This window comes from Salvelinus alpinus, chromosome 17 (genome assembly GCF_045679555.1).
Source record: "Salvelinus alpinus chromosome 17, SLU_Salpinus.1, whole genome shotgun sequence".
Taxonomy (NCBI): domain Eukaryota; kingdom Metazoa; phylum Chordata; class Actinopteri; order Salmoniformes; family Salmonidae; genus Salvelinus; species Salvelinus alpinus.
In genome coordinates, this window is record NC_092102.1 from 29,660,481 (window position 1) to 29,728,222 (window position 67,742).

At 42.4% G+C, this 67,742-nt stretch overlaps 2 protein-coding genes, 1 long non-coding RNA gene and 1 pseudogene across 5 annotated transcripts; all 4 read left to right on the forward strand.

The window, feature by feature from the left end:
- Positions 1–12,873: 12,873 nt before the first annotated feature.
- On the forward strand, positions 12,874–14,758 carry LOC139541856 (DNA repair protein complementing XP-C cells-like; annotated as a pseudogene).
- A 2,272-nt stretch (positions 14,759–17,030) lies between these two features.
- Positions 17,031–31,198, forward strand: LOC139542706 (E3 ubiquitin-protein ligase ARIH2-like). Its single transcript, XM_071348476.1, has 15 exons — positions 17,031–17,214; positions 20,714–21,184; positions 21,577–21,644; positions 21,768–21,840; positions 22,068–22,209; positions 22,511–22,632; positions 22,964–23,073; positions 23,263–23,380; positions 23,481–23,531; positions 24,282–24,303; positions 24,464–24,615; positions 28,378–28,521; positions 28,752–28,820; positions 30,431–30,547; positions 30,729–31,198. The coding sequence occupies exons 2-15, from the start codon at positions 20,918–20,920 to the stop codon at positions 30,798–30,800; spliced, it is 1,527 nt and encodes a 508-aa protein (XP_071204577.1). The 5' UTR covers positions 17,031–17,214; positions 20,714–20,917; the 3' UTR covers positions 30,801–31,198.
- Positions 31,199–31,318: 120 nt separating this feature from the next.
- Positions 31,319–57,311, forward strand: LOC139542705 (inosine-5'-monophosphate dehydrogenase 2). Of its 3 annotated transcripts, XM_071348473.1 has the most exons (15): positions 31,649–33,055; positions 35,590–35,638; positions 35,984–36,085; positions 44,445–44,519; positions 44,936–45,142; positions 45,305–45,392; positions 45,500–45,699; positions 45,797–45,887; positions 46,005–46,100; positions 46,836–46,907; positions 48,782–48,925; positions 49,344–49,488; positions 54,880–55,023; positions 55,136–55,219; positions 55,486–57,311. In XM_071348473.1, the coding sequence occupies exons 1-15, from the start codon at positions 32,910–32,912 to the stop codon at positions 55,505–55,507; spliced, it is 1,665 nt and encodes a 554-aa protein (XP_071204574.1). In that variant the 5' UTR covers positions 31,649–32,909; the 3' UTR covers positions 55,508–57,311. The 3 variants fall into 3 exon arrangements, with proteins under 3 accessions (XP_071204575.1, XP_071204574.1, XP_071204576.1); XM_071348475.1 differs by lacking the exon at positions 46,836–46,907 and having other exon boundaries at positions 32,165–33,055; XM_071348474.1 differs by lacking the exons at positions 54,880–55,023; positions 55,136–55,219; positions 55,486–57,311 and adding an exon at positions 51,880–52,484 and having other exon boundaries at positions 31,319–33,055.
- Positions 57,312–63,767: 6,456 nt separating this feature from the next.
- Positions 63,768–64,971, forward strand: LOC139542711 (uncharacterized). The gene is made up of 2 exons (XR_011668539.1): positions 63,768–63,876; positions 64,404–64,971. It is a non-coding gene; the product is annotated as an uncharacterized lncRNA (long non-coding RNA).
- The last annotated feature ends 2,771 nt before the right edge of the window (positions 64,972–67,742 follow it).

A 67,742-nucleotide genomic window follows, 5' to 3' on the forward strand; every position in this document is an offset into this window, starting at 1 on the left:
TGTCTTACTGTGCTGACATGAATGTAGAAGGAAGCACTGTTTAACTCCCTTTCCTCCCCCTAACACACACACACATCCTACACCCTTTGAGAATACAGCTTTTTCCGGTCTTATAGTAACACTGGCCATAAGACTGATCAAACTATGGTGGGCTGGGGAGGTGGGGGAGAAAAGGAGGGACTTTCATTACAAGTGGATTTACATGAGTAAAATATGTTTAGTGATATCTAGCTTTCTTCAACATCAGATTGGCAACTTTACTGTTTACACTAGCCTTGGACACGGTGTGGTCAAAGCCACATTCCTGCTTCATGTGTGAGTGCAGCTATTATATTAGCATACCATAAATAGCATGGTATATAGACAAACAAAATAAGGATAGCAATTCACACTATACAGGAGCTTCTAATCTAAACCATATTGCACATAGTGTTGTACACTTGATTAATACAATGATTCCCAAATGTGTGGATATTTAAAAAATATATTTTAAAAGCCTTTCATTTTCCATTTGGCTAAACAGAGCAAAAATGCTGTCTACTGGTATTACGGTAAGTAAGGTCATCCTTGCAGGGAGAGTAGTTGTGCTTACACTGTACCACTCAGAGGGGGTTATGTGGTGTAGATGTCCCCCACACTACCTCCGGAGGTGGTGTGGGAGACATCCCTTAAAGAGAGATTTGAGTCTAGATCTGTCTCTTTAGACTACACAAGTATCTCTACTGGACCTAGTTTATGTTGTCAAAGTTAAGTAGTGTAGTGCAAAGAGGCCCTTAGCCTCAGAGGGAACCTAGTCTCTAAAGTACTCCTAAAATAAACTGTAACCTGGATATAAATATATATCTCCTCAGTCTTCACTGTCAGCAGGACAAAGCAGAGGCAGATTGTGACCAAGCACAGACTCTCTCTCTGGCCCTGTGTCCCTTTTCTTCCACAGGAAACAGGAAGTCCCTGACTGCATCCCAAACGGCACCCTATTCCCTACATATTGTAAGAAATGCACTATAAAGAGAATAGGCTGCCATTTGGGACTCATCCCCATTCATACCTACTCCTGGATATTAAACAGATTAGCTGATGATTGCAAGGCTGCACTGCTTGATAGAACAAAGCTTGGAATAGATTTGTGTATGAAAACGGTGTCTCAAACAGGACTTTCAAAGTGATTAGCATTTCATTCAGCTCTCAAAAACCCAGAGAAGAACCGACATCAATAAAACATCTCGAGAAATGAAAATAGATTGTGGAATTAGAGATGGATTGCAAGCTTTTGTGTGTGTGTGTGTGTGTGTGTGTGTGTGTGTGTGTGTGTGTGTGTGTGTGTGTGTGTGTGTGTGTGTGTGTGTGTGTGTGTGTGTGTGTGTGTGTGTGTGTATAATAGTGTTCTCTGTCAGAAGTCTTCTGTCACACTTGGTAATGATCAAAGTCCTCCTCTGGACCCCCTACTGAACATACATACTCAGTCATCTGGAGCAGAATTGCTCATCCATGCAGCTCAACACATTTATACCACAACTCTTTCCCTAGTATTCTTCACAGGTAGAGCCATTCTACTAGTGCTTGTGTTTCTGCTAAACTGTGATCTTTTGCTATTCAAATCCTGAAGTTCCAAGTGTGGGTTGATCGTGAGTGTTTGCTGTGGTTCCAGTACCTCTGTATAAGCATTTGTGTGTGTGTGTACGTACATGCGTGTGTATATGTGTGTGCATGCGTGTGCTTCCAATGCCTGTGTATTATATTGTATGTGCGTGCATGTGTGTGCTATTCAGTCGGTACTCGGCTGAATCAGGAGTTCCAGAAGCTCCCGTTAGGTCAGAGGCACAAGAGAGGGGCAGGGGTGGGTGACGGCCTGCCTTTGTGCTCTAAATCCAGTGGGAATCCACCACCCATTGTGGCTCCCCGATCGTGTGCCAGGCAGAGAGCTGAGAGGGGATTTCTAATAGAAGCACTGCACAGTAGACGAGATGACTCGCATGTTGTTTTTTTAAACTCTGTTTCTGTTATTGTTTCCCTAGATGGACCCGTTGCACAGTCAGTCAGTCCCAGAGCCGAGAGCCCCAGAGCCCAGACCATGACAGGGAGGTGGGCCTGGAGAGGTGGGTCTGTAGGGCCTGGAGAACCAGGGGCTCAGGTGTGTGACTGGGGGAGCAGGTGGAAGCATCCAGTACAGGATCAATGGGCTATTAGCCTCTTCAGAAAAGACCATCACATCCTCTCTCACTTCTCTCTCTAACAAACAATTCTGTAAACTACACTGAACAAAAATAGCAATATCCACAATTTCAAAGATTTTACTGAGTTACAGTTCATATAAGGAAATAAGTCTATTGAAAAAAATGAATTCGGCCCTAATCTATGGATTTCACATGACTGGGAATCAGTGGCAGTCGGTTCCGTTTAAGACGAGGACTTATTTCTATTACAGCATATTGGATGAGTGTCATTCATATTCCATTCACCCATCTCAATGTAACATCGATAGCTTGAGGCTACTACATGATACTCAAATTTTCCCTGTACCCATCATAATGTTGCTACAACCTAGCCTATGAAGTTTACAACGTAGGCACACAGGTCTAAGAATTTTGAGTAATCAAGGTGACAGACAGTGAAACATGCAATATCGCCTTGCACACACTTGCCTGCATCTAGCTGATCTAGGGTGTAGCCATTAGTCCAACAGTTGCAAACAATAATTTCTATTGGACAAATTCTGCTATGTTTATCCCCATTTCTTTCAGTTTCCTTCCATTTAAGAAACGTTTTTCAACAGAATCGGTGGAATGAATACACTCCTGATCACACGCAAACAGTTCACTTTCATAGCAGCCACATAAAAACAGCATGATCATTTTGCTCGTTGTGTACTGTATATCAGTGGAGGCTCCTCAGAGGAGGAAGGGGAGGACCATCCTCCTCAGTGAATTTCATAAAAATAAAAATAGTGAAACATTTAAATAGTTATCTTTTTTAGATAAAAATATACTAAATATATTCACATGACCAAATAATTGATTAAAACACACTGTTAGGGCCTAATTTTTTTTGCAATGAAGGTCAAGAGTAGCCTCAACAGCACTCTGTAGGGTAGCACCATGGTTTAGCCGGAGGACAGCTAGCTTCCAACCTCCTCTGGGTACATTGACTTCAATACAAACCTAGGAGGCTCATAGTTCTCACCCCCTTCCATAGACTTACACAGTAATTATGACAACTTCCGGAGGACGTCCTCCAACCTTTCAGAGCTCTTGCAGCATGAACTGACAAGTTGTCAAAACAATCAGAGGATCAGAAAATGAATCGGGTCCTGAAAGCATAAGCTACAGCTAGCTAGCACTTCAGTACATAAAACGTGGTGAGTAATTGACTCAAAGAGAGAGAAAGACAATAGTTGAACAGTTTTGAACAAATTAATTTCTTCAAACATGAAGGAGAAGCTGTGTAAGTCTATGGAAGGGGGTGATTTTTATATTATTATAATAAGAAATTATTTGGTGATGTGAATATACTGTATTTAGTGTAGTTTTATCTAAAAAGGATAACTTATTTTATGTTTCACTATTTTTATTTTTATGAAATTCACTGAATCATGAGGTGACGGCAGCGGATTAATGGCACGACAATGGGCCTCAGGATCTCGTCATTGTGTTCGCTGTCCATAGCTTATACCTGCCCATACCATAACCCCACCGCCATCATGGGGCACTCTGTTTTCATTTATTTAACCTTTATTTATATAGGCAAGTCAGTTAAGAACAAATTCTTATTTACAATGACTGCCTACCAAAAGGCAAAAGGCCTCCTGCGAGGACGGGGGCTGGGATTAAAAATATAAATTAATAAAATAAAAATATAGTACAAAACACACATCATGACAAGAGAGACAACACAACACTACATAAAGAGAGACATAAGACAACACCATAGCATTGCAGCAACACATGACAACACAGCATGGTAGCAGCACAACATGGTAGCAGCACAAAACAGGGTACAAACATTATTGGGCACCGACAACAGCACAAAGGTCAGGAAGGTAGAGACAACAATACATCACGCAAAGCAGCCACAACTGTCAGTAAGAGTGTCCATGATTTAGTCTTTGAATAAAGAGCTTGAGATAAAACTGTCCAGTTTGAGTGTTTGTTGCAGTTCGTTCCAGTCGCTAGCTGCAGCGAACTGAAAAGAGGAGCGACCCAGGGATGTGTGTGCTTTGGGGACCTTTAACAGAATGTGACTGGCAGAATGGGTGTTGTATGTGGAGGATGAGAGATGCAGTAGATATCTCAGATAGGGGGGAGTGAAGCCTAAGAGGGTTTTATAAATAAGCATCAACCAGTGGGTCTTGCGACGGGTATACAGAGATGACCAGTTTACCGAAAAGTGCAGTGATGTGTCCTATAAGGAGCATTGGTGCAAATCTGATGGCCGAATGGTAAAGGACATCTAGCTGCTCGAGAGCACCCTTACCTGCTGATCTATAAATTATGTCTCCGTAATCTAGCATGGGTAGGATGGTCATCTGAATCAGGGTTAGTTTGGCAGCTGGGGTGAAAGAGGAGCGATTACGATAGAGGAAACCAAGTCTAGATGTAGCTTTAGTCTGCAGCCTTGATATGTGCTGAGAAAAGGACAGTGTACCGTCAAGCCATACTCCAAAGTACCTGTATGAGGTGACTATCTCAAGCTCTAACCCTCAGAGGTAGAAATCACACCTGTGGGGAGAGGGGCATTCTTCTTACCAAACCACATGGCCTTTGTTTTGGAGGTGTTCAGAACAAGGTTAAGGGCAGAGAAAGCTTCATAGGCACTAAGAAAGCTTTGTTGTAGAGTGTTTAACACAAAATCCGGGGAGGGGCCAGCTGAGCAATAGACTGTATCATCTGCATATAAATGGATGAGAGAGCTTCCTACTGCCTGAGCTATGTTGTTGATGTAAATTAAGAAGAGTGTGGGGCCTAGGATCAAGCCTTGGGGTAGACCCTTGGTGACAGGCAGTGGCTGAGACAGCAGATGTTCTGACTTTGAACACTGCACTCTTTGAGAGAGGTAGTTAGCAAACCAGCCCAAAGACCCCTCAGAGACATCAATACTCCTTAGCCGGCCCACAAGAATGGAATGGTCTACCGTATCAAAAGCTTTGGCCAAGTCAATAAAAATAACAGTACAACATTGCTTCGAATCAAGGGCAATGGTGACATCATTAAGGACCTTTAAGGTTGCAGTGACACATCCATAACCTGAGCGGAAACCAGATTGCATACCAGAGAGAAAACTATTGACTTCAAGAAAGCCAGTCAGTTGATTATTGACAAGTTTTTCCAACACTTTAGATAAACAGGGCAAAATAGAAATAGGCCTATAATAGTTAGGATCAGCTTGATCTCCCCCTTTAAATAAAGTACAAACCGTGGCTGCCTTCCAAGCAATGGGAACCTCCTCAGAGGGGAGAGACAGGTTAAAAAGGTCAGAGATAGGCTTGGCAATTATAGGGGCAGCAACCTTAAAGAAGAAATGGTCTAAACCATCCGACCCAGATAGTTTTTTGGAGTTCAAGTTTAAGGAGCTCCTTTAGCACCTCGGACTCAGTGACCGCCTGCAGGGAGAAACTTTGTAGCGGGGCAGGGGAAAAAGAGGGAGGAGCATAGGGGCTAGTCGCATTAGATTGGTTGGGAGATGAGGAAATGTTGGATGGGCAAGGAGGCATGGCTGAGTCAAATAGGAATCCTGACTTAATGAAGTGGTGATTAAAAGGCTCAGCCATGTGCTTCTTGTCAGTAACAACCACATCATCAACTTTAAGTGACATGGGCAGCTGTGAGGAGGAGGTTTTATTCTCCAGGTCGTTAACTGTTTTCCAGAACTTCTTGGGGTTAGACCCACAGAGAGAGAACTGCTCCTTAAAGTAACTAACTTTGTCCTTCCAGATTGCCTGAGTGCACTTATTTCTCATTTGCCTGAACGAGAGCCTGAGAGCATGCGTGTGCCGAGCCTTTGGCCAAATGCAATTCTTGAGGTGGAGTAACTATGCAAGATCACGGTCAAACCAGGGGCTGAACCTGTTTTTAATTCTCATTTTCACTATGGGGGCATGTTTGTTAACAATATCACTGAAAAAATATAAAAAGAAGGTCCAAGCATCTTCGAAAGAAGGGATCAAGCTGATTCTATACCAATTTACACCGTTCACAACGTTGACATCAGCAAACCGCTCGCCCACACAACGCCATACTCTAGTCTGCCGTCTGCCCAGTACAGTTGAAACTGGCATTCATCCTTGACGAGCACACTTCTCCACCATGCCAGTGGTGAACATTTGCTCACTGAAGTTGTTTTTGACGCGGAACTGCAGTCAGGTCAAGACCCTGGTGAGGACGACGAGAACGCAGATGAGCTTCCCTGAGACGGTTTCTGACAATTTGTGCAGAAATTCTTCGGTTGTGCAAACCCACAGCTTCATTAGCTGTCCGGGTGGCTGTTCTCAGATCATCACGTAGGTGAAGAAGCTGGAAGATGGTGAGGTTACACGTAGTCTGCGGTTGTGAGGCCATTGGACGTACTGCCAAATTCTCTAAAACGACGTTGGAGGCGGCTTATGGTAGAGATATTAACATTCAATTTTCTGGCAACAGCTCTGGTGGACATTCCTGCTGTCAGCATGCCAATTGCACGCTCCCTCAAAACTTGATACTTCTGTGGCATTGTGTTGTGTGATCAAAATGCACATTTTAGAGTGGCCTTTTATTGTCCCCAGTACAAGGTGCACCTGTGTAATGATCATGCTGTTTTATGAGCTTCTTGATATGCCACACCTGTCAGGTGGATATATTATCTTGGCAAAGGAGAAATGCTCACTAACAGGGATGGAAACAGATTTGTGTCGAAAATTTGAGAGAAGTAAGCTTTTGTGTGTATGGAAAATGTCTGGGATATTTTATTTCAGTTCCTGAAACATGGGACCAACACTTCACATGTTGCATTTATATTTTTGTTCAGTATAGATGGTCATCCTACCAGAGCCTTTGATTCTCATTCCATGTCTATGAGGGCAGAATTATTATACAGTCTTTTGATATGAGTGAGTCTGATCAGCTTCCATGAATAACAATTACTGGCTGTTTAGAATGCCAACTGAACTGAATGTCCATGTTGGTCTTGTTTTATCAATCATTGCATATGGAATGCCTGTCTCCTAGACCCCTGTATCGATTTAGGAGACATGTATTTTTACATAATCTGTATGTCCATGATGTGCACTTATATCAGATCTCAACTATGCAGAGGCACAACATGATGGCAGTAAGTGACATCATTTGACATTTGCCTAAAATGGCCATAGTGAGCAAATGCATGAAGAAGCCTGTGTCTGGCTGCTGTCTTCCGCTTGCTTCCGGAGAAGAAGCAAGCCCCCCCCCCCCCCCCCCCCCTCTTGAGCACAGATCAATGAGCAGTGTTGCTTGGAGGAACAGGGGAGCAGGGAGACATAGGAATGCAGGAGCCTCAAGGAAAGGAGGGGGCAATTAATTCTACAACATCCCTCTAAGTGTTTTTTCTCCATGTAGACATTTTGGGTTTCTTTTGTTTCCACTTTCTCCTTCAGTCTCGAGCTACAGTTCTGTTGTTAAGACAACCAGAATGAATGGCTGGCGACTTGTTGGTTTGTAATTCTTGTCTGTCCTCATGGAAGGGCTAGTGTAACAGGGCACCACCACACATCCAAACACACAAACGGGGAATTACAGACACACACACACACCTCATCATGGACACACAGACACTCGCACACACATATGCTCTGCAGCCTCTGACGTTCAATACCTGACTGTCTCCGTCTGTCTCACTCTACTTTATTATATGTAGAATGAAAGTGCTTTTTGGCGGTATTTGAATGAGAGTGAAAATACCCTATTCAGCTTCTACGACCCTTTATTAACACGCGTCTCTAGAGCTGCACAAAGCCCCTCGAATGGAGGAGGTCTCGTGCTCAGGTATGATGTCCCCTTTCATTCCCCGTGCTCGCCACTCATTGGCTCCCCGGCGCTGGGGGGCTTTTGTTCTTCCCCTCCCCACTCCCTCTCTGTCTGAGCGAGTGAATGGAAATACGCACAGATGTGTTCAAACTTCTCCTGCGCTTTCGCGCAACGGCCAGGCTAGACTGTGTGTGGTGTCCTCTAACTGGTGGTTAAAAAGATGCGATAGCCTATCCACCTGCGGATGCCACTCTAGCCGGCGGTCTATTGCCGTGGTTCACCGGTGACCAGTCCAAGGGTAGTAGCTGTTCTCGAGGTGCAGACGGCAGCCGGGAAAGCAGCTGTTCTTTTCAGGAGGCGAGACCTTGATCCCCGGCGTCATGGAATGGATGATGCAGCTCAGTGAACCCACATCCCCTTCACTATCGTATCTCAACTCGTCTGCAGTCTAAAAATTATAGAGGCTGAAGGAGTTTATATTTTTAAATTAAGGTTAGGGTAGGTTAGCCTGTGCCGTTTATCACTAGGTTATATTGCACCTGCTTTCAACTGCTCGCTATGGTTATGGAAATCTCTACTGGTAGGATATTATTAATTTGTTCAGGATGAATTTTCTATTTTCATTTAGCCTACCACTTAGGCCTATGTAGCTTTTACAAATCACATGTTGATCTATAAAAGGTGAACTGATGTGTGATTTTTTTATCTAGAATAAAACATATATTTTGTCATTTGTTTCATAACAAGCATATGGCTGGAATCCAAGGACCACTGTCGATGTTTCTTGTTTTGTTTAAAGACAAATATAATGATGATGCTTGGCATTATTTGATTTCATAGTCCTTGAGAGAGCTTAATTCTTGATCTGATTCAATGGTGAATATATGCCATTGCATTTTCTCTCGAGAAAGGAGGCTGAGAGCAACGGGGCCACCAGAGGCAGTCACAGACAGCGGGAGTTAAAACAATTACTACTTTCACCTGCAAACGGCCAGACATCTCGGAGAACGCGTCAACTTACGACAGGACAACAGGTGCCTCTTTGCGCACCACGACGGACACAGAACTGGCATTGTGCAGCGGGGTAGCAGTGAGACCTGGTGTGAAAACGGAAAAGGTTATACATGCTTGGGCTTTTGATTTAAAAATATAAAAAGGTGTTGAATGAAGGTGTGGGGGAAACTCACAGCCCGCTCCGAAGTGGATTCATCTACACCTGTACCTTTCCTTACCACTAGGTGCAGCGCGACACCATACCTGCTATAAAAGTGTAGTTACTACACTACTCCTGTATGTGTGTGTGTGTGTGTGCACTGTTTGTGTAGCTGTAGCCTGTGTGTAAGTTATGAGTATGGGTAGTTTATAGTCTGCTCAGAGTGCCCACTGCACTGTATGGCTTTTTATTCCTATCTGACTGTGTTGAGGGTTCATATAGGGACGGAAGCCATGCAGTGCGCTGGGCTCATATCACGCTGGACCACAGAAGAGGACCACGGATACAATCCCCCCAGTGCTCACCCCCCTCTCCCCTCAACTTCCTCTCCCCTCCCCATGATGATCTGTCTCCTACTGCATCAAGACTGTCTGGAAATGTGTCTCTCTTATCAGTTCACAGACAGCTCCCTGAAGTGACATAATACCTCCAGGCTCCATCACCCAGATGTACATCCACAACAAGAAAACATTGTGTGTGTTTGTCCATGAGGAGGTGTGTGTATGTGTGTGTCTGTAATGTGCCACCTTATCAAATACAGAGCTATATGTTTATATATCCCCCTCTGCAGCTTGTTATGGTCTAATCTCACATGTTGATTTTGAAAGATGATTGTGGTTTGGCCAATGTACAATCACAACAATATCAGTCACTGACAAGTAAGGTGAATAGATGACATGTCTTGTGACTAGACTCAAACATGTCATAGTGAGATATATAGTGATATCGAATGGGTGAGAGGGTGGTGCATCTAGCTGTTTTATAGAACAAGTGTTAAGAGTGATGACATTTACCCCTTCCTGTGCCCTCACACACACATATCGTTGGAGTCAACCAGTTTATCCCACCTTTGGATTTTCCTGGTGCAGACCATAAATGCAAAAACCTTTCTGCCTGTTAGCACAATACTGCCACCCCCAGTAATGCACAGTGCACTGCATTTTACACTTGTTCTTATCACATAGTTCGTCAAGTCACCACTACATATTACAATCATGTGCACTGAGTGAATTTAACAAATATTATATATACCTACCCAAGTCTGGAACCCAGTCTCCCCCCACCCAGTCTCTCCCCAAAATAAACTCAGATCAAAACACAACCAAAAGTAATATATGGACTATTTTACAACAATTTTACCACTAATCTGAGTTTTGATGTGAAGGGCACTGCTGCCTGCCTGTAGGCCATCTCTGTTTCTCTCTCTAGGGAGTACTGATGGCACAGCGGAAGTGGATGCGGATATGACGTTTTCTGAAACCCACCCACAACAATCGCCGCACGTTGAGGGGATTTGATTAATCTGGACCGGGAACTCGTATAGGCATGTTTTGCACCGGGTATTTGGTATTTCATTAGGATCCCCATTAGCTCTTGCAAAAGCAGCAACTACTCTTCCTGGGGTCCACACAAAACATGAAATATAATACAGAATGACATAATACAGGACATAATTTAGACCGGGTAAAAGTTGATTGCATTCGTTTTGGAACCTGGCTGCCTCCCGGGCGTGAGCCAGGTGCAGGTTAACGTTTATTTCCATGAGTCTTGTCCTGGAGGCAGCACTGAGCGATTTCCCATTCGATAGGCCAGCTGAAAAGTCAAAATGGCTATATTGTTAGAATTAATGCATTTAAAAAATATATATATTTTTGGTCGCAATTTAAGATTAGGGTTAGGCATTAGGGTTATCAGTGTGGTTAAGGTTACACGTAACGGGACATAGACTTGTGTGCTGCGGCTCGGTATAATCGAATCTGCCCACTGTATTATGAAATGCTCGGAAAAGTTGTGAAAATAATCACGGTTTCTCGCACGAATTACACCTGTGCATGGGAAACGCAGTCATTCACGAGTCTGTAATACTGTAAAAATAACACAATTAATTTTGGAATTGAGCCTCAGAGGAGGTTGGTGACACCTCAATTGGGGATGACGGACTCGTGGTAATGGCTGGAGCGGAATCGTGGAATGTTATCAGGTACGCCGAACACATGGTGTCCATGCCTTTTCCATGTGTTTGATGCCATTCCATTTGTTCTATCCATTATTATGAGCCGTCCTCCCCTCGGCAGCCTCCGTTACCATTGCCAAGCGTAAAGAATCTACAGACACACCATTGAAGACCGATACAAAGAAGCTGAAGCAGGTTGCAAAATACATAGGTGGCGGACTAAGAGCCAAAAAAGACCAAGGTATTGGTACATTTAGCCAACTAGTTACAACACTCGGCTAGCTAGCTAACACTGAGGAAATACTGATAGGAAACATCCATGGAAAAATATCTTGCCATTTAGCTAAGTTGGGCTACATTGTGACACTGACAACATAACATATCAAATGTTTGGCTACCAGTTACATGTAAAATGCAGACTTATAATGTTGCAATTGCATCTCTCTGAGTCTGACTGCATGACTTCAATAACTCCTGCTTCAAATGTGTCACTGATGCGTTTTAATGGGCCAGCATCTGTCAGATACATGTTTTCACAGATTGTATGCTTTAACTGTGTGGAAACCTATTTCTCTGCTTATTCCTGAACTATGTTTACCCTTAACCTGACTCATTTAATCATACCTAGCTATGTTGTTAAGTCTATGTGTTGTCTTTGTACTTTATCCTGTTTGATGTCATCCTTCTCTCCAGGTTTGGGGAAATGTTCATGCTGAACCCAGATCTTCCCTGTGAGGAGAGGCTTGGACCACAGGCCATGCTGGAGAGGAGGCTGGGCAGCCTCACTGCTAAAGACCACCAGGAAGTGACATGTATCCTGCACACTGAAGGCACCTTGCAGAAACTTTTGTGCATGTTCGTCTGTTGCATTCTTTTTTCTCACTGCGAATGGAGTATGTTTGTGAGGGAGGACCATATTATTTTGAACAACTTGGGCTCTTATGGTATGACTTGTTCTCTCTAGACATAAATCAGGCACAAATTAGTTTGGCTTGATGGTACTCAACTGAAGCCTGTTTCCTTTGTCTTACCTGCATGATGTAACTTTGACCTCTGACCCCTGCGCTTGTGTCTGTTTCCTCCAGCTGTTTCTGTTGGTGCTTAGGTTGTTGCAGCTCTTGTCGACTGCTGCTCTCTCTGCAGCCCCTGTCACTGAAGCCCCCCCATCAGCCAAGGGTACAGCCTGACTGAAGGCTTTTGGGTCGTTCTACGAAATGAGTGCATTTTGCATCCCTTTTGATATTTTTAAGTAGAAATTGTGCACCAATATTGGATTTTAAAAGCCTTTTATATTACATGAAGTGCCCTTTAATATAGACCACATGGAGTATTCAATAAATCAGATTTTTTACATGAATAAAAACTTGCTAAAGTGCCAAAATCCCGCATTTTGATGTGTCTCTCCATGCACCCTCTGTGAATCTAGGAAGATTTTAACCCACTTAATCCCAACATTTCTCCAAGTTGTTGCCATTATTGTAAAGCCATAGTTATTTTTTTGCTTTGACAGTCATTTCTCAAGATCAATATTTATTTAATGTGATTAGTGATTAATTTACATCTGTCCCTCATTTTAAGGTCAACCCTGTTACGTGAACTGAACTCTAATTTTAATGTGGTGAAGCTATTCCTTTTAAAATATTTTTTAAACATCTAATAGTCAAATCATAGTGTAAAAGCAGGTGAGCTGGTTCTACTCTTATTTTTTTTACCATGTTCTGATGTTTTGTGGGAAAATGAGCAGGTCGAACATAATAACCCTGTGTTACCCATAGATAGACAGGCTAGAAATGTTTTAACGATTCAATTTTTTGGGTGAAACTTACTTTCAATTTCCCCTCCCTGTTGCACACAACAATCTTCCATTCCCCCTGTCCCAATGGGATTTATGTCTGTTTTATCGTTAAATAGTCAACTCGTTAATTTATTTGGTACTTGATAGGCACATACTATAGATTTTTTAAATTTAACCTCTTGAGATGGGAAAACATTTATTTATGAAGTTGAATATGTGCTCTTAATGATAAAATTAGGTGGAATCAAAAGTTACTACTCAAAAGGCACCCAATTTGTGGAACAAACCTTTTATTTATTAGTGTGCTTGTGTTCATTGCGGTTGTATGTATACCCTTGTTATAGTTCACAGGCTCTGTGTGTATCCTTATCTGATCCAAATCTCTTCCTCATAGCAAGGCAGCCTCAGGTAGCCTGCCTGGAAAGAGTCCCTTACAGAATAAACCTCCCAAAGAGATCCCCTCAGAGCCCAAGGTCTCCCCAGGGACCAAGAGACCTTAGGGGGGAAGGGCAAGAGACGAGGGAAGAAGGCAAAAAAGAAAGTCAGGGGAGACTGAGACAGGTTTGTCAGTGGGACAGAAACCCAGTAACTCCCAAGTGCCGCAGCATAGCCTTGAAGGTGAGTTAGAAAGAGAGCAGTGAAAAGGAGGGGGGACCAGGATGAATATGTATGAACTTTCCAATTTGTAAGTCGCTCTGGATAAGAGCGTCTGCTAAATGACTTAAATGTAAATGTAAATGAGGGACCCAGTGACCGGGAGGAGTTACAGCTGACCAATGAGGAGGACAGCGAGGCATCTGAGGAGCCAAAGCCAACAGGGCCAAGAAAGGGAAAGGAGGCAAGAGTTCAGCTCCACAGAGAAGTAGTGGAGGCAAGAAGAAAGAGATGAGGATTGGGAGGGAGATGGGGATGAAGCCGGCCAGGAGGAAGGTGGGGAAGGGTGAAGACGAGTGGTTAAAGGTCTACCTGGAGAAGACTGGGTGTTGGTTGTGTGTGGGTGGGGCAGCCGCCACTGTTCTCCAAGCAGGCCACCTAGCCCATGACCAACGTGGTAGCCGTGGACGGAGACAGTCACATGAAGGATCTGGGCAGCAAGTACGACCCCACCTGAATGACCTCCACCAGAAAGTGCTAGGTGGACAAGGAGTGGTGGGAAGTGACGAATCTGAGAGAGACATCCAGGAGGAAACAGGTGAGAATGAGACGCACATCCACACACTTTAATTTATACAGCTTGTCATATACACTCCTCTCTCTGCTCTAGCTCCAGGGGAAGTTGCTGGACAAGCCGTTACCCACATCAATAGCAGAGTTCAAAAACCACCCCCTGTACGCCCTGAAGAGACTACTGAGATATGAAGCTCTTTAACACCCCCAGCAGCAATCCTGGGGTACTCCAGGGGAGACCCCGTCTACTCCAGGTAAGCAGCACACATAACAGGGATTTTTTCATAACTGATTTTGAATGCAAAGAATTAGATAGAGGGCTGTTTAAAATGATAAAGTTGTTTCAAAGCAGAGTTAATGGAAATTATGTTCTTTTTTTGGAGGTAATGTAAATATATTATTGTGGTGTTCATAGAGATTGCATTTGGTATCCAAAACAAATGTATATTTTTTGATTGTGAAAAGTAATTAGAAATACAGTAGTACTTATTTGCATCTGGGTTATCCACCGGGACTGTATTCACGCACTACACTCCAAAGACACATTGCTGAAGGAGGCACGCACCCTCCGTCTAGGAGAGAAGCCCTACAAGGTGAGCAGGGTCGTATTCATTAGGGCACACCGTAGCAACCCCCCCCCCCCCCCCCCCCCCACACACACACACATAGAGAGACAGAGATGGTGATAGGTTGTTCGAATCGCTCTCGGAAGGCCAGGATGACATCAGATCAGAAGGACAAAGATGACCTGCCCCTGCTTGGCAAATGGCAGACAGAGGAGTACCAGCCACCAGTAGCTGTAGATGGCAGGGTATGATTACTCGCTAATAAAATTTTGTGTATATTACAGTGTATTAACCATTGAGTTAGGTGTATGTTTGTTTTCTCCAGGTGCCTCGTAATGACTTTGGCAACATGTTCCTGTTCAAGCCCTGCATGTTGCCAGTCGGCTGTGTCCATCTTCAACTGCCAAACCTCAAGAGTAGCTAAGAAGCTGGACATGGACTGTGCCTCTGCTGTCGCTGGCTTTGACTTACACCATGGTGGCTACTTTCATGCTGAGTATGTTTCTCCTTGTCTGTGTGACTGTATGTGCATATGTATGAATGTGGAATTGTTTGTTTCTGACATGTATGCTGATTTTACATAGTATGTTTCTGTGTGTTTATTTTCTAGAACGGATGGCTACATTGTGTGTGTGTGTGAGGAGCATGAGGAGATCCTGAGAGCAGCTTGGGTGGAAGACCAAGAGATCCAGAGATATAGTAGAAAGAGGTGAGTTATAGTGTGTCTGAATGTGTTTGTGAAAACACAATTAGCTCAAAGCTCACCTTTTGTAACCGCCACTCGTATTGTACAGTTGTATTTAATTAAATGCATATTTTATGCAATTAATCCTCTTTATGGAGGTGTCTTTTTTAAACATATACTACAGTGTAGTACAGACAATGTTTGTTATGTTAGTGCTGCTCATATTTTATTCACATGTATCTTGTGTGTGTTTTCCAGAAGCAGGAAAAGAGAGCAGGAAAAGAGAGAAGGCCCTGCTGATCAGGGAGACACTCCAGCGGTGCTATGGGAAGAAAGGCCCAACAGCCGGGGGAGGACTGGACCAACTGAAGAGCCAGAACGGGGACAGGGTCTGTCGTCTGAAGAGGTGGGGGACGAGGAGGGTGGGCAAACACAGCTGCTGCCACACTGGCACAGACCTGGCCCCAGGACAGTGGCACAGGGGGACCAAACGGGAGAAAAGGGTCCCGTTTGAGAAAGTATGTGTTCTTCATGTTTCCAGAACGGATCAGAGCCAATATTCACTATTTGTTTCAGTGCTGATCTAGAATCTGTTTTGCCTTTTAGATCATAATGAATAAGATTACATGGACATGGAGGACCAGATCCTAAATCAGCACTCCTACTTTAAGACACTATGAATACGGGACCAGAAGTAGGTCAGACAGACAGGTGTCATAACGACATTAGTGTTCCGTGATACTCGGTTCTCGGTTCCTGATGTCTTACAGGAGATATAGGTCATTGTAATCCCTGTGGACCAAGACCTACAAAGCAGCCTGGCACAAACTCAAACCTGTACTGCTGCAGATGGTGGACCCCCCCCCCCCCCCCCCATTACACTCCTATCTCTCTAGAGAGAGAAAAATAAGCTGCTGATGTGTGTATGTTTGTACGGGCACGTAAATGGGGGAGCTCAGTTGTTTGTCTCTACTCTATATTGGTAGAAATAATGTTTCTGTATCAAAAATATTTTTCAAAGATTATTTTATGAAAATAAAAATGTTCACAGTATTGTTGTTATTTTACAACTGATGGAGCATTAAAAGAATGGAAATGAATAGCAAATATCTTGGGACACATTGGTTTGACCCAAATGAAAGCGTTGACTCAAGTTATCAAGTTGCCCACAAGATCAATTTCATCATCATCATTATCATAGCAACAGTAAGTTTTATCCTTGTTAAAATGATAAATGGAGCCAATCAGAGATTGAGAGTCAGAGACAAGGATTACACAGGCGGTCAGGGCTTCCCATAATGAGCCAAGGACCGCCACTTAGTCACACAGCCAAGAATGCACCCTCAGTTTTACAAAGGCATCAGAGCTTGGAATATATTCCCAGCCACTCAGAGAAAATAGTGGAAGAGTGTTGTTGACTTCTGACAGAAGTTATTTAAACCAGACTGATCTCATATGACAGTGTGTTCTGCATGTAGGCTATATATATATTTTTTTTTACATTGCATTACTTTTGTTCATGCAGTGCAGTCTAGCCAGAGACAGTTCTTAAAATGTCTTAATGGACTGCTCCTACTTGTTAGCAAAATGTATTGGTATTAAAAGACGGGGAAATTATTTAAATGAAGAGTAATTTGTAAATTCACCAGAAACTAATGTCAGACAGTCTATTTATATTTGGGTCCAGTCTTGAAGAACGGAACTGTCCAATGGTTGTCATATCTGGCGAGACGGAAGTGGCGTAAACTGAATATTCGTGTACTTCGTGTCTTCTGCTTAACCTGGGGTGCTGATCAAGAATTGGTTCTGTTTTGTAAAGCCAGGTTTGGCTTCATTTGCAAGGCGACCCAACGCAGTCCGCAAGGTAAGTATAGACAGCAGTACTTGGTGGGAAGGTATATGATAACGATAAAGCGGAGTAGTTTGTTAACGAGCCCCAGATGGCCTTGTTTATATGCCAATCCCCGGCCTAGAGTGTGAGAGGCGGTTGCGAATGGGTTCCAGCGACTCGTTAGCTAGCTAACAAGCTAGCTATCAGCTGTGGATAATTCCAGGCTGGAACAATGGCACAGCTGTTTTTTTTTTTTTTAACCATGTCTAGGTCTCGCATATCGTATTTGATGGATTATTAAACTATTGAGTTGGAAAGCTGATTTTGTGTTAACCTCCAGTATATTGCTATCTAACGTTAACGTTAATATGTAACGTTAGCACCCCAAGTGAGGGAGGGTTGAAAAAACCTCTAATATAATCTTTAAAATCAAATGGATACGAAACTATTTAAGAAATAAGGATTGCATTTAGAATATAATCCCTAATTTAAATATTCCAACAGATTGGTGGTCTAGATATTTTACTCAAATGCAACGGTGATGTGGGTAAGATCCCTATTAAGCTTAAGACTGGTACTAAGTACTTCTAACTTGGAATCAACTTTCCCCCACATAGATATACAGTACCAGTCAAAAGTTTGGACACATTTTACTCATTCCAGAGTTTCTTTATTTTTACTATTTTCTACATTGTAGAATAATAGTGAAGACAAACTAGGAAATTACACATGTGGAATCATGTAGTAACCAAAAAAGTGTTAAACAAATCATTATATTTTAGGTTCTTCAAAGTAGCCACCCTTTGCCTTGACAGCTTTGCACACTCTTGGCATTCCCTCAACCAGCTTCACCTGGAATGCTTTTCCAATGGTCTTGAAGGAGTTCCCCAATATGCTGAGTACTTGTTGGCTGCTTTTCCTTCACTCTGCAGTCCAAACCATCTCAATTTGGTAGAGGTCGGTTGATCTCATGTAGCTGGGTGAGAGAATGCCAAGAGTGTGCAAAGCTGTCAAGGCAAAGGGTGGCTACTTTGAAGAATCTCAATTATAAAATATATTTAGATTTGTCCAACACTTTTTTTGGTTACTACATGATTTCATATGTGTTATTTTATAGTTTGGATGTCTTCACTATTATTTTACAATGTAGTAAATAGTAACAATAAAGAAACCCTTGACTGAGTAGGTGTGTCCAAACTTTTGACTGGTACTGTACTTTCTGTAATAATAAAGAAATAAAATACAAAAATAAGTGTGTTTCCAGAACTGGTTTGACAACAGTGTTGGGTTAAAGAATTGTTGAATAATGATGGACAACTATATGATTATCCAGAATTCATAAATACATAATGTTACATCCACTCTTGAGGAGTATCAAATAGTTGTAAGAGCTGTCCCTAATGGTGCTTTTCTTCTTTTAGGGAAATATAACAGTACTCCAAGTGAAACTGTTGAGGATTTTGAAGCCTCAATTCAGATAGAAAGAATTGACATTATAAATGTAATAATATACATACATGTATGTATGTATGAAAACTCTAAGATGTTACTATTGTATGGCAGCCCCCCGCACCTCTGATTCAGAGGGGTTGGGTTAAATGCAGAAGACACATTTCAGTTGTATGCATTCCGTTAGTACAACTGACTAGGTATCCCCCTTTCCCTTATTCCCTCTGCTAGAATATACTGGAATGCAGCCCTAGGACAAGTGAACTGGGACAGTCTCGTTGTTGTCTGGCAAATATTGTATTTCTAATAAGGTGAAAGAAGTATCATACAAACTCATTCATAGAATCTACCTTGTAAAGACCTTTTATTATACACAGATTCACGATAGCTATTGATAACAAATGTGTATTTTGTGGTTGTGACCCAGAGACTCTTGACCATTTATTTTGGGACTGTTCTTATGTCAGAAGATATTGGAGTGAGTTTGAAGATTTTAAAAGAAACCACTATTAATGTTAATTTGAAAGACTCTGGTATTATGTTTTATTTTGATCCAAATGATATGGACCCTGATTGAAACTTTCATTTGTAATTTATTTTCATATTGTTTAACATAATTTTAAAATAATGTTTCAATTATATCAGTAATTTATATAATCTACACTCCTCTAGTTACATTTAGTTGGAAGTTTAGTATTTGGACCCATATTCCTAGAACGCAATGACTACATCAAGCTTGTGACTAGAAACTTGTTGGATGCGTTTAGTTTTGGTTGTTTAACATTATGTTGTGCCCAATAGAAATTAATGGTAGATCGTGGAGGCATCCACATTAATGTAGAAGTGTTCAGAAACAAGTAATATTTTTATTTACGATAAAGGTGACACTACATTATTTACCATTCATTTCTATTGGGCACAACATAATCCAAAACGCAACTAAAGAAACTGCAAATCCATTCAACAAGTTGGTAGAAGAGTCACAAGCTTGATTTTTAGTCATTGCTTGTTAGGGATATGGGACCAAATACTAAACTTTTGACTAAATGTAGTAAATTTGTTCAAATACTTATGACACCTTAAAATCTGGGGGGGGACTATTTACATGAAAGGGCATTCATTTCTAAACAGGAAAACATCTGTTTGAAAATACCCTCAAATAAAAGGTGACATTCTGTACTGTCGCCTCATTTAAAACATTTTATCTTAAATTCAAAATCTGTAGTATAGAGCCAAATTAAGTTTAGGGAGTGTATGTAAAGTTACGAATGTCACCCTGCATAAGTGCCTATTTATAGCGTGGAGGGAATGCAAACAAGCGTCTGGCACTGACCTGGGGCCAGGTCGATTTTGCAAGTCACATATTACAACTCCTGGCTGCCCACTGTGGTGATCTTATGGCTTCATGTTAATGCTGCATACGTGCATCACAACCTGTAGGACAGGATCAGATATCTGAGAGAAACCTACAATCACAACACCGCCAACTTCATCAAGGTGCTTTTGAGATTGCAAGTCATTAATTAGTTGGCTAAATAATCCTGTTTTTGATTATTATGGCTAGCTGGACTCTGTCGCGCAGCTGCTCATGTTTACTGTCCTACCAACTTGTCTGTACTGTAAAACATTGTCATGTAGCTAATCGTTTAAACTGCTGCATTAAGCTGTTACTCATGCTTTGTATCCCACACGTGTTTACTTACTGTTTGTCTAGTGTACAGTACAACTAAAAGAAAGTGCTAGGGGTAATGGAAGATCTGAAGAGTATATCTGAAGCTTTGGTTGGAGAGAAGTTTTACCAGATCTCTACTCAGTGGCTGGGTATTAGTGCAGACTGCTCTGTCTTGTGCAGAGAGAGAACTTGACTGGAGTACAAGTTACATTAATCTAAGTACAGAAGATTTAGATGAATGAACACCATGCCTGGCAAGCCATCTCTCCTCCCTGACCCAGTTCTTCTAGATCATGGAACTTGATTTCCTTATAAATCTCTTTTAAAGTAACACTCAACCATTATCTGTTTTTTTTGCAACAGCTAACCCATTATATTTTTCCCCTTTCATCCCTCCCTCCTTTTCTACAGTTCTTTGTGTCCTCTCAGACCATCCACCTCGTTGGTTCCTCATGAAAGACGGGGAGTGTAACTTCTTCTGCTTCTTCCGTTGCTGCTGAGTGGTGTCGGGCTAGTCTGTGGAACCTTGTTCTCTGGGAGCTGTAGTTCCCCCGGTGGCGCTGACGGCCGGAGAGCTGTCAGTCAGTCCCAGAGAGAGAGAGGCTCTGCCGGGGAATGTCTGTGGACATGAACAGCCAGGCCTCTGACAGCAATGAGGATGACTTCGGGGTCAACTCGGAGGAGGAGGACGAGGATGACGACGGGGGTGACGATGAGGACCAGGGGGACATAGTGGACTACTACGACGGCGTGGCCGGAGACATGGAGCAGCAGGGGGCTGACTCGTTTGACCCAGAGGAGTACCAGTTCACCTGCCTCACCTACAGTGAGATCCAGAAGGTGCTCTGCAAGGAGGTCAACAGTATCGCCGCCATCCTGAAGGTTGGTGTTGAGCTTGTCTGTGGGGTAGTTGTTACCATTAACCACAGATCTAGGATCAGATTACCATTCCCTCAATTGTAACCATAACAATTAGAGGTGTGAAAATATCTGACCCTAGGTTAGTGGGCATGCATGATTCATTCGCATCAGAACGGGTGTGCTTTAGCCCAAATTAAATGGGGAACTGAAAAATCTGACCATATCAGTGGCAAGATATGATAGACATGATATCTAGGTATAGGAGTTCCTTGTCGTCTCGGTATTTATCAGTTTGAAGAAGTATGTAAATGAAAATAGTTGAAGATGAGGGTGTGCAGCCTGCTGGGAACAGCTGTATTGATACGCTGCCTTCTCCTGATGCTCATGCTGCTCTCTCCCTCCTCTCTGGACAGGTTTTACCTGCTGTAGCCAAACTGGTCCTTGTGCATTTTCACTGGCAAGTGTCACAAATACTGGACAGGTAAACGCACACATGCATTGTCATACTCACTCACTTATATATTCATACACATGCATAGCAAATATTGTGATATACTGGTACTAATTCTATTTCTGATGCCCTCATTTTTATTTTGCCTTTCAGATACAAGTCCAACTCATCTCAGTTGCTGTCTGAGGCCCAGGTCCAGCCCAGCAGCACCTGCAGATCAGTTCCTGTAAGAACTAAAAGTGCTCTTTTGTCTTAGTGAGTGTGTCTGTAATGTATTTGGGTAAAGTTAAAGGTGGTATCTGGAAAGGCACGGCGACTCAATGTTCCAGTTGTGTAGGTGTTCTGAACTAAACACCAACTAAAAGGTCACTGACCAGATATGGCACTTGGGCCACTATTTGAGAATCACTGGTATGTAATATTGGTATGTTTTAATGTTTTCTGGGTCTCCAGACCCCTCAGTCCCTCCAGTGTGGGGTGTGTCTGCAGCTGGTTCGGAGGGATGCCCTGCTCGCGCTGCCCTGCCAGCACTCCTTCTGCAAAACATGCTGGGAGCAGCATTGCACTGTACTCGTCAAAGATGGGATGGGAGTGGGTAAGCAGCACTGCTAGGGATGATACGACCTGTCAAAGTGTTAAATCAGGAGCTGGCTCTTCCTTTGAAGGGAGTGATGTGATAGGCTTTGAAGAGGACCCCTGGTGGGATATTTATTTACCAGTATTTGATAGCTTTTATGTGCAATCAGATTCAGATGTATTTTTACCTTTAGATGTTTTGGTAATAAATTAAAAAATGTTATGCATGTGTTTCTCCCAGATCATATTTTTTTAATGCTCTGTGTGTATGCATCATCTTCAAACGTTCAAATGATGTGTGTGTTTGTCTGTGTGTGCAGGTATCTCCTGTATGGCTCAGGATTGTTCCCTCCAAATGCCAGAGGACTTTGTGCTCCCGCTGCTGCCTGGTGAGGAGCTGAAGGACAAATATAGACGCTACCTCTTCAGGGACTATGTGGAGGTACAAGTCTTTGCGTGTCCCTCTGGTGGTCTGTCTGGCTGCTTGTTGGTGCTTCCCACTCAGTCTGCCCTTTTTCTATTAGTCTCTCCCAGTTTGCCTTTGTCTCTCACTGCACCTTTTGTTCTTGGACAGGAAACAGTGAACAACCACACTGTCCGCATACACTGCTTTAATCATTATTTTTTACAATCAACGTCTTCATTTCTGTCATTTAGCTAGTGTGTTTATGTTTATCAAGTGCTCTCTACCTATTGAACATGTCTGTAACAGTGAGTAAGGCCCAGTCAGTTTCTAGGCACTGCCGGTAAGGCCCAGTCTCTCCCTCCTTCAGAGCCACTTCCAGCTGCAGCTGTGTCCAGGGGCAGACTGCCCCATCGTCATCCAAGTGCAGGAGCCACGGGCCCGCAGAGTACAGTGCATCCGCTGCAATGAGGTCTTCTGGTGAGACACGCACAGATGCTCGCGCATACAACTCTTACGCACAGATGCCCGCGCATACAGCTCTTACGCAGAGATTAATGCACAAGGTGTCAAATAATATGCATCATGTCAGATGAACATATGCACTAATCATATCATTGACTCCCTGCAGATGCCCTTTTTAATGTTTCTCTCTACACCCGCCCTCAGTTTCAAATGCCGGATCATGTACCACGCCCCAACAGACTGCCCAACCATCCGAAGGTGGCTAACCAAATGTGCAGATGATTCAGAGACCGCCAACTACATCAGTGCACACACTAAAGATGTAAGACTGCACACACACACACACAATTAAAGCAATTGTGTGATTTTCCAATATTTTCCTTTGCTTTTGTACATAATGTTTAATAGTGTGTATTTTTCAGTGTCCTAAGTGCAATATCTGCATTGAGAAGAATGGAGGCTGCAATCACATGGTGAGTGAGGATGGAATCCAGCATTATCTTAAGGTTATGCCAACTATGGGCTTATTGACATTTGTATTAATGTTCTCTAGTGTTCTCTAAATGGCACTTTTAAAGTCATTTCAAACTATACATGTTCTTTATATTGTCTCTATTTAATCAGGCTTTAAATGAATCAGACAGCTAGCTAGACAACTGCAGGACAACCTCCATCTTATGTATATTGTCTCTATTTAATCAGGCTTTAAATGAATCAGACAGCTAGCTAGACAACTGCAGGACAACCTCCATCTTATGTATATTGTCTCTATTTAATCAGGCTTTAAATGAATCAGACAGCTAGCTAGACAACTGCAGGACAACCTCCATCTTATGTATATTGTCTCTATTTAATCAGGCTTTAAATGAATCAGACAGCTAGCTAGACAACTGCAGGACAACCTCCATCTTATGTATATTGTCTCTATTTAATCAGGCTTTAAATGAATCAGACAGCTAGCTAGACAACTGCAGGACAACCTCCATCTTATGACATCAGAATTATTCAAATACAATTTGCCCAATTAGAATTCCCCTTAAGAGAGACTGCCTACTGCTTTCTTGCCGGGCTATAAGCTGAAGATTTCAGTAATGCTTTAGCTCCTTTCTTTATTCAGACCTGACACTTTGAAATACTAATTGATTCTAAAGTCATTGAATGATATTCTATGTAATGTTAGAGCTGCTAGATGACTGGTGTTGCGTTTCCTCTGTCTGTTTCAGCAATGCTCCAAGTGCAAACACGGTATGTATCCAATTATACAGCTACTTACAGCTTTACACCTAATTAGCTTTTCTACCGATCATCATTTGTCAGTTCAACTGACTCCAGCCATATGTAACCCATTTTGACATTCATATCATATTGTTTTTTTTCACTAATGTCAGCATCACTGTGTGTGTAGACTTCTGCTGGATGTGTCTGGGGGACTGGAAGACCCATGGCAGTGAGTACTATGAGTGCAGTCGCTACAAGGAGAACCCAGACATCGTCAACCAGAGCCAGCAGGCACAGGCCAGAGAGGCCCTCAAGAAATACCTCTTCTACTTTGAGAGGGTGAGATGCATACACACAAACATGCTACTATCACTGACAGTCAAACTTCTGCTCACACTGAGTATTATGTGGAATTAAGTTAACCTTTCTGAAGTATCAAGCTGTTTAATGTAAATAGATGACATTAACGACATCAAATAACTGCGTGGCCAGAGTAACTGTGTCAATCAGGTGGCCTGTGGTTTGTTTAGTACTTGGCGCCACCACCATCAGCACCTGTAATGTCAACCAGAGCCATATAATTTAGAATAAAATATTATATTAATACATACTGTGCACTTTCAAGGATAGTATATACATGCATGTTCCTCAGTCACACATACTTACACAGAAGTAGTCTTCACATTCTCTTGTACTTCTACGTACTTTTAGATCATGGGAACTCAATCTCCCATACATGTGAAATACCTCATGTTAAAAACAAATCTGTAAATGTTACAAGCAATGACATCATGTCAAATTAACACTGAGATACCTCTCAGAATCACCCAGAACATGCTATAAGTATTAGAGGTCGACCGATTAATCGGGGCCAATTTTCAACTTTTCATAACAATCGGAAATCGGTATTTTTGGGCGCCGAATTATTATTATTATTATTATTATTATAATAATTTTTTTTACACCTTTATTTAACTAGGCAAGTCAGTTAAGAACACATTCTTATTTTCAATGACGGCCTAGGAACGTTCTGCCTCGTTCAGGGGCCGAAAGACAGATTTTTAACCTTGTCAGCTCGGGGGATACAATCTTGCAACCTTACAGTTAACTAGTCCAATGCTCTAACACTGATTACATTGCACTCCACGAGGAGCCTGCCTGTGCCGCGAATGCAGTAAGCTAAGGTAAATTGCTAGCTAGCATTAAACTTATCTTATAAAAAACAATCAATCAATGACTGTCATTGCTCCAATGTGTACTTAACCATAAACATCAATGCCTTTCTTAAAATCAATACACAAGTATATATTTTTAAACCTGCATATTTAGCTAAAAGAAATTCAGGTTAGCAGGCAATATTAACCAGGTGAAATTGTGTCATTTCTCTTGCGTTCATTGCACGCAGAGTCAGGGTATATGCAACAGTTTGGGCCGCCTGGCTCTTTGCGAACTAATTTGCCAGAATTTTACGTAATTATGACAACATTGAAGGTTGTGCAATGTAACAGGAATATTTAGACTCATGGATGCCACCCGTTAGATAAAATACGGAACGGAATAAACGTTTTGTTTTCGAGGTGATAGTTTCCGGATTAGTCAAAGGTATATGGTTTAGAGAGAAATAGTCGACGCGTTATAATTCCTGTAATAACTTGTGGCTGAACTTGACAGTGGTTCCTTCGTTATTTTACCGTTCATGTCTTCCATAGAGAATGTCTTGATCTACTTCAAATAAGGTCTGTTTCGTAAACCGCCTCGACGTTTTGATACCTGTGTAAATCTCACTAGGATAAGGTAACGTTTGTCAACATATTTTCATAAATCCACTCTACAAAAAAAATTATCTTCGCTTATATTTAGCCAATATTGATCAGTTACCTTGTCCTATGGATATCTACACAGTTATAAAATTGGCAAGGTGGTGTAAGCCTACATGAAACACAGACCTTATTTTAAGTGAATCTAAAAATATCCTATGGAATAAATGAAGGAACCGCTTTTCAGATTTTGCTAGAAGGTGTCATGGGAATTATGACTCGCACTTTGGTCGTCAATTCTTACCATGCCCATTATTAAAATAGGATTTCCTGCATATAGAAATGACAGTTTTTGTTTTCAACATTCATCACAGGTAACTTAACCTCTATTTTTATTCAAACAGTTGAGGGTATTTGTCTCCTAAGCAGACTCTTCAGTATCATTCTCACTTCAGAGCTGTGTGTGTGTATTTATGTATTATATTAAGTTAAAATAAGTGTTCATTGTTCATTCAGTATTGTTGCAGTTGTCATTATTACAAAAATGTGTGTGTATGATATACACTGCTCAAAAAAATAAAGGGAACACTAAAATAACACATCCTAGATCTGAATGAATGAAATATTCTTATTAAATACTTTTTTCTTTACATAGTTGAATGTGCTGACAACAAAATCACACAAAAATTATCAATGTAAATCAAATTTATCAACCCATGGAGGTCTGGATTTGGAGTCACACTCAAAATTAAAGTGGAAAACCACACTACAGGCTGATCCAACTTTGATGTAATGTCCTTAAAACTAGTCAAAATGAGGCTCAGTAGTGTGTGTGGCCTCCACGTGCCTGTATGACCTCCCTACAACGCCTGGGCATGCTCCTGATGAGGTGGCGGATGGTCTCCTGAGGGATCTCCTCCCAGACCTGGACTAAAGCATCCGCCAACTCCTGGACAGTCTGTGGTGCAACGTGGCGTTGGTGGATGGAGCGAGACATGATGTCCCAGATGTGTTCAATTGGATTCAGGTCTGGGGAACGGGCGGGCCAGTCCATAGCATCAATGCCTTCCTCTTGCAGGAACTGCTGACACACTCCAGCCACATGAGGTCTAGCATTAGGAGGAACCCAGGGCCAACCGCACCAGCATATGGTCTCAAGGGGTCTGAGGATCTCATCTCGGTACCTAATGGCAGTCAGGCTACCTCTGGCGAGCACATGGAGGGCTGTGCGGCCCCCCAAAGAAATGCCACCCCACACCATGACTGACCCACCGCCAAACCGGTCATGGTGGAGGATGTTGCAGGCAGCAGAACGTTCTCCACGGCGTCTCCAGACTCTGTCACGTCTGTCACGTGCTCAGTGTGAACCTGCTTTCATCTGTGAAGAGCACAGGGCGCCAGTGGCGTATTTGACAATCTTGGTGTTCTCTGGCAAATGCCAAACGTCCTGCACGGTGTTGGGCTGTAAGCACAACCCCCACCTGTGGATGTCGGGCCATCATACCACCCTCATGGAGTCTGTTTCTGACCGTTTGAGCAGACACATGCACATTTGTGGCCTGCTGGAGGTCCTTTTGCAGGGCTCTGGCAGTGCACCTCCTTGCACAAAGGCGGAGGTAGCGGTCCTGCTGCTGGGTTGTTGCCCTCCTACGGCCTCCTCCACGTCTCCTGATGTACTGGCCTGTCTCCTGGTAGCGCCTCCATGCTCTGGACACTACGCTGACAGACACAGCAAACCTTCTTGTCACAGCTCGCATTGATGTGCCATCCTGGATGAGCTGCACTACCTGAGCCACTTGTGTGGGTTGTAGACTCCGTCTCATGCTACCACTAGAGTGAAAGCACCGCCAGCATTCAAAAGTGACCAATTCATCAGCCAGGAAGCATAGGAACTGAGAAGTGGTCTGTGGTCACCACCTGCAGAACCACTCCTTTATTGGGGGTGTCTTGCTAATTGCCTATAATTTCCACCTTTTGTCTATTCCATTTGCACAACAGCATGTGAAATTTATTGTCAATCAGTGTTGCTTCCTAAGTGGACAGTTTGATTTCACAGAAGTGTGATTGACTTGGAGTTACATTGTGTTGTTTAAGTGTTCCCTTTATTTTTTTGAGCAGTGTATATAACATTTTTTATTTATTTTTATAAATCGTCCGATTAATCGGTATCGGCTTTTTTTGTCCTCCAATAATCGGTATCGGCGTTGAAAAATCATAATCGGTCGACCTCTAATAAGTATGTGACTTTGTAGAGGGTATGTCGTGTTTTATTTTATTACATTTTGTCATGTTTTCTTACTGTTTCTCCAGTCCAGACTGTGACTGTGTGTTTGTGTCTCTTTAGTGGGAGAACCACAATAAGAGTCTCCAGCTGGAGGCTCAGACATACCAGCGGATCCAGGAGAAGATCCAAGAGCGGGTGATGAACAACCTGGGCACCTGGATAGACTGGCAGTACCTGCAGAACGCTGCCAAGCTGCTGGCCAAGGTATTACTGCCCCTGCCTGCCTCAGTCACACACAAAGGAAAAAACACACACATTAACACGGGAATGTATAGGGCTTTTCACACTACAAATTAGTATGTAACTGAGGCAGCACAGTTTGGTTCAGATTGGCATTATGGTGTGAAAGGAGTATCTGGGTACTTATTTGACCTACTACACTGTGCTTAAACCAATAGCAAGTCTTGCTTATCTCTTATCTGTTTGTCCCACAGTGTCGCTACACACTGCAGTATACTTACCCCTACGCCTACTACATGGAGTCTGGTCCTCGCAAAAAACTGGTGAGAATCCTGTCTTGTTCTGTGTGTGTGTCAGTAGTATAAGCTAACAAAGGCTTACTAAACTATATTAAATATATCTAGTCAAATGCTAATTATCTATATTATAATACCTTATGCCACTTAACTGCGGGGGGGGGATCTCCCCTTACAATTTAGCACTGATTTATAAGGGGGGGTAAAGCACGTCGTCCTGTTACATGCTACTGGCCATTTTATATTCCGCTGTGTTTTGTATTTTTGTTTATTTTCCCGGTTTTTGTGTTTTCAGAATGTTCGTTGCTGTGGGAGATCGTGCTGTCACAATGCATATGATGTAGGCAATTGTAGGCCAATTTGGAAACTGTAGAATGACTACATTACCCATAATACTCATTGACTGAACATTCCAAATTACCATTGCAATTATGCTGCGTTCAGTTGCTAGTCGGAACTAAGAAACTCAGAAATTTGACTTGGAAGCTCATTGTGGAAACAAACTATTTCCCACTTAAGTACCAGAACCAACCAATAGGACGCTCTATGCAAATAATTTACATTCATTTGAACTCGGAGGTTCCGAGTTTCCGATAGCACTTGAATGCAGCATTATGCATCACAATAGTGAACCAAGGCATTTATTCATCACAATAGTATTTATATTGTGTAGGGCAGGCCAGTAACCTTTGCAACCAAATGATTTTACTGCGCCTGGCCGCATAGACTTATGGTCACACAAGGTGCCACCTGGGGATTCAAAAGTATTAAGTATTCTAATTATTTACATGGACATAATTGCTTTAAGAGGGAAATTCAGGCCTCCCGGGTGGTGCAGTGGTCTAGGGCACTGCATCGCAGCGCTAGCTGCGCCACCAGAGACTCTGGGTTCGCCGGTAGGGTTTGGCCGGTAGGGATATCCTTGTCTCATCGCGCACCAGCGACTCCTGTGGCGGGCCGGGCGCAGTGCGCGCTAACCAAGGGAGCCACGTGCACGGTGTTTCCGACACATTGGTGCGGCTGGCTTCCGGGTTGGAGGCGCGCTGTGTTAAGAAGCAGTGCGGCTTGGTTGGGTTGTGTTTCGGAGGACGCATGGTTTTCGACCTTCGTCTCTCCGAGCCCGTACGGGAGTTGTAGCGATGAGACAAGATAGTAATTACCAGCAATTGGATACCACAAATTGGGGAGAAAAGGCGGTAAAATTTTAAAAAAAGAGGGGAATTCCACTCACATTTTTAAAGCTTTTATTTAGAAAGATTATAAATTACAAGGGGATACAGAGGTAGAGGGGAGAAAACGAGGGTCAACTTGTCTCTGGCGAGGAGTCACATATGTGCTGGGAGTTACCACTCCGCCACGGCTCTGTACACCTACTTAAATTTGTAACCACATTTTCAGTATTGCACACACAGGATGACATTTAGCAGTGAGCAAAATAATAGCTTATTAGCAGTATGAATTTGTGCTTTGCAGGGGAGTTATTGAGTGAACGATTCTGTGATGGTTGCAGTCCACAAAGATGAAATTGAATTGATCAGATCCATAAATTAACGGACAGGGTGCCGCTAGTTGCTGATGTTACTTATGACATATCAAACATGCTGTCTGAAATGAATGTGTTTTTCTATCCTATTCAGTTTGAGTACCAGCAGGCCCAGCTTGAGGCAGAGATTGAGAACCTGTCTTGGAAGGTGGAGCGAGCAGACACCTACGAGAGAGGGAGTGAGGGGGAGTTGAGCGCCAATGACCGAGGGGTAAGAAAGAGGGGGGTTTGGGAGGTTTGTGGGGATATAGAGGTTTCCAGATTGGGACTTGAATTGGCATGTTTTGGGAAATCAGAAGGACCAAAAAAATGATGCAGTGTATTAGTTTATTAGACCCTTGTGTGAAAAATGTAACTCCTTCATAAGTCATTCATGACCCTGTTTCTCTCAGGATCTGGAGAATCAGATGCACATTGCTGAGCAGAGGAGACGCACGTTGCTGAAGGATTTTCACGACACCTGAAGTTACCATCCTACTGCAAAGCACCAGCAGCTCCCTCCTTCATCCCTCCCTCATTAAGTGCTCTATTTGTCTGCTACAGGGTCTCAGAATGGCACGGTCCCCCCCATTTAGATCTGTCAACAACGCCACATTCATACACACTACACCATGAAATGAGAAAGCATGCTCGCGCGCACACACACACACACGTACACAAACACTCTTCAGAAAATAAAACATTCTTAATTTGCCTCCCACGCGGTCCCACCATCCTTCTACTTTTTTCTTCTCACATTGTTCACCTTTTTCTGGAAATGGCTGTTGATAGTTAGATCGTTTAAGAAATGGAAAATTTAAAAAATGCTGTAATTTTCAACGGTTGTACATTAATACAGATAGTTACTGAGTTTTTAAAACAATTTTGTTTCTTGTGTATTAATTATCACACACCAATGCCTGTAAGAGATTGCAAGAGAGCAGAAACACACTGGCACCCAGGCTAGGTTCACCAGCAGTGGTGTGGTTGTCTATGGGTTGACTGCAAACTTTTGCTGAAAACCCTTACTCTCAGAGAATCTTAATTTTAGGACTAATTTTGCTCAGATTACAGATCATATACTCAACACTTCAGACGTGTTAAAAAGTTCCGACACCCTCTGACCTTCCAACACAAACAGTAGGCCTCCACAAATTGTTTTAATTTCGACACAGCCTCTTAACAAGAGCTTCAGCATAGTCACTGCTTATTCTGATCAGTCTGCTGTGTCCAAATATAGGCAGCATCATATGCCAGATATAACTGGTCTAATGCCCTCTGTCATTTTATGTGTGCATGCCACTTTATAGTGGGAGGTCCATAAAACTTCAATAGGGACGTTCACAAGGTGACATAATTCACCGCGCCCTCTCGAGTACACTTGATGAACTGCAAGATTTTAGGGCGGAGTTAGGCCCGGTGCCGGAAATGACGCATGACTCAGGTTGGGGGGGATATATTTGTCGTGACGGAAAATAAGTTGTCTGACGAGCTAGTGATGGGAAGTTCGGCTCTTTTTACTGACTCGGATCTTTTCGAGTCGTTCAGTCAAAATGATTAATATTTCGACTCATTTCGTTCATTTGAGTCAGAGCACGCAGGACAACGATGAACTGAAAACTCGAAAGTCATGATTCTACTACGCGCTCGTTCACATGTCCTTCACCATAAGGGGCTTATTGGCTATAGAGGTGCGTGGGTAAAATCACTGGGGAAGACGAGACTAAACGCAGACGAAATAAAGGATTGGATGTTTTTTTATTTTCTTGGTCATTTTTGGGGGGAAGCCTGGCTTCCCTTGGCATCCATGAATACACGCCATTGTTTATTGGAGCTGTCATGTGTCACTTGTTTAAAAGTGTGCTTTAAACAATGTACAATTGTTGATTGCTAAGCATACAAATAAGGTTATTTCTTGATACATTTGAAACGAGGTATAGTTGTGGCCACAACCAGATTAGATTGTAAGACCCTTGGCGGAACGCATTGCTTGACTGCTGTGAGAGTAATATGCTGTGTCCATCATACCGTTTAATAATCAATTACTTGCATATATTCTTGCACCATGAGATCAATTATCAGTTCTAAACATGTATGTTTAGATCTACTTTCACTTGCGCACATGATACACAGTTGCTGGTCGGAGCACGTCTCTGGAGCCACTAAACCGGAGGACCGCGTATTAATCTTGCTGTATAATCATTAATCATTGCCGCCTGCAGGTCAAACGAACGAATAAAATGAACTAGTCGCTCTGAAAAAAACGAATCATGACTCGAGTCAGTAAAAAGAGTCTTTCAAAAAGAACGAATCGTTCGCAAACTGCACATCACGAACACGTGTGCGACCAGAGCTACCGCCAGACAGGGCAGGAGCCTGATAACATTAAAGGCCGAGGAATAAAAAGGGCATTTCGGTTTATGTTCTACTGTTGTGAATGCATTACATGTCATTTTTATAGACTTGACTTTAACAAGGCACGCGGGGGACAGCGCGCATGGTCGCACCACGCCACAGCTGACTGACAGATGGCCAATCGGAACTAGGAGTGAAGCGAAGAAACGAAGAAAGTTCTCGGTCTCGTGGGTCGTTGTATGTTTAGCACCAAAGTGACTGATCAAACACTAAATAGATTGTGTATCATGGCCGACTACTTGATCAGTGGACAGACTGGTTACGTGCCCGATGATGGACTGAGCGGGCAGCAACTCTTCAACTGCGGGGACGGCCTTACGTACAAGTAATTATTGGGATTTGGCAGTCGCAAATAAAAAAATATATTTTTACAGTCTGGTCGCATGGCTCCTTGAGGAAATCCAGTTTCTCTGACAGCTATTTGTAGTTGGCTAATAACCAGAGCAAGCCCTATATTATGTCTTAAACACATTACATTATTATTTGCTCATGCAGGGGCTTTGAGTCATTGCAGTACACGCAGTAAATTACTTCTTTCTACATGGGTCTGCCGACTTAGGTTTCCCGGCTCAACTCGTGCTTTCAAGTGACATCGAGTTGCGTAACAATTTGACTTTGGGGACTGATGCAAATCTACCAACATAATGAAGTAGCTAGCTGGGTATTTGATTAGGTTCTGGATAAGCCTGGCTATTCAGTTATGCATGATTTGGACGTTCCTCTATTGTAGTACACTACATGACCAAAAGTATGTGGACACCTGCTTGTCGAACATCTCATTCCAAAATCATGGGCATTAATATGGAGTTGGTCCCCATTTTGCTGATATAACAGCCTCCACTCATCTGGGAAGGCTTTCCACTAGATGTTGGAACATTGCTGCAGGGACTTGCTTCCATTCAACCACAAGAGCATTAGTGAGGTCGGGCACTGATGTTGGGCGATTAGGCCTGGCTCGCAGTCGGCGTTCCAATTCATCCCAAAAGTGATCGATGGGGTTGAGGTCAGGGCTCTGCAGGCCAGTGAAGTTCTTCTACACCGATCTCGACAAACCATTTCTGTATGGACCTCGCTTTGTGCACGAGGGCATTGTCATGCTGAAACAGGAAAGGGCCTTCCCCAAACTTTTGCCACAAAGTTGGAAGCACAGAATCGTCTAGAATGTCATTGTATGCTATAGCGTTAAGATTTCCCTTCACTGGAACTAAGGGGCCTAGTCTGAACTATGGAAAAACAGCCCCAGACCATTATTCCCCATTATAGTTGGCAATATGCATTGGTACCATATAGCGTTCTCATGGCATCTGTCAAACCCACATTTGTCCATTGGACTGCCAGATGGTAAAGCATGATTCATCATTCCAGAGAAAGCATTTCCACTGCTCCAGAGTCCAATGGCGGCAAGCTTTACACCACTCCAGCCGACGCTTGTTATTGCACATGGCTACCCGTTTCATGAAGCTCCCGACAAACAGTTATTGTGCTGACGTTGCTTCCAGAGGCAGTTTGGAACTCGGTAATGAGTGTTGCAACCAAGGACAGGCGATTTTTATATATATATGTTTTTTTACGCGCTTCAGGACTGAGCGGTTCCGTTCTGTGAGCTTGTGAAGCCTAGGAGCCGTTGTTGCTCCTAAACGTTTCCACTTCACAATAACAGTTGACCGGGGTATCTCTAGCAGGGCAGAAATTTGACAAACTGACTTGTTGGAAAGGTGGCATCCTATGACAGTGCCATGTTGAAAGTCACTAAGCTTTTCAGTAAGGCCATTAGACTGCCAATGTCTGTCTATGGCGATTGCATGTATGTGTGCTCGATTCTATACACGTCAGCAACGGGTGTGGATGAAATAGCCAAATCCACTCATTTGAAGGGGTGTCCACATACGTTTGTATATATAGTGTATTTAGGTCCATGCATTCATGGCACTGCATCACCCTTATTGAGGGTGTCTGGGACATGTTTCCCCATTCTGTTTATTAATCAGCCTACTTTCAGTGTCTGACACTCAAGACAATAACTATTTTGTGGTCAGATAGGTTAGCTTAGTTTCCAGCAGTTGAATGAGGAAATACCATGAAGGCATGACATGCCTTGTGTGACGATGTTTGACAAGAATGTAATTATGACACCCTGGAGGCACCATCATGTCAAGATATTAGCAAAAGGGTCTGATTGAATTGGAATGCCACGAACAATAAGTAGTTGTTAGGTAGAAATTTCAGTCAGTCAGCTACTGTCCACTACAGTGCCTTATCTCTTGTCTGCTCTTTCAGTGAAGTTACCACATCTCATTCTGCTAATTCCTTGCTTAATATAGGCTTAATCTCCTAGAAGCATGGGCACACATTGACTATTTAGGTGTTTATAGTACCAGTATACACCAAAATGAAGATGCAAGTGGAATAGCATGCTTTAAATGTCAACTAGTTAGCACAAGACACACAGTACGCTTGGAAACCTCCCAGGACCTTTAGGAATGTGTTGACCATCAGCACTAATGTGTAATAACACAGGACTCTGTGCATGCATCACATGGCATCACATGCATGCACACCACGTAACATACACCCAACTTCTCAGAAAAATGATCAACTTGAAGTTCCAGATATCTCAGATGATCAAATACTGAGCTTGCAGTATTTTTTTTACAGCCACTGTGTCAATGAAAAAAATAGCATAGAATATGACTGAAGATGGGAATTAACCTTTGGCCTCCCCTTGAGTGAATTCGTAACACCTTGCAGTACATTGTGTGTGAAATTGCACATGTGTGTGAATGTCATTGATAGATTGTATGCAGCATGTGAGGCCTGGCCCTGCTCTCCTCTCACCCCTTCTCTCTCACTCACTCACAGTGACTTCCTGCTTCTTCCAGGGTATATTGACTTCACATCAGAACAGGTGGTGAGTAGAACCCTTATTCTTCAAGACAATAGGGCTTCTGTCCCTCCATGACCAGGGTCGAATTCATTAGTGCACACTAGCAAAACAATTTGCAACAGAAACCGAAAACAAGCATTTCTTATTGGACAATTTCAGGTAGTCCCTGCCTGTTTCGAGACGTTTTCTTCTGTTTGGTGCCTGTAAATACAATCCAGGGTTCCATTTATGAAGGAAGAACTTTCCATTGTAACCTTGATTTGTAGCAGAGCCTTATTCATTAGGCATACCCCCTAAAAGTTGTTTGTTACTACAATAAGTGTTTGTTACAAGTATTCACTTGTAGAAACTGGTTTGTTTCCTCTGCAGGATTTGACTTCAGCCCTGACAAAACAGATCACCATGAAAACGCCTTTTGTATCCTCCCCTATGGACACAGTCACAGAGTCAGCGCTGGCCATTGCCATGGCAGTAAGTCTGGTTTAAACACACACACACACTTTGGCATGGCGTCATAATTGAAGATTTTAGTTGAAAGTAGACTGCAATTCACAAAGTAAACAGCCGTATCGGATCAACTTATGTAAAAACTAAGAGCGTGAAACGTGACGCTAATCTTCTCCGCACTTGTTGGCACGCAGCTACCAAAGAGGCAAGAAGGAATTAAAGAAGGATCATCAAGAAGGATCATCACATATATTATTCTTACAGAATTTCCACGTGGTTGAGGATATTGGAGATTTAATAAAAGCCTACTAGATGGTAAAATGTTTATAACTAGGATAGAAGAATTTATAACTGACTTTTTCAGACATAACATAGGTACAGCAGATCCCCGTATTGTATGGGACACTTTTAAATGTGCCTTTAGAGGCAATGCAATTCAGTACTCATCTATAAAACAAAAGCAATTTAGATCAAAAGAGTCCATATTAACAAAGGAAATTGAAGGACTAACAGTACAGATAGCAATAAAAACTGTACCATAGAGGCACAGAATAAGTTAGAGGAAAAACAAAAAGAAATGGACGAACTTATTCAAGAAAGATCCAGTGTAATATACACTGCTCAAAAAAATAAAGGGAACACTTAAACAACACAATGTAACTCCAAGTCAATCACACTTCTGTGAAATCAAACTGTCCACTTAGGAAGCAACACTGATTGACAATACATTTCACATGCTGTTGTGCAAATGGAATAGACAAAAGGTGGAAATTATAGGCAATTAGCAAGACACCCCCAAAAAAGAAGTGATTCTGCAGGTGGTGACCACAGACCACTTCTCAGTTCCTATGCTTCCTGGCTGATGTTTTGGTCACTTTTGAATGCTGGCGGTGCTCTCACTCTAGTGGTAGCATGAGACGGAGTCTACAACCCACACAAGTGGCTCAGGTAGTGCAGTTCATCCAGGATGGCACATCAATGCGAGCTGTGGCAAAAAGGTTTGCTGTGTCTGTCAGCGTAGTGTCCAGAGCATGGAGGCGCTACCAGGAGACAGGCCAGTACATCAGGAGACGTGGAGGAGGCCGTAGGAGGGCAACAACCCAGCAGCAGGACCGCTACCTCCGCCTTTGTGCAAGGAGGTGCACTGCCAGAGCCCTGCAAAATGACCTCCAGCAGGCCACAAATGTGCATGTGTCAGCATATGGTCTCACAAGGGGTCTGAGGATCTCATCTCGGTACCTATTGGCAGTCAGGCTACCTCTGGCGAGCACATGGAGGGCTGTGCGGCCCCACAAAGAAATGCCACCCCACACCATGACTGACCCATCGCCAAACCGGTCATGCTGGAGGATGTTGCAGGCAGCAGAACGTTCTCCACGGCGTCTCCAGACTCTGTCACATGTGCTCATGTGCTCAGTGTGAACCTGCTTTCATCTGTGAAGAGCACAGGGCGCCAGTGGCGAATTTGCCAATCTTGGTGTTCTCTGGCAAATGCCAAACGTCCTGCACGGTGTTGGGCTGTAAGCACAACCCCCACCTGTGGACGTCGGGCCCTCATACCACCCTCATGGAGTCTGTTTCTGACCGTTTGAGCAGACACATGCACATTTGTGGCCTGCTGGAGGTCATTTTGCAGGGCTCTGGCAATGCTCCTCCTTGCACAAAGGCGGAGGTAGCGGTCCTGCTGCTGGGTTGTTGCCCTCCTACGGCCTCCTCCACGTCTCCTGATGTACTGGCCTGTCTCCTGGTAGCGCCTCCATGCTCTGGACACTACGCTGACAGACACAGCAAACCTTTTTGCCACAGCTCGCATTGATGTGCCATCCTGGATGAACTGCACTACCTGAGCCACTTGTGTGGGTTGTAGACTCCGTCTCATGCTACCACTAGAGTGAGAGCACCGCCAGCATTCAAAAGTGACCAAAACATCAGCCAGGAAGCATAGGAACTGAGAAGTGGTCTGTGATCACCACCTGCAGAATCACTCCTTTTTTGGGGGTGTCTTGCTAATTGCCTATAATTTCCACCTTTTGTCTATTCCATTTGCACAACAGCATGTGAAATTTATTGTCAATCAGTGTTGCTTCCTAAGTGGACAGTTTGATTTCACAGAAGTGTGATTGACTTGGAGTTACATTGTGTTGTTTAAGTGTTCCCTTTATTTTTTTGAGCAGTGTATTATAAAAATAAAGGGAACTGGATGGAATATGGGGGAAAATGCACCAAATTCTTTTTCAATCTTCAACATAGAAATGCTACCAAAAAAAATGTATTGAAACTTGTTACAAATGATGGGAGTCACGCATGATTCACCGAATATTAATAATGTAAAATTAACATCTGTACAGAAAGACTCATGTGAAGGCCAAATTACAGAGGAACTTCTTGATGCAATTAAAGGGAAAACTCCAGGGCTGGATGGCATACCAGTGGAGGTATACCAAACTGTTTTTTGATATACTCAGAGGACCATTATTAGCATGTTTTAACCACTCCTATATAATATATAGATATAGATTATCGGACACACAACAAGGTTTGATTTACTTATTACTGAAACAGGATCCAATTGGTATATATAACGATCCAGTCCATTTAAAAAATTGGAGGCCTCTTACACTTCAGTGTTGTGATGCAAAAATTCGAGCTAAATGCTTGGCGCATAGAATTAAAAAGTTGTCGGATATTATTCATCCTAATCAGAAAGTTTTTTTTATATGGATGATACATTGGAGATAATATAAGACAAGTACTGGGAACAATAGAATACTATGAAATATCGGGGAAACCAGGCCTGGTTTTCATAGCTGACTTTGAAAAGGCTTTTGATAAAGTACAAAGTACAACTGGAGTTTATATATAAATGCCTGGAATATTACAATTTTTGAGAATCTCTTATGAAATGGGTTAAAGTTATGTATAGTAACCATAGGTGAAAAATAGTAAATAATGGCTACATCTCAGAAAGTTTTAAACTGTTAAGAGGAGTAAAACAAGGTTGTCCACTATCTGCATATCTATTTATTATTGCCATCGAAATTAGATCCAACAATGATTGATTTCAACATGATATCGATGAGTGATGACAAATAAGTGTTGCGTTCCTATGTTTAGTGTCTCCTACATTTCAATTAGAAATTAGAAAGGGATTAGAAATGTGGCTTAAAAACAAAGGTGCCATTGTACGCTGATGATTCATGTTTTCTTTTAAAACCCCAATTAGAATCCCTCCACAGCCTCAGAGGATCTAGATACTTTTGCTAAACTCTCTGGACTAAAACCAAATTATGATAAGTGTACTATATTACGTATTGAATCACAAAAAAATGAAACTTTTACATTACAGTGTAGTTTACCAATAAAATGGTCTGACGGAGATGTGGACATACTCGGTATACAAATCACGAAATAAAGAAATGATCTCACTCCAATTTTTTTATAGAAAGTTAAGATCTTGCTACCACGGAAAGGAAAATACCTGTCTGTTTGTGGAAAAATCACCCCGATTAACTCTTTAGTCATATCACAGTTTACCTATTTGCTTATGGTTTTGCCTACACCTCGTGACCTGCATTTTAAATTATATGAACAAAATATATTCCATTTTATTTGGAATGGCAAGCCAGACAAAATGAAAAGGGCCTATTTATATAACGAATATGAATTCGGAGGGCAGAAATTATTAAATATTAAAGCATTAGATCTCTCACTAAAAGCATCAGTCATACAAAAGTTATACTTAAATCCAAACTGGTTCTCTAGCTGTGCCATATAAATCGCAAAGTAGTTGGGAAGAGATTTTCCATGTATCCATTCCATGGCACCTGGTTTATGAATTGACACGCAAAACAACGCCGGATTCAAAACTTTGAATTTTTCAATTTAAATTATTATATAAAATTCTTGCAACCAATATAATGTTATATATATGGGGGATACAATCTTCCCAGCTCTGCAGATTTTGCTGTGAGGAGGCAGTCATTAGATCATTTATTTTGGTACTGTCCATATGTAGCTCGTTTTTGGTCACAGGTCCAGGAATGGCTGAAGAATTGCAACATTTGCCTAGAACTAACATTTTCCTAGAACTAAGTCATAGTCAATCAATAATATAATTATTTTAGAAAAAATGTTAATCTTTATTTTACAGTCTGTAGAAGCTATGAGAATAGAAAGGTTCAGTACTTTTGTGAAGCATCACAGCACAGTTGAAAAATATATGGCAAATGGAAATCCAAAATGGATGGTGTTAAGAGATAGATTGAAGGGGTTGAATGGAGCTGAAGGGTGGGACTAATAACAAGACAACAAATGTAAAACATACGGGGTCTGTAAAATGTATATAGGTTCAGAAATTTTGTGAAATAGCACAGTTACAAATAGAAATCAAAGTGGATGGACATCAGACATAGAGGAAGGACTAAAAATGAACAAAATATGACTATTGTAAAATAGATTTGGTCTGTAAAATGTGTATAATATGTATAAACTGAAGGTAGAAGCCGAAGTGTTATTGTTTATTAGTTTACTCCAATTGAGGGAAGGGTGTTAGGGTTTGCGGGGAATAATAAAGGTATTTTCTAAAAAAAGTATGTGTATATGTATGAATGTTTATGTATGCATATGTGTATATATATACAGTTGAAGTCAGAAGTTTACATACACTTAGGTTGGAGTCATTAAAACTCATTTTTCAACCACTCCACAAATTTCTTGTTAACAAACTATAGTTTTGGCAAGTCGGTTAGGACATCTACTTTGTGGATGACACAAGTAATTTTTCCAACAATTGTTTACAGACAGATTATTTCACTTATAATTCACTGCATCGTAATTCCAGTGGGTCAGAAGTTTACATACACTAAGTTGACTGTGCCTTTAAACAGCTTGGAAAATTCCAGAAAATTATGTCATGGCTTTAGAAGCTTCTGATAGGCTAATTGACATCATTTGAGTCAATTGGAGGTGTACCTGTGGATGTATTTCAAGGCCTATCTTCAAACTCAGTGCCTCTTTGCTTGACATCATGGGAAAATCAAAAGAAATCAGCCAAGACCTCAGAAAAAAACATTGTAGACCTCCACAAGTCTGGTTCATCCTTGGGAGCAATTTCCAAACGCCTGAAGGTACCACTTTCATCTGTATAAACACCATGGGACCATGCAGCCGTCATACCCCTCAGGAAGGAGACGCGTTCTGTCTCCTAGAGATGAACGTACTTTGGTGCGAAAAGTGCAAATCAATCCCAGAAAAACAGTAAAGGACCTTGTGAAGATGCTGGAGGAAACCGGTACAAAAGTATCTATATCCACAGTAAAACGAGTCCTATATCGACATAACATGAAAGGCTGCTCAGCAAGGAAGATGCCACTGCTCCAAAACCACCATAAAAAGCCAGACTACGGTTTGCAACTACACATGGGGACAAAGATTGTACTTTTTGGAGAAATGTCCTCTGGTCTGATGAAACAAAAATAGAACTGTTTGGCCATAATGGCCATCGTTAGGTTTGGAGGAAAAAGGGGGAGGTTTTTAAGCCGAAGAACACCATCCCAACCGTGAAGCACGGGGGTGGCAGCATCATGTTTTGGGGGTGCTTTGCTGCAGGAGGGACTGGTGCACTTCACAAAATAGATGCATCATGAGGAGGAAAATTATGTGGATATATTGAAGCAACATCTCAGACATCAGTCAGGAACCTTAAGCTTGGTCCCAAATGGACAATGACCCAAAGCATACTTCCAAAGTTGTGGCAAAATGGCTTAAGGACAACAAAGTCAAGGTATTGGAGTGGCCATCACAAAGCCCTGACCTCAATCCTATAAAAAAAATGTGTGGGCAGAATTGAAAAAGCATGTGCGAGCAAGGAGGCCTACAAACCTGACTCAGTTACAACAGCTCCGTCATGGAGGAATGGGCCAAAATTCACCCAACTTATTGTGGGAAGCTTGTGGAGGGCTACCCGAAACGTTTGACCAAAGTTAAACAATTTAAAGGCAATGCTACCAAATACTAAGAGTGTATGTAAACTTCTAACCCACTGGGAATGCAATGAAAGAAAAAATAGCTGAAATAAATCACTCTACTATTATTATGACATTTCACATTATTAAAATAAAGTGGTGATCCTAACTGACCTAAAACAGGGATTTTTTACTAGGATTAAATGTCAGGAATTGTGGAAAAACTGAGTTTAAATGTATTTGTCTAAGGTGTATGTAAACTTCCGACTTCTGTATGGATGTATATGGATATATATACACTGTTCAAAAAAATAGAGGGAACACTTAAACAACACAATGTAACTCCAAGTCAATCACACTTCTGTGAAATCAAACTGTCCACTTAGGAAGCAACACTGATTGACAATAAATTTCACATGCTGTTGTGCAAATGGAATAGACAAAAGGTGGAAATTATAGGCAATTAGCAAGACACCCCCAATAAAGGAGTGGTTCTGCAGGTGGTGACCACAGACCACTTCTCAGTTCCTATGCTTCCTGGCTGATGTTTTGGTCACTTTTGAATGCTGGCGGTGCTTTCACTCTAGTGGTAGCATGAGACGGAGTCTACAACCCACACAAGTGGCTCAGGTAGTGCAGCTCATCCAGGATGGCACATCAATGCGAGCTGTGGCAAGAAGGTTTGCTGTGTCTGTCAGCGTAGTGTCCAGAGCATGGAGGCGCTACCAGGAGACAGGCCAGTACATCAGGAGACGTGGAGGAGGCCGTAGGAGGGCAACAACCCAGCAGCAGGACCGCTACCTCCGCCTTTGTGCAAGGAGGAGCAGGTGGAGCACTGCCAGAGCCCTGCAAAATGACCTCCAGCAGGACACAAATGTGCATGTGTCTGCTCAAATGGTCAGAAAAAGACTCCATGAGGGTGGTATGAGGGCCCGACGTCCACAGGTGGGGGTTGTGCTTACAGCCCAACACCGTGCAGGACGTTTGGCATTTGCCAGAGAACACCAAGATTGGCAAATTCGCCACTGGCGCCCTGTGCTCTTCACAGATGAAAGCAGGTTCACACTGAGCACATGAGCACATGTGACAGACGTGACAGAGTCTGGAGACACCGTGGAGAACGTTCTGCTGCCTGCAACATCCTCCAGCATGACCGGTTTGGCGGTGGGTCAGTCATGGTGTGGGGTGGCATTTCTTTGGGGGGCCACACAGCCCTCCATGTGCTCGCCAGAGGTAGCCTGACTGCCATTAGGTACCGAGATGAGATCCTCAGACCCCTTGTGAGACCACATGCTGGTGCGGTTGGCCCTGGGTTCCTCCTAATGCAAGACAATGCTAGACCTCATGTGGCTGGAGTGTGTCAGCAGTTCCTGCAAGAGGAAGGCATTGATGCTATGGACTGGCCCGCCCGTTCCCCAGACCTGAATCCAATTGAGCACATCTGGGACATCATGTCTCGCTCCATCCACCAACGCCACGTTGCACCACAGACTGTCCAGGAGTTGGCGGATGCTTTAGTCCAGGTCTGGGAGGAGATCCCTCAGGAGACCATCCGCCACCTCATCAGGAGCATGCCCAGGCGTTGTAGGGAGGTCATACAGGCACGTGGAGGCCACACACACTACTGAGCCTCATTTTGACTTGTTTTAAGGACATTACATCAAAGTTGGATCAGCCTGTAGTGTGGTTTTCCACTTTAATTTTGAGTGTGACTCCAAATCCAGACCTCCATGGGTTGATAAATTTGATTTCCATTGATCATTTTTGTGTGATTTTGTTGTCAGCACATTCAACTATGTAAAGAAAAAAGTATTTAATAAGAATATTTCATTCATTCAGATCTAGGATGTGTTATTTTAGTGTTCCCTTTATTTTTTTGAGCAGTGTATATATATATTTACCCCAAAAATATATGGGGGATTGGAAATGATGCAGACTATTACATTGATAGAAGCAACAATCTTTCTGCAATATTAAGCCCAACATTTTTTTTAAATAAAAAGGAATTAAAAACGGCTTTGTTTTGAATGACCAATCACATGTTCACATGAGACCACAAGCCACAACCCTATAAAACCCCTGATGGTGTAAATATCATCAGCTATTGGATAACAACCTATACTTTCTCCCAGGCCAGGGTGACTTGAAGTGACTACAACAGCTGCACATATCTGTTTCACTTAAAATAGTAACCAAAGATAGTTGTGAACCTCCCCAGAGGCAAACGTCAGAGAAAACATCACAATCTTCATCGGAAAACAAAGGCCAGAATTTCCTCGAGGCTTGGAACAGTTTGTTCTGGATAAATCCTTACAGGCACCTTCAGTTAGGGTTAATTTCTGAGGACACACATTCTCTCTCACACACACAGTTTTACACGTGTGCACACACAATTAAAAATATGATGTCCCTTCTTTCAGCTCACAGGAGGAATAGGCTTCATCCACCACAACTGCACTCCAGAGTTCCAGGCCAACGAGGTCCGCAAGGTCAAGGTAATGACCCCTATGCCATGCTCTCTCTTTTTCACTCCCATCTCCTTTCATCTTTCTTTTCTGTTTCATGTGTGTGTCTGTATGTTTGTCTCTGTTACTCATCCTATCGTCTGCTCTCTCGGTTTGATCTTCCTGCCAACCTAGTTGCTGCTGTTTCACTGTAGTGTTCCCGTCAGGCAATCTTTTTCTTTATATTCTCATGCTCTGTCTGGCTTGCTTTTTAAATACCCTGTAGGTTTGCAGAGTGCAATAGATATCCTTACCCTCTCGCTCCTCTCCCTGTTCACTTTTCTCCTCTTCCCCCTCCCCCAATTTATATTATCCTTCCTGCTACCTCATTCCTCTCTCTCCACCCTCTCCACCATGCCCTCCCTCCCTGCTCCCTCTTTTCCCCCTCATCTCCCTCTCTCTCCCAGCGGTACGAACAGGGTTTCATCACAGACCCGGTAGTGATGAGTCCTACAGACCGTGTGGCAGACGTGTTCCAGGCCAAGGCACGCCACGGCTTCTGCGGCATCCCCATCACAGACAACGGCCACATGGGGGGCCACCTCGTTGGCATCATCTCCTCGCGTGACATTGACTTCCTGAAGGAGGAGGAGCACATCCTGCCACTCAGTGAGGTGGGTGTGGCTTAACACATCATGGTTGAATGTTATTCGGTCTTTGAGTTAGTATTTTTAAATCAGTGTATATGCATTTAGTTTACTTCCCTACCACTCTAACTGCCGTCCAAAGGTAAATGCTCATCTTCCTTTGTTTTCTCCTTTCCTTCCCCGCTACAGGTGATGACAAAGCTGGAGGACCTTGTCGTTGCTCCAGCTGGAGTGACACTAAAAGAGGCCAATGAGATCCTGCAGAGGAGTAAGAAAGGTGAGGAGGTGGGACCTGGGAAAAGGGAAGGACAGTCCTATACATGTCAAATTCATGTACCTTGTGATTAGATTCCCTCATTCTAAATGGTGTCCATCTCTGTGTAGGTAAGCTGCCCATAGTGAACGAGGAGGGCTGCCTGGTGTCCATCATCGCCAGGACAGATCTGAAGAAGAACAGGGACTTTCCCCTGGCCGCTAAAGACTCCCGCAAACAGTTGCTGTGTGGGGCAGCCATCGGCACGCACAACGATGACAAGTACAGACTGGACCTGCTGGTGCAGAGCGGAGTAGACGTGGTCGTACTGGTGGGTCACTGGTTCTCCTACCCCGTCTCTTTGTTCTTCTCATATAGATACTTTCTCTTCTTCAATCTGTTCTTTAATGTTGCTCTCGTTCTTTAAGGACTCCTCTCAAGGGAACTCGATCTTCCAAATCGACACGATTAAGTACATCAAAGAGAAATACCCACCGCTTCAGGTCATTGGAGGCAATGGTGAGTGTTGGGACACACACACATAGAAATGCTGCATTCTCAGAATTGCCCTCATTTAATGGTTACACCATGTACCACCCTTGACATTGTTGGTCTGTCTCCCCCTGCTTGTCTCAGTGGTAACTGCAGCCCAGGCCAAGAACCTGATTGATGCCGGGGTGGACGGCCTGCGCGTGGGCATGGGCAGTGGCTCCATCTGTATCACACAGGAAGGTAAGTCCCACCAATGGCAGGCTTCCTAGCTCCCCTCCCTTCCACCCACCCACAGCTCTAACCCATCTTTCATGATCTGTTTTGGGTTTCTTATTTTCTATCTAACTATCGCTTCCCTTTCTCTCTGTAACAGTCTCTTTCTCTCTTTAACAGTCTTTCTTTCTCTCTCTGTAACAGTCTTTCTTTCTCTCTCTGTAACAGTCTTTCTTTCTCTCTCTGTAACAGTCTTTCTTTCTCTCTGTAACTGTCTTTCTTTCTATCTCTGTAACAGTCTTTCTTTCTCTCTCTGTAACAGTCTTTCTTTCTCTCTGTAACTGTCTTTCTTTCTCTCTGTAACTGTCTTTCTTTCTCTCTCTGTAACAGTCTTTCTTTCTCTCTCTGTAACAGTCTTTCTTTCTCTCTGTAACTGTCTTTCTTTCTATCTCTGTAACAGTCTTTCTTTCTCTCTCTGTAACAGTCTTTCTTTCTCTCTCTGTAACAGTCTTTCTTTCTCTCTGTAACTGTCTTTCTTTCTCTCTGTAACTGTCTTTCTTTCTATCTCTGTAACAGTCTTTCTTTCTCTCTCTGTAACAGTCTTTCTTTCTCTCTGTAACTGTCTTTCTTTCTCTCTGTAACTGTCTTTCTTTCTCTCTGTAACAGTCTCTTTCTCATCACCTTCATTTCATTGTGTGGACCTCTCCTCTCCTCCTCTCTTCTCTCTTGGTTTCACACTGCCTGTAATGTATGTCTCTCTAGCGCCTCTCAGTGTTCCTCCTGGTATAAAGCTCCACAGCCCCAAAACCCCAACTACTGTTACGGGATACTGCAGTAAGTCCCCCACCCCCCTATGCAGGGCTCTCTCTCATTGGCTCTACTACCACACTGTGCCCGCCCACCCGCCTTCACAGCCTCTCTGCATTGGTTGCTAACGGCTCTGCATCAGTACAAGTAGTATTCAAGCTGGCCTTGGGTTTTTGGGTTTTTGGATGGTTGTCCTTGACTAATCTGTCAGTCACAGTGTGTGACATCACACCTATCTTGTCTCGACATGTCCTCATTACGACACATGCGCTACGTTTGGATGCATATGATGAAGTATGTTTTAGTAGTGGACTTGAGATGCATCCTTAAATGCAGTGCACAGGCATGCGATGGACAGTCTCAGTCATGATGGTGTCTGTCAGTTAGGCCATTCACCTTCCCTCATCTGAAACAAGTTGTAACTTCTTTAGCAATATCAATAGGCCTACTACAGATGAAAGATATTTTCATCATTCTGCATCTGCCAATTTACTGTAAAAGGTCGTTGTCCCTGTTAAGAAAAAATAAACCTAGTCTTTTTCCCCCATGAGTTGTATTTAACTGCATTTACCCTGTCGGTTGTACACCAACCTACGCCCAGGTTTTCATATAGGAGTGGGGAGGGAGCCCTTAGCGCCAAATTAAACTGGCTTTTGTAACGCATTTAATTAATTTACCTATGTCATTGTTTCTAACACCTCATTTACATACGTCATTGACTTAACATATGATTTACAATGTGTTCGATCATAATTATAATATCATTATTTCAAAAGTGGAAAAATATGCATGACTGCAAAAACTTTCTGGTAGTGCTGGTCTGGATATTGAGTATTTTTTTAGGTAATTATTAAGTGTTAAATACCTGTAACAGTTAGACTGTTCCAAAGCTCATGCGTAATAATCACAGAAAAAGAAGGGGACATGAATCTAAAATAATATTTTCCACTTTATCGACTTCTTTGATGTTGGCTTCTGACATTCTAATGAACTCATTTTAGAGTAAGAGTTCATAAATTCTCTGAAACTGATTGCTCACAACAGGATTCATTGAAACTGTTACACAACACGTTTAGGAGGAAATTATAGCAATCGTCTACTTCTCAAATTTAGTGTTGGACAAAGCCTGCATACGAAACAAACTCCATTCAAAACACCTAAGACTTACTTGATTTTTCTCTTCATTTTATGAATGTTATTTTCCCAAATAAACACCAACTTTGTATAATAAAATATAGTGTGCGGTTGGTCTATGTTTGCAAATTGGAAATCCTATCATGCCCCATCATCTTGCTATGTAATCAGTTTGATAATGATTCAATTTATCAGGTAAACACATGATAAAATAACATTCATTAAAATATAGTCCACTTAAGCAAGTCGAAACCATGTTTAATCTATAGCAAATCAACAACAATATGAATTAATGCTGACTTATTAACTTCATAAACCAGGAAATTACATCAAATACATTCAAGGACAGACTGTCTGCTGTGTGTGAGAATGACTAGTCTGTCTCTGATAGGTGGCCTGCAGCAGGGTTTCCCAAACTTGGCCCTGGCCACCCCTGGGTGCATGTTTTGGTTTTATGCCCTAGCACTACACAGCTGATTCAAATAACCATCTCATTAAGCTTTGATGATTTTAATCAGCTGTGTAGTGCTAGGGCACAAACCGACTGAGTTTGGGAAACCCTGGTCTACATGTGCAGGCTTGGCTGGATATTCTCCACCATGACCTGTCAGCCTCAACTGAAGTGACAATAAGTCTGCGTTTACACAGGCAGCCCAATTCTGATATTTTTTCCACTAATTGGTCTACATGTGCAGGCTTGGCTGGATATTCAACTTGTGTGTGCGTGTTCTTTGTTCACACCTGTCCTCCTTCCCCTGTTGTCTCAGTGTTGGCATGCGGGCGTCCCCAGGCCACCGCCGTGTACAAGGTGTCGGAGTACGCCCGTCGATTCGGGGTGCCAGTCGTTGCCGACGGGGGCATCCAGACCGTGGGGCACATTGCCAAAGCCCTGGCACTGGGGGCATCTACAGGTGAGTCAGGCTTAAATTAAATACCCATACACAAACTCTCCTTATAGTCCTTTCAAACTCAACTCTGGACCTCAAAGCCAATTCCACTGCTTGTTTTCATTGTTCCCCTTTAATCAGGGACTGATTTAGACCTGGTATTCAACTCTTACCCTACGAGGTCCGGAGCTTGCTGGTTTTCTGTTCTACCTGATAATTAATTGCACCCACCTGGTGTCCCACGTCTAAATCAGTCCCTGATTAAAGGGGAACAATAAAAACAAGAAGTGGAAAGGTCCAGAGTTCAGTGGTCTAAAGTACACACTCAGAGAAAGGCTTTTACAAAAGACACACCACAAGCATATACACATTCCATTAGCAGTGGATAAAGTGCTAACACTCACATTATCTAACGGTTACCTCCTCCCCTCTGTCTCTCCAGTGATGATGGGCTCTCTCCTGGCTGCCACCAGTGAGGCTCCAGGTGAATACTTCTTCTCTGATGGCATCAGGCTGAAGAAGTACAGAGGCATGGGCTCACTGGATGCCATGGACAAGAACCTGGGCTCCCAGACCAGATACTTCAGGTACTGAGGCGCAGTAATACTAATATAATCATTTGCCAATCGTTTCATTCTGAACAGAACCATAATTTGTTCATTCCGACCAGCAAAATATAGTTCTGAACCGGTTCGAACCAAACGAAAGTAACTGTTTATGAAGCGCTGGGTTGTTATGACATGCTTTATCTGAATTAGGCCCACAGAATTATACCTATGGGGGAGCGGAAACTATGAAGGAACTTTCAATGTCTTTGAACTTCAGAGAGTTGGCTTAACTAACGTTGGACCAGAGCTAGCTCTTGACCATGACTCTCAGTCCCATTACATTACGCATAATGCCGCCTAGAGTTTGCGAACTAGACCAAAACTAGCTTGTGACGTCAATATCTACGGTAGACTATGCTTCTGAGTGAGGAGGGGGGGCAGGTAGCCGGCACACACATACTGGCAGAGATGTTCAGCTGGCAGGCAGGCGGACACTGGAATTAGTTTGAGTGACAAAGTGAGGGTTTTGTATAGGCACTTTGTTGCGGAGTTTTTGTGGGAATGGGAAAAAAATGCCCGGAGCATAAAATAACAGTTCCCATGCTTTTAAAATAACGGTTCAGTTCCGGAACAGTATAGATCACTTTCGTTCTTGCTTCTGTTCCTCAATTTTTTTTTGTTATTTTACATTTTTCAGTTCTGTTCCCTGAACCGGTTCCAACACCTGATACTAATACACTAGTAATACACATTTATTGTCTCCAGGGTTGTATTCATTAGGCACAAAGTTAAATAACAGAGACACTACCTGAACGCTTGTTTTTGTTTCCCGTTGCAAAATGTTTTGCTACAGTGTGCAATAATCAATGAATACGACCCAGGGGTAACTGGCTTTGAAGCAGGCAGTCAATCAAAAGACAAAACACATATACAGTGCCTTTCAGAAAGTATTCACACCCCGGCCTCCCGGGTGGCGCAGTGGTCTAGGGCACTGCATCGCAGCGCTAGCTGTGCCACCAGAGACTCTGGGTTCGCGCCCAGGCTCGCAGCCGGCCGCGACCGGGAGGTCCGTGGGGCAACGCACAATTGGCCTAGCGTTGTCCGGGTTAGGGAGGGTTTGGACGGTAGGGATATCCTTGTCTCATCGCGCACCAGCGACTCCTGTGGCGGGCCGGGCGCAGTGCGCGCTAACCAAGGTAGCCAGGTGCACGGTGTTTCCTCCGACACATTGGTGCGGCTGGCTTCCGGGTTGGAGGCGCGCTGTGTTAAGAAGCGGTGTGGCTTGTTTGGGTTTCGGGGGACGCATGAATTTCGACCTTCGTCTCTCCCGAGCCCGTACGGGAGTTGTAGCGATGAGACAAGATAGTAATTACTAACAATTGGATACCACGAAATTGGGGAGAAAAGGGGGTTAAATTGATTTTCAAAAATCAAAGAAAAAAAAGAAACCCCTTGACTTTTCCGACATTTTGTTGTGTTACAGCCTGAATTTAAAATGGATTCAATTGAGATTTTTTGGTCACTGGCCTACACACAATAACCTATAATGTCATTAATATTTTTTTAAAGCTGAAATGTCTTGAGTCAATATATATTCAACCTCTTATGGCAAACCTAAGTAAGTTCAGGAGTAAAAATGTGCTTAACAAGTCACAATCATTTGCATGGACTCACTACGCAATGATACTGTTTAACATGATTTTTGAATGACTACCTCATCTCTGTACCCCACACATACAATTTTCTGTAAGGTCCCTCAGTCGAGCAGTGAATTTGAAACACAGATTCAACCACAAAGACCAGGGAAGTTTTCCAATGCCTCGCAAAGAAGGGCACCTTTTGGTAGATAAAAATAAAAGCAGACATTGAATATCCCTTTGAGCATGGTGAAGTTATTAATTACACTTTGGATGGTGTATCAATACACCCAGTCACTACAACGATCATTACTAATTCAGTTACCGGAGAGGAACCTCTCCAGGGATTTCACCATGAGGCCAATAGTGACTTTTAACAGTTAGAGTTTAATGGCTGTGATGGGAGAAAACTGAGGACGGATCAACAACATTGTAGTTACTCCACAATACCAACCTAACTGACAGAGTGAAAAGAAGCCTGTACATATTACAAATATTCCAAAACATGCATCCTGTTTGCAACAAGGCACTAAAGTAATACTGCAAAAAAATGTGGCAAATCAATTACCTTTTTGTCCTGAATACAAAGTGTTATGTTTGGGTCAAATCCAATACAACACGTCACTGAGTACCACACTCCATATTTTCAAGCATAGTGGTGGCTGCATCATGTTATGGGCATGCTTGTAATCGTTAAGGACTGGGGAATTGTTTGGGTTAAAAAAGAAACAGAATGGAGCTAAGCACTGGCAAAATCCTAGAGAAAAACCTGGTTCAATCTGCTTTCCAACAGACACTGGGAGATTAATTCACATTTCAGCAGGACAAAGGAGATCTCCTTCAAGACAAAGGAGATGATTGTGGACTACATAAAAAGGAGGACCAAGCACGCCCCCATTCTCATCGACGGGGCTGTAGTGGAGCAGGTTGAGAGCTTCAAGTTTCTTGGTGTCCACATCACCAACAAACTAGAATGGTCCAAACACACCAACAAACTAGAATGGTCCAAACACACCAAGACAGTCGTGAAGAGGGCACGATAAACCTATTCCACCTCAGAAGACTGAAAAGATTTGGCATGGGTCCTGAAATCCTCAAAAGGTTCTACAGCTGCAATATCGAGAGCATCCTGACGGATTGCATCACTGCCTGGTATGGCAACTGCTCGACCTCCGACCGCAAGGCACTACAGAGGGTAGTGCGTACGGCCCAGTACATCACTGGGGCAAAGCTTTCTGCCATCCAGGACCTCTACATCAGGCAGTCAAAGACCCCAGCCACCCCAGTCATAGACTGTTCTCTCTGCTACCGCATGGCAAGCGGTACCGGAGCGCCAAGTCTAGGACCAAAAGGCTTCAACAGCTTCTACCCCCAAGCCATAAGAGTCCTGAACAGGTAATCAAATGGCTACCCGGACTATTTGCAGTGTGTGTCGTCGTCCGTCTGTTCACCCCCCCCCCCCGCCACCCCTCTTTTATGCTGCTTCTCTCTGTTTATTATCTTATCTATGCATAGTCACTTTAACTATACCTACATGTACATATTACCTCTGTACCGGTACCACACCTGTATATAGCTTCACTATTGTTATTTTCACTGTCATTTTACTGTTTTTATTTTGTATTTTTTTTTACTTATCTATTGCTTACCTAATACCTATTTTTTTACTTAAATTGCACTGTTGGTTAGGGATTTTAAGTAATATTTCACTGTAAGGTCTACAGTCGTGGCCAAAAGTTGAGAATGACACAAATATTAATTGTCAAAGTTTGCTGCTTCAGTGTCTTTAGATATTTTTGTCAGATGTTACTATGGACTACTGAAGTATAATTCCAAGCATTTCATAAGTGTCAAAGGCTTTTATTGACAATTACATGAAGTTGATGCAAAGAGTCAATATTTGCAGTGTTGACCCTTCTTTTTCAAGACCTCTGCAATCCTCCCTGGAATACTGTCAATTAACTTCTGGGCCACATCCTGACTGATGGTAGCCCATTCTTGCATAATCAATGCTTGGAGTTTGTCAGAATCTGTGGGTTTTTGTTTGTCCACCCGCCTCTTGAGGATTGACCACAAGTTCTCAATGGGATTAAGGTCTGGGGAGTTTCCTGCCCATGGACCCAAAATATTGATGTTTTATTCCCCGAGCCACTTAGTTATCACTTTTGCCTTATGGCAAGGTGCTCCATCATGCTGGAAAAGGCATTGTTCGTCACCAAACTGTTCCTGGATGGTTGGGAGAAGTTGCTCTCAGAGGATGTGTTGGTACCATTCTTTATTCATGGCTGTGTTCTTAGGCAAAATTGTGAGTGAGCCCACTCCCTTGTCTGAGAAGCAACCCCACACATGAATGGTCTCAGGATGCTTTACTGTTGGCATGACACAGGACTGATGGTAGCGCTCACCTTGTCTTCTCCGGACAAGCTTTTTTCCAGATGCCCCAAACAATCAGAAAGGGGATTCATCAGAGAAAATGAATTTACCCCAGTCCTCAGCAGTCCAATCCCTGTACCTTTTGCAGAATATCAGTCTGTCCCTGATGTTTTTCCTGGAGAGAATTGGCTTCTTTACTGCCCTTCTTGACACCAGGCCATCCTCCAAAAGTCTTTGCCTCACTGTGCGTGCAGATGCACTCACACCTGCCTGCTGCCATTCCTGAGCAAGCTCTGTACTGGTGGTTCCCCGATCCCGCAGCTGAATCAACTTTAGGAGACGGTCCTGGAGCTTGCTGGACTTTCTTGGGCGATCTGAAGCCTTCTTCACAACAATTGAACTGCTCTCGAAGTTCTTGATGACCAGATAAATGGTTGATTTAGGTGCAATATTACTGGCAGCAATATCCTTGCCTGTGAAGCCCTTTTTGTGCAAAGCAATAATGACTGCACGTGTTTCCTTGCAGGTAACCATGATTGACAGAGGAAGAACAATGATTAAAAGCACCACCCTCCTTTTGAAGCTTCCAGTCTGTTATTCGAACTCAATCAGCATGACAGAGTGATCTCCAGCCTTGTCCTCGTCAACACTCACACCTGTGTTAACGAGAGAATCACTGACATGATGTCAGCTGGTCCTTTTGTGGCAGGGCTGAAATGCAGTGGAAATGTTTTTTGGGGATTCAGTTCATTTGCATGGCAAAAAGGGACTTTGCAATTAATTGCAATTCATCTGATCACTCTTCATAACATTCTGGAGTATATGCAAATTGCCATCATACAAACTGAGGCAGCAGACTGTGAAAATTAATATTTGTGTCATTTTCTAAACTTTTGGCCACGACTGTGTACTTGTTGTATTCGGCGCACATGACAAATAAACTTTGATTTAACAATAACCTAAAATGCAAGGCCAAATCTACACGAGTCGTTACCAAAAAGACAATGTTCTAGAGTGGCCTAGATAGTTTTTACATAAATCTACTTAAATCTTTGGCAAGACCTGAAAATGGTTGTCTAGCAATGATTAACAACCAATTTGACAGAGCTTGAAAAAGTTTGAAAAGAAAAATGGGAAAATGTTGCACAATCCAGGTGTGGAAAGCTTTTAGAGACTTACCCAGAAAGACTGATGGTTGTAATCGTTGCCAAAGGTGCTTCTTCAAAGTATTGACTCAGGGCTGTGAATACTTATGTAAATGAGATATCTGTATTTTATTTTCAAAATACATTTTTTTACTTACATTATTGGGTATATTTTGAATTCAGGCTGTAACACAACAAAATGTGGAATAAGTCAAGGGGTATGAATACTTTCTGAAGGTACCGTAGCTTACCCGTCTCCTCCTCCCTCTCTCCAGTGAGTGTGACAAGATTAAGGTGGCCCAGGGTGTGTCGGGGGCGGTCCAGGACAAGGGCTCCATACATAAGTTTATTCCCTACCTGCTGGCTGGGATCCAGCACTCCTGTCAAGACATCGGATCCAAGAGCCTCACCCAGCTCAGGTACACATTTGAATGTAAATCAAAGTGAGCCTACTTTGATAACACCATCTGTTCGAAGGCTGTGTGTGTGAGTTCGGGGCTCTGTGTAACACTATTTGTCTTCCCCCTGCAGAGCCATGATGTATTCTGGGGATCTGAAGTTTGAGAAGAGGACGACATCAGCCCAGATGGAGGGAGGAGTCCACAGCATGCACAGGTACTTACTGATGTGCTCTAGCTTGCCCATAGTGCAGCGCTGTCTCAGAAGCTAACATTACAATATATTATCTGAGGATCTTCTGAACATCTCAGTTCCACGTACCACATACAAGCCCCTAGATTTAGAATGGTTCCCCTTTCAAAACTAATCTCACTTCAACCTGCCTATATGTGTCTACAGTATCTGATCTCGGCCTGATGCAACATGTTGGTCATTTGTTATGTGATCCATTAATCTGTTAAACCTCTCTCTCTCTCACACAGTTATGAGAAGCGCTTGTTCTAAGGAAGAGAACACAGTAGTGGGCTGCAGACTTGTGTTCCTCAAGCATACACACATGCAAGCACAAACAAATACTTGCCAACCCAAATCTGTCTGTGCCCTTGAGCAAGGCACTTAACACTAATTGCTCTAGGGTCGCCGTTGATAATTGCAGGCCGTGACCCCACTCTCCTAGTGTGTCTCAGGGAGAGTTGGGATATGCAAAAATAAGTTTCCAATTCACACATGAGTATTAATACACACATGTACATGTGTGAAATAGGAAAAATATTAGCACCCACAATTATTACACACTCACACAAGTGCTGGGCGATTAGTTCTTTTTGAAGGTAGTTCCGGTTCGATTATGAAAAAATAAAATCGGTTTCAATTAATTTTTAAAACATTAAATGCATTATGAAATAATGACATTAAAATGATTTTATAGCTTTTTAATGGAAATTCCAAAGCCAAACTAAAAATATTCCATGGTCTCTTTCAGGTCCACATTCGGTAGACATCCAAAGAAAAACATGAAATAATATTTCAGTTGTGTATATTGCTTACTTTTTATTTGATAACTTTATTTTTCATTCCTTAAAGTCATCATGTATTACTTAGTCATCCTATTTAGCTAACCAGACTAAGCATGCTGCAGAGCTGTCTGATGTAATCATTTTACTAGTTATTCAAAGTAGATGAGGCATACTTTCCCAAACTGTCTCTCTCTTATTGTTGTGTTGTGCAGTAGCGGTATATGGGTCAAATCACTGGGGAAGCCAAGCCAGCCAGGGAAAGAAAATCCCAAATAACCTATATGTTGTGATAATTGCGTTGTTTGCTCTATAACCTGTTAGTTCACATGCCTTGCCACCGTGATATATAGGCCTAAAGGCCAAGACAATAAGACAGTGGCATAATAAATTAAAAGTCCACAAAGCATATTGCATGTAACAAACAGTTACATGACCTATAGCATAATCAAGCACGTTAATGTTACAGACAGTTTCTTTCTGCCAATGACGTTTGGCTTAATGTGGTGTGAAGCCAAATCCACACTGGCTTCCCTTGACCCTTTTTTTTGGTGCGCCAGGACCATTCACAGTTTAGATCAATGCTGATTGGCTAATATTTTATATTAGGGAGGGCAAATGCTCGCTGGCTTCCCTTGCATTCAATGCTACTGGTGGCAACAATATCATACTCTTTTTGACCAGACAGCATCCGATCGATGGGCTATAGAGACAGAGAGCCTCTTGCGAATTTAAGGAAAATTAAACAGATCTAGCTTCCCTTGGCATCCATGAATAGACACCACTCATGTTGTGTATATTCCTTTTTCATCCAGTCTGTGTGTATCTAACCTAACGTAGCAGGCGTAAGTGTATCCATCTCTGTCCAAGCCGGAAAGAACAGGCGCAATGGATTATGATCATTGTTGTTAATTACCAATTTTCTACACTAAACTATGTTGAATATTTGCTTAATGAAAACTACAACACCCTTTCAGCACAGCATTCCACATAGTTCTTGACTTGATTTCTCTCGTGAATTATTTTATTTATTTCCAGAGAAACGGCGTGTTGGGCTCTCACAAAAAAAAAAGTTGGTTAATCGCTCAGCACTAACACACACAAACATAAATTACCTTTAACCATCCCTGACAAACAGACAGACATGCTCTGCTCTCCCAGACAGAGCATGTCTGTTTGTCTATCTGTCAATACTGTGATGGAGTGTTTTTGTGTAATCAGATGCCTCCCATGTCCTTATGAAATGAACTGACTTTGAAAAAGTAAAATAAAAAAAAGTTAACATTTTCAACAAGCTTTTTTTGTGTTTGTGGTAATTTATCAAGTGTAGAGATATTGTAAACACATTTGGGTTCAAATATATGCGTATTTATTTTTATATTTATTTTCTGTGTATAAAGTATTCTCAAATAATGTGGCCGAAAAATATAAACTATTGGAACCAAGACTTACATAAGTGTCACGTAGATGCAGGAAGCAGGTGAGTTTATTAACAATAATGAAAGGCAAATTAACATAACAGGGGATCTATATTGAACATGAAAACAAACCATTACTGCCTGATGACTGAGGCTACTGAGGGCTAAGTAAAGGGAGGTAATCAATGTGATGAAGTCCAGGTGTGTAATGATGGGGAGCAGGTGTGCTTAATAATGGTTAATTGTTACATGCTGACCAGACCGGACGCGTTGCGTGCGCTGCAAAATAAATGTACACGTTATTCAATCATTGCACCCACACTGCTCGCGAGTGTCTGCGTAGTCAGGCGCTAAAATAGAACTTGGTTCTATTTGTGATGCTCGATGCGCTGCAAGTCCTGCCTCTCCCATCTCCTCATTGGTTTTTATGAGCATATACCCACGTAGGTGATTGAAAGATGAACTGAGGTCTACACTCCAGTCGGTTGTGGTAATGCACTTTAAAGTTGGTTGCCAACCGCCATAAAGTCTGAAGAAGAAGCCTGAAGGAGAGATTACTAGAAACGAACTCGGTTGACCGTTTTATTTGTGGATTAATTGTTGGAGTAGAGGACCTTGTGCATTTCAGGTAAAATAACAACCCAATGTTTATATCCCAGAACAAGCTAGCAACAGCAAATTGGCTAGTTAAATTGCCATAAATGTTTAATGCTTTTCGACCTGTCCCCAAAATAATATAATTGGTTCAGAGTTTGTTTTGATATTTCAACCTACATGTCCTGACTCCAATTGTTAGATATTACTGCACAGTTGGAGCTAGAAACACAAGCTTTTCGCTACACCTGCAATAATATCTGCTAAACATGTGTATGTGACCAATAAAATTAGATTTAATGCCAGGGCCAGTGGTTAGTAGACCGGCGACATCAATCGCTGGAGAGAGGGAGCCGGAGTAGGCATGACAAAAATAACTGATATTTGGCACAAAATGGAGTGTTGGAAGATAACAAATGAAATTACAGTTAACAAATGTATGCTTAATCCGGTATAAACTACTGTATAGAATGTATTATACAAGAGACAAAATGCACAAATTCTACAGCACAATGGCAGAGTCATGTCTTAAGTGTAAAACTAACACTGACTCAATAATTCATGCCTTCTCGGAGTCCTAAAGTTATGTGCAGAGTTAGAAAGCTGGCTGTCAGAAGTTTTACAATGCAAGCTTAGTTTTAATCTGTCTCTGCAAATTTCAAGACATGGCATCTGGGGGTGCGGTGAGATACCCAATGGGTTGGTCAATATTATTTTTGTCACTTACACTGAGTGAACAAAACATTAGGAACACCTTTAAAAAATTGAGTTGCACCCCTTTTTGCCTTCAGAACAGCCTCAATTCGTCAGTACATGGACTCTACAAGGTATCAAGCGTTCCGCTGGGATGCTGGCCCATGTTTACTCCAATGCTTCCTAGAGTTGTGTCAAGTTGGCTTGATGGCCTTTGGGTGGTGGACCATTCTTGATACACACGGGAAACTGTTGAACGTGGAAAAAGCCAGCGGCATTGCAGTTCCTGACACACTCAAACCGGTACCCTGTTCAAAGGCACTTAAATCTTTTGTCTGGGCCATTCACCCTCTGAATGGCACACATACACGATCCATGTCTCAAGGCTTAAAAATCCTTTAACATGTCTCCTCCCCTTCGTCTACACTGATTTGAAGTCGATTTTACAATTGACATTAAATTGCGACTGCACTTGAAGAAACTTTCAAAGTTCTTGACATTTTCCGGATTGACCGACCTTAATGTCTTAAAGTAATGATGGACTGTCATTTGTCTTTGCTTATTTGAGCTGTTCTTGCCATAATATGGACTTGGTATTTTACCAAATAGGGCTATCTTCTGTATACCACCCCTACCTTGTCAGAACACAACTGATTGGCTTAAATGTATTAAGAAGGAAAGAAACTCCACAAATTAACTTTTAACAAGGCACACCTGTTAATTGAAATGCATTCCAGGTGACTACCTCATGAAGCGGAGTGTGCAAAGCTTTCATCGAGGCAAAGGGTGGCTACTTTGAAGAATCTCAAATTACATATTTTGATTTGTTTAACACTTTCTTGGTTTCTACATGATTCCATGTGTTATTTCATAGTTTTGATGTCTTCACTATTATTCTACAATGTAGAAATAAAGAAAAACCCATTGAGTAGGTGTCCAAACTTTGACTGGTACTGAATATACAGTGTGTATGTGTGTATATAAACTCAGCAAAAAAAGAAATGCCCCTTTTTCAGGACCCTGTCTTTCAAAGATATTAAGTAAAAATCCAAATAACTTCACAGATCTTCATTGTAAAGGGTTTCCTTGTACACTGTTTCCCATGCTTGTTCAATGAACCATAAACAATTAATAAACAATGAACACCTGTGGTACGGTCGTTAAGACGCTTACAGAAGGTCACAGTTATGAAAACTTAGGACACTAAAGAGGCCTTTCTACTGATTCTGAAAAACACCAAAAGAAAGATGCCAATCTCTGCAGTAGATTGCAACTCCACCCCCTTTGGCAGTTCAATCTTGGCGGAAAATGTTGTAGTTAGGGGATGGAAATTTCAGAATTTTTGGTGGCCTTCCTAAGCCAGGATTCAGACATGGCTAGGACATCAGGGTTGGCAGAGTGTGCTAAAGCAGTGAATAAAAAACTTAGGGAGGAGGCTTCTGATGTTAACATGCATGAAACCAAGGCTTTTACGGTTACAGAAATCAACAAATGATAGCGCCTGGGGAATAGGAGTAGAACTGGGGGCTACAGGGCCTGGGTTAACCTCTACATCACCAGAGGAACAGAGGAGGAGTAGGATAAGGGTACGGCTAAAGGCTATAAGAACTGGTCGTCTAGTGCGTTGGGGACAGATAATAAAAGGAGCAGATTTCTGGGCGTGGTAGAATAGATTCAAGGCATCATGTACAGACAATGGTATGGTAGGATGTGAGTACAGTGGAGGTAACCCTAGGCGTTGAGTGACGATGAGTGCGGTTTAGTCTCTGGAGGAACCAGTTAAGCCAGGTGAGGTATCCGCATGTGTGTGGGGTGGGACAAAAGAGCTATCTAAGGCATTTTGAGCAGGATTGAGGGCTCTAGGCATATTGACATTAGAGAGAGGCATAAAGCAATCACAGGTGTTGATCAGGTGAGCTAAGACAACAACGGGTAAATGGCGATGAATGGGCAGAGCGGGTTAGTTAGTTACATAGAGGACCTGAGTTCGAGGCTGGGGCGACAGGTAAACCAAATGAGGTACCGTGTTATTGAAGCAGTCCAGGGGGCATCAGTTGTGTAGCCGAGTGATCATATGGTCAAAAGAGCAGCAATAGGTGAGTCGGGGTGCCGTTCGGTAGTCACTACTACACTAGGCAAGCAGGGGTCACAGCATTCAAAGCTAGTGGGCCAGGGCTAGTAGATGATTGGATATGATTTGATATGATTTGGAAAGGCACACACCTGTCTATATAATGTTCATGTCAGAGCAAAAACCAAGCCATCAGGTCAAAGGAATTGTCCGCAGAGCTCAGACAGGATTGTGTCGAGGCACAGATCTGGGGAAGGGTACCAAAAGGTTCTGCTGCATTGAAGGTCCCCAAGAACACCGTGGCCTCCATCAGTAAGCCACTCCTCAGTAAAAGGCACATGACAGCCTGCTTGGGTTTTGCCAAAAGGCACTTAAATAATCTCAGGCCATGAGAAACAAGATTCTCTGTTCTAATGAAGCCAAGATTAAACTCTTTGGTCTGAATGCCAAGTGTCACGCCTGGAGGAAACCTGGCACCATCCCTACGGTGAAGCATGGTGGTGGAGGTATCATGCTGTGGGGATGTTTTTCAGTGGCAGGGACTGGGAGACTAGGCAGGATTGAGGGAAAGATGAACAGAGCAAAGTAAAGAGAGATCCTTGATGAAAACCTGTTCCAGAGCGCTCAGGACCTCAGACTAGGTAGAAGGTTCACCTTCTAATGGGACAACGACCCTAAGCACACAGCCAACACAACGCAGAAGTGGCTTCGGGACAAGACTCTGAATGTCCTTCAGTGGCCCAGCCAGAGCCCAGATGCTCCCTATCCAACCTGACATAGCTTGAGAGGATCTGCAGAGAAGAATGGGGGGAAAAAACTCCCCAAATACAGGTGTGCCAAGCTTGTAGCATCATACGCAAGACGACTAAAGGCTGAAATCGCTGCCAAAGTGCTTCAACCAAGTAATAAAAGAGTCTGAATACTTATGTAAATGTGATTTTTTTTAAACTTGCAAACATTCCTTTTTTTGGTTTGTCATTATGGGGTATTGTGTGTAGATTGATAAGAAAAAAACGATTTAATCCATTTTAGAACAAGGCTGCAATGTAATAAAATGTTAAAAGTCAAGGGGTCTGATTACTTTCCGAATGCACTGTATATGCACTCCCGTTCAAAAGTTTGGGGTCACTTAGAAATGGCCTTGTTTTTGAAAGAAAGCTATTTTTCTGTCCATTAAAATAACATCAAATTGATCAGAAATACAGTGTAGACATTGTTAATGTTGTAAATAACGATTGCAGCTGGAAACGGCTGATAAATTATTCTTAAAAAAAAAAAAATACAATTATGGAATATCTACATTGGCGTACAGAGGCCCATTATCAGCAACCATCACTCCTCTGTTCCAATGGCTTGTTGTGTTAGCTAATCCAAGTTTATCATTTTAAAAAAATTGCTCATTAGAAAACCCTTTTGCAATTATGTTAGCACAGCTGAAAACTGTTGTTCTGATTAAAGATGCAATAAAACTGTCCTTCTTTAGACTAGTTGAGTATCTGGAGCATCAGCATTTGTGGGTTCGATTACAGGCTCAAAATGGCCAGAAACAAATAACTTAGTTCTGAAACTCGCTAGTCTATACTTGTTCTGAGAAATGAAGGCTATTCCATGCAAGAAATTGCCAAGAAACGTAAGATCTCGTACCATGCTGTGTACTACTCCCTTCGCAGAACAGCGCAAACTGGCTCTAACCAGAATAGAAAGAGGAGTGGGAGGCCCCGGTGCACAACTGAGCAAGAGGACAAGTACATTAGTGTCTAGTTTGAGAAACAGATGCCTCACAAGTCCTCAATTTGCAGCTTCATTAAATAGTACCCGCAAAACACCAGTCTCAACGTCAACAGTGAAGAGGCGACTCTGGGATGCTGGCCTTCTAGGGAGAGTTCCTCTGTCCAGTGTCTGTGTTCTTTTGCTTAATCTTAATCTTTATTGGCCAGTCTGAGATATGGCTTTTTCTTTGCAACTCTGCCTAGAAGGCCAGCATCCTGGAGTCGCCTCTTCACTGTTGACGTTGAGACTGGTGTTTTGCTTGGATTAGCTAACACAACGTGCCATTGGAACACAGGAGTGATGGTTGCTGATAATGGGCCTCTGTACGGCTATGTAGATATTCCATAAAAAATCTGCAGTTTCCAGCTACAATAGTCATTTACAACATTAACAATGTCTACACTGTATTTCTGATCAATTTGATGTTATTTTAATGGATAAAAAATGAGCTTTTCTTTCAAAAACAAGGCCATTTCTAAGTGACCCCAAACTTTTGAACGGTAGTGTACATATAACAAGAATAAATGTATTTCCATATACATTCCAATATCAACTACTTGTATTTTCAAATAAAAAAAGATTCAAATAATTACTCAAATGTATTTGAAAGTAATTGAAATACCCTAAATAGTATTTGAACACAGGTCTGATAGGAAATGCCATCCGTGTTGTATTGCCTTGTGTTAAGGTAAGAGTTGGGGATGGAAAACCTCTAAATTGAATGAAATAAATATTGCCATGTGACTGTTTTTAGGGCAGACAGATTCAATATATTACATAGTGTTGTATTTAATTCTGTGATTTAGCGTTTATAACCAACCTGTCTAGTACACATCTTGATTGTACCATGAAGAAGAGGACTGTGAAGTCTCTTGGGGGAGTCAGCTACACCTCCAAATCCTCCGGACTTTCCAGACACCTCACAGCACGACGCACCAGTGGAAACACACACACACCTGTCCCACTAATCCGACAGACAGGTGGCTACAATTAGCAACTCCATAAGGCTAAAGCCTTGAGCTATTTGCATTGTATCTTTTGGAACATCTATATATAGTGCATATCAACTGTATAAATCACTTAAATGGCAGGTGGTAGTGGTACAGTAGTAAAGTGTTGTGACATGGAAAGGGATGGAGCAAAGGAGGAGTTGTGGTCAATTGCTCTGCAGAAGTGAAAGTGAAATACATTTTTTGTGTATTTAGGAGGAAGTGAAGACTCATAAATAGAGCAACACATACACATATGTGCAGATGCAGGAGGGTGACAGGAAAGTGGGATCAAGATTATGGTGACCTGAGCTGAGCCTATACGGTAACTGTCTTTTCAGAAATGGGACTTGTCTTTTGTCTGTACTTTCACTTTGGATGGCTGTCCTCATTCAACCCTTTCTCGCTATTTATTTATCTTCCTTAAACAAATACTCCTCTCTGGTTCTCTCTTGTTTTGATTTACACAAAGTATTCCTTTTCCTGTTACTTTCTGTTTGCGTTCGCTTCTTCTATTGATCAGAGACACTTGCTTCCCTTCGCACCTTAAGAGGAGATGACTTCAATCAATAAGTGAGTGTGTCTGTCTGTCTCTGAGAATTAATTGTTAGGCTTTTTGTCCTCTCTCTCTCTCTGGCTGTCCCTTTTAACTATTCTCTGGGTTTCTTTCAGTAGTTTTGTAGATAGCAGAGCCTATGTGAGATTTAAAGTAAAATGACTTAAGAAACTAAGTTGCACAGCCATCCTATCATTTCCTTTTATCTCTCCAAGAACCCTTTGCTTTTATCATTCTCTTTATCTGCTCTACCTTCAATGCACTGACCTGCTTTCTCTTTCTCCCTCTCTCTACAGACATGAAACAGGTTTTTCAAGACATGAATGGAACAGGATAGACCGTCTTTTTTCCACCCCAAGAAGGCAGCTAAATTCAGTATAGAAAGTGAACCGGAGATTAAATTACATTAGTTTAAATTGTGAATGGGACACGCAGTACTGGTGTTAGCGGGTAGGGTGGTAACGGAACCCATAAAGCAGCTGTGTCTTTCAAAAGCAGCTGGATATGAGCTCCGTTTCCATCCCGTTTCGCAACATCCAACAGTCTGACCGTTTGTAGAGAGAAACATACTTCCTGGTGTACTTGAGTCAGTGAGTGTCTTTTAGTGTGATGTGGCTGCCGTTGACTCTTCAAGAACTAATAGGTGATGGTCTTCTATGACACGTTTTCTCCCGGATTGACAAACACTATAAGCCACCGGGAATTTCGTGTCAGCAAAGAATGACACCAGCTTCTATATAGGACATGAGCAGCTTAAGCTATTTATTTTAGCTGATTAATGCAGTGTGTAAATTGATTTATCGTCAGGCTATTGTTTCTGAATTGTTGCCCTGTTATTCTGAATTAAAATATAACTGGATTTTATTCACAGTATCCATTTGTTATATTGTCTGGGAACACTTGCATTAATTTAATTTACTATACCATGTCATACAGTGGGGCAAAAAAGTATTTAGTCAGCCACCAATTGTGCAAGTTCTCCCACTTAAAAAGACGAGGCCTGTAATTTTCATCATAGGTACACTTCAACTATGACAGACAAAATGAGAAAAAAAGTGAATGACCTGCAGAGAGCTGGGACCAAAGTAACAAAGCCTACCATCAGTAACACACTACGCCACCAGGGACTCAAATCCTGCAGTGCCAGACGTGTCCCCCTGCTTAAGCCAGTACATGTCCAGGCCCGTCTGAAGTTTGCTAGAGAGCATTTGGATGATCCAGAAGAAGATTGGGAAAATGTCATATGGTCAGATGAAACCAAAATATAACTTTTTGGTAAAAACTCAACTCGTCATGTTTGGAGGACAAAGAATGCTGAGTTGCATCCAAAGAACACCATACCTACTGTGAAGCATGGGGGTGGAAACATCATGCTTTGGGGCTGTTTTTCTGCAAAGGGACCAGGACGACTGATCCGTGTAAAGGACAGAATGAATGGGGCCATGTATCGTGAGATTTTGAGTGAAAACCTCCTTCCATCAGCAAGGGCATTGAAGATGAAATGTGGCTGGGTCTTTCAGCATGACAATGATCCCAAACACACCGCCCGGGCAACGAAGGAGTGGCTTCGTAAGAAGCATTTCAAGGTCCTGGAGTGGCCTAGCCAGTCTCCAGATCTCAACCCCATAGAAAATCTTTGGAGGGAGTTGAAAGTCTGTGTTGCCCAGCAACAGCCCCAAAACATCACTGCTCTAGAGGAGATCTGCATGGTGGAATGGGCCAAAATACCAGCAACAGTGTGTGAAAACCTTGTGAAGACTTACAGAAAACGTTTGACCTCTGTCATTGCCAACAAAGGGTATATAACAAAGTATTGAGATTAAACTTTTGTTATTGACCAAATACTTATTTTCCACCATAATTTGCAAATAAAGTCATAAAAAATCCTACAATGTGATTTTCTGGATTTTTTTTTCTCATTTTGTCTGTCATAGTTGAAGTGTACCTATGATGAAAATTACAGGCGCCTCTCATCTTTTTAAGTGGGAGAACTTGCACAATTGGTGGCTGACTAAATACTTTTTTGCCCCACTGTATGTCCATGGATATGTGTGTGCTGTCCAATTGTCTAATTCAGTTTACATTACAGAGCCAGTTTACATTAAAGAGCCAGTTTACATTAAAGAGCCAGTTTACATTACAGTTAGTTCTTACATACATACCAGGCATAGTTTAAAATGTTCAACTCCTTATTCCACTTAGTAAGACTATACTGAGACTTCATTAACATCTGTAGGCTACCGTCCAAATGAGCCCGACTGTAGGCCTGCAGTCCATTGAGCCTGAGCCAGCCCTGTGTTCCTGGCAACCACGATAAGAACATAATGATTTATCATGACTTGTCATTGGAACAAATTGAACACATGAGTTTCTTTATAAAACATTTTTTGTATGAAGAATGAAAACGAATTCAGATAGATATCTGAATCAGTGGCGAATTTAGCATGTACATCTTGGTGGGGCAAACTCCCCCCAAATTTTTTGGAGCATGCCAGCAAAGTCACTACACAACACTGAACAATACATTAATTGCACTATAACGATGACAAACGGTGCCCACAAACTGTTAGAGCTTACCTAAAGATGGCCCAACAGCAGAGCTTTCTTTTCAGCACCATGGAGTGAATCCTTACCACCGCTACGCCTGGCTATCAGCGGAGCCTTGTCTGGCAGCAAAACAATTCATTCAGCCTCGTTTACTGTCTTTAAAAAACATAGCTGACATGTCTGACTTGCTTAAACAAATGTGGTTTCTACTGACAATTTAGATGTCAAACTATGGCATAAGGGAACGATAAGCGTATAAGAGGCAATCTGTAATTTTGATTACGACATTAATGAGCGAGCTAAAACGGACGTAGTCACTATAACTATTTGTTCAGCACTTTTGAAATGTACAGCGACAGAATTCAGAACACGGGTCATTCGTTCAGTATTCTCTATAAGCAGACAATGAAAGCTCTTACAATATTCGATGATGACATTTCTATAAAAACAGGCTATAAGCTACAAGTCAGAAAAGTAGGCGAAATTAAGAGGGTAAATAGACCAAATTATTAGGGTGAGGCACATGGGCTTCTAACAGCTTACAACATACACTTAGTATTACTTTCTTAGCTACACTATACACATCTCCCTTGCATATTACATAATTTATGCAGAAGCATACAATACATTTTTGGACTCACTGTTGTGCTGTGCTCACTTGACCAGGAAGGTGGAGCGGCAGTCCTTGTGGGCAAATTTTTTGTCATCAAAGTCTGGCATTCTCTGGACTTATGGTGCTTTCAAGACAACTGGGAACTTGAGAAAAAAAACTAGGTTGAATCATGACGTCAGTGATTTTCAGGTCGAATTCCAACTTGGATGACCGTTCAAAATGTATTTTCCCAGTCTGAGCAAATCTTTTTCCTGAGTTGCCAGATCTCATGAACTCACTGAAGTCTGAGATTTCCCAGTTGTTTTGAACGTGGCAGAAGTCCTGCTGGATTGACAGCATGGACAATGTATTCAACCTGTTCTGGCCCATGGTGTTGCGTGTGAATGTTTATCCTTTTAAGCTTTGAAAAGACACCCTTAAACCCAGACTTGGACCTCACCCCCTCCACCAAATAGCAGGGGAGGCAAAATAGTGA

Bases quoted from the DNA above. Each gene is read 5' to 3' on its own strand.
- LOC139542706 (XM_071348476.1), top strand. From the start codon at position 20,918: ATGTCTGTGGACATGAACAGCCAGGCCTCTGACAGCAATGAGGATGAC. The intron at 21,841-22,067 runs GTAAGAACTAAA...CTGGGTCTCCAG, and splicing joins GCACCTGCAGATCAGTTCCT to ACCCCTCAGTCCCTCCAGTG. The intron at 30,548-30,728 runs GTAAGAAAGAGG...TGTTTCTCTCAG, and splicing joins TGAGCGCCAATGACCGAGGG to GATCTGGAGAATCAGATGCA.
- LOC139542705 (XM_071348474.1), top strand. From the start codon at position 32,910: ATGTTTAGCACCAAAGTGACTGATCAAACACTAAATAGATTGTGTATC. The intron at 46,908-48,781 runs GTAAGTCCCCCA...CTGTTGTCTCAG, and splicing joins TACTGTTACGGGATACTGCA to TGTTGGCATGCGGGCGTCCC. The intron at 48,926-49,343 runs GTGAGTCAGGCT...CTGTCTCTCCAG, and splicing joins GGCACTGGGGGCATCTACAG to TGATGATGGGCTCTCTCCTG.